This window comes from Asparagus officinalis, chromosome 1, assembly GCF_001876935.1.
Source record: "Asparagus officinalis chromosome 1, Aspof.V1, whole genome shotgun sequence".
In the NCBI taxonomy this organism is placed as follows: Eukaryota; Viridiplantae; Streptophyta; class Magnoliopsida; order Asparagales; family Asparagaceae; genus Asparagus; species Asparagus officinalis.
This window is the reverse complement of record NC_033794.1, coordinates 68,129,106-68,190,437: the sequence shown is the minus strand read 5'-3', so window position 1 is coordinate 68,190,437 and position 61,332 is coordinate 68,129,106. Positions and strand designations below refer to the sequence as shown.

At 37.9% G+C, this 61,332-nt stretch overlaps 1 protein-coding gene and 1 long non-coding RNA gene across 2 annotated transcripts; both read left to right on the top strand.

Moving 5' to 3' along the window:
- On the top strand, nt 13,129-22,236 carry LOC109825695 (starch synthase 1, chloroplastic/amyloplastic). The gene is made up of 15 exons (XM_020392568.1): nt 13,129-13,485; nt 17,305-17,651; nt 18,094-18,171; nt 18,258-18,382; nt 18,599-18,680; nt 18,777-18,950; nt 19,059-19,140; nt 19,245-19,336; nt 19,432-19,494; nt 19,575-19,664; nt 19,840-19,964; nt 20,046-20,154; nt 20,240-20,295; nt 20,522-20,561; nt 21,881-22,236. The coding sequence occupies exons 1-15, from the start codon at nt 13,290-13,292 to the stop codon at nt 22,037-22,039; spliced, it is 1,818 nt and encodes a 605-aa protein (XP_020248157.1). The 5' UTR covers nt 13,129-13,289; the 3' UTR covers nt 22,040-22,236.
- Nucleotides 13,563-17,290, top strand: LOC109825703. Its single transcript, XR_002243077.1, has 3 exons — nt 13,563-14,484; nt 14,662-14,667; nt 16,935-17,290. It is a non-coding gene; the product is annotated as an uncharacterized LOC109825703 (long non-coding RNA).

Genomic DNA, 61,332 nt, shown 5'->3' with positions numbered 1-61,332 from the left:
AAACGCAGGATCGTTGTTTGGATCACTGCTTTCGTGGGATCTTTGCCTGTGCCGGGGGCGCGTTAACCCATGGACCACCGAATCACAGATTCTGATTGAATCATGAGGGGTTTATGATTCTTCCTTCGTTATCGAAGTTAGAAATTGAAACGATATCTTATCGAAGTAAGATAGTCGTTCTTCTTGAAATCAAGTCAAAGCCTGAATATCAAGGATTGGCCGAAAGTTCAAGACCTCTGCTCTCTCTCTGCTCTGGATTGCTCTCTGAAGTGCTCAAAATGATCAGCCCCCTGGAAAAATGGCCTTAGGAGGGTATTTATAACCTCCAAGAACAGTTGGCAGAAAACAGGCTCGCGAGACAGCATTTGCTGTCTCGGCGGGCGAGCAGTGTTTGCTGTCTCGCCCCGGGAGACAGTAAATACTGTCTCGGAAACAGTAACCGCAGGCAGTTTTCGTTTTAACTGCCTTCCCACGTTTCAAACTCCATTATTTTGGCAGTTATCCACGTGATTCTCGCCCACGACATTTCCCACGTTTTTGAACAGTTAGTGGCCACGTGTAGGACAGTTGCAAAGGTAGTTGTAGACGTTAAAAATACCTCTATAGGCTTACAGGAAATTCGCCTGCGAGAAGAGCTCGCGCGCCCGGTTCTCTGGCACGGGTCTAAATCGCATGGACATCGCACATGCTCGATTCTAGGTTCGCCTTACGGTCGGCTCGCCAGCACGAGTTAAGATCGATCAGGAATTCGCCTTTCACTCAACTCGCCTGCCCGAGTCCAGAGTCGAATCCGCCAGCAAACCCCAAGACCGTCAGTACAGCTGGGTATCCACTACCCCACGTGCTGAGATGGACCTTCCCATCTCTCTCGACCCGAAGGGAGAGAGAGCACAGTACCCCAGGACCGTCAAACGGACGCCCACAGTGCACACAGCGCGAAGGACTGGACAGGCGTCGAGTCAACCTGAGCATTCATAAATACGACTCGCCTCGGCTGTCTGAGCCAAGAGCTGGATCCGCCGGCATTCGGCAAGCTGGCTAGACCCACTCGAGTACTGTACACCTACTTCACCCCTCTCCTGACCGGAAAGGAGAAAGCATCGTGCTCAAAGCGCGCCGGGCGGTCACGCACAGTACAAGTGATCGGACAGACACTTCATCGATCTGCGAACTCATAAATCATAGGGAAGGACCCATAAATGGCTTCAACTCTTGACTTCGTCATCTTTTAGCCTATTCAGTGCTTTGTAGAATAGCTAAAATTCCTCTGATGCTGCATTTATCGCGTGACCGTCGTCGAAGTCTTGAATTAGAACTGCCGTTGGGAGGTAATCAGGTTATTCTTAAGAATATTCTGAGTAATATTCTCCAGAAACTTCCTGTTGATAATCCACTCGGATAGCAGTCGTTTGTTGCCTCACATACAAGAATGGGCCTTCCCATCGTAGGTGACAGGACATAAAGCATAATCCCTGGAATGACCATTCATGGTATCGAGGAACGGCGAGACGTCTCTGGAGAGAATGTGGTCACATCCCACAATTCAAGGAGAAGTCAAGCTGTCCTTCTTCCATTTAAAAGCCCCTTCCAGCACACTGGAGGAGAGGTCGCAAAACTTGGAAAAAAAAAGAGTTGAGAACAAGCTGTTAGCAGATCCTTGCATTACAGCACCGCTGCCTAGTTCCGAGCTCCGATCGCCGACGAACTAAGCAGACCCGAACTCTATTACCCCGAGCTTCTACTGCGAACTGAAGCTCTCCAGCAACCTCATTCAAACGGTCCAAGGGAAGCAGACTCGACCCGAGCATCGAGCGAAGCGTCCTATAGCCACCTAAAGTCCCCACACAAAACAAAGAGGGCCTTCCCTCTGCTTCTGTTGTAAACATTTGATTTGTTAGTTTGTAATAAGCTTTCTTATAAATACAAACGAAACTCCTTTCTTCGGAAGAATCAAATTTTCACCCTACAGAAGATGGCGACCACAGTGGGAGCAGCTGTTTCATCGAGTGAAATGGTGGTGGCTCAGTTTGATGAGGTTACTATCGGGACGACAGTAGAGTCCCTCGAAATCGAGTTCGACCAGGCCAAGTACGAAGAATACTTGTCCTCCTCCTCCTCTGGTGGCGATGCCGGCGAGACAGTCAAGTCTGTCTCGCACGGCGAGACAGTCAAGTCTGTCTCGCACGGCGAGACAGTCAAGACTTGTGTTTTTTCTGCCTTTTTGGATGATTTCCTCTTGAGCTGTATTTGGATATCTTTCAGCATTTTTTGACGCCTACAGATACCCCCTCCAAAGTATTCCAGACTCAATCTTTTATAGAGGAGTTCTGGGATGCTTTGGATAAGATAGATCTTACTTATGATCCTTTCAATGCTTGGTTGAGTAGATCGTGTAGAGGAACCCATATGTGGCTTCAACTTTTGATCTCTTTTTCTCTCAATCTATTCAGTGCTTTGTAGAATAGTTAAGATTCTTCCGGCATCGCGTTTATCGCTTGTCCATTGTAGAGATCTTGAATTAAAGCTGGAACTTGTACTTGTGAAATCAGCTCTTGTCGTCAAGTTGACACTGCATATACCCGTTTAGGGGTAGTCAGGTTATTCTCAAGAATATTTTAACTGATATTCTCCAGAAACTTCCTGTTGAGGATAGGGAAACAGTTTAGATAATATAATCTCTTTTTTGTTGGTGGAGATAAACCCGAAATTGGAGAGGAAGAATTTTATATTCTATCTCCTGATCTCTTGTTTGTTGGTAGAGATAAACCCAGAAATTGGAGAGGAAGAATTTTATATTCTATCTCCTGGTCTCTTTTTTGTTGGTAGAGATAAACCCAGAAATTGGAGAGAAGAATTTTATATTCTATCTCCTGGTCTCTTGTTTGTTGGTAGAGATGAACCCGATGATGGAGAGGAAGAATTTTATATTCTATCTCCTGGTCTCTTGTTTGTTGGTAGAGATGAACCCGATGATGGAGAGGAAGAATTTTATATTCTATCTCCTGGTCTCTTGTTTGTTGGTAGAGATGAACCCGGAATCGGAGATGAAGAATTTTATATTCTATCTCCTGGTACAAAGGAAATTTGAAGTGGGATTTCTATTCAGAGAATCTGAATAAGGTTTGATCAATTGAGATTGGAAGCAATCTTAACTTTTATAGTTTTGATTGCACAAATCGAAGCTGGACCTCTCGTTCATGGAAGGAATCGAAAGGGGATTTTGGTTTTGGTCCTAACTGTAGTAAGGTTTGACCAAGTGGGAGTTCTGAGATGATCCTAACTGTTTAAAGGTTTGATCATCCAATTTGTGGACCTCTCGTTCATGGAACGAATCGAGAGGGGATTTTGGCTTTGGTCCTAACTGTTTAAAGGTTTGACCAAGTGGGAGTTCTGAGATGATCCTAACTGTTTAAAGGTTTGATCATTCAATTTGTGGACCTCTCGTTCATGGAACGAATCGAGAGGGGATTTTGGCTTTGGTCCTAACTGTTTAAAAACTCCTTTAGCTCATCCATTAAAGGTTTCAAGTACACGTCAATATCATTTCCAGGTGCATTAGGGCCTGGAATGAGTAAAGAAAGAAACAAGAAGGGTTGCTTCATTCACATCCATGGAGGCAGATTATAAACAGAAATTACGACGGGCCAAGTGCTATGATCACTACTCATATGTGCAAAAGGATTGAACCCGTCGCTTGCCAAACCCAATCTTACATTTCGAATTTCAAATGCAAAATTCGGGTACAACGAATCTAAATGCTTCCAAGCTGGAGAATCTGACGGGTGTCTCATAAATCCATCTTTAGGGCATTCGGTCGCATGCCATCTCATATATTCTGCAGTATGTTTTGACATATACAACCTTTTCAACCTCGGTGTTAGTGGAAAATACCGGAGAATCTTAGCTGATACTTTCTTACTATAATTATCCCCAGTTGAACTATCACCAACTCCTTTAGCTCATCCATTAAAGGTTTCAAGTACACGTCAATATCATTTCCAGGTGCATTAGGGCCTGGAATAAGTAAAGAAAGAAACAAGAAGGGTTGCTTCATGCACATCCACGGAGGCAGATTATAAACAGAAATTACGACGGGCCAAGTGCTATGATCACTACTCATATGTGCAAAAGGATTGAACCCGTCGCTTGCCAAACCCAATCTTACATTTCGAATTTCAAATGCAAAATTCGGATACAACAAATCTAAATGCTTCCAAGCTGGAGAATCTGACGGGTGTCTCATAAATCCATCTTTAGGGCATTCGGTCGCATGCCATCTCATATATTCTGCAGTATGTTTTGACATATACAACCTTTTCAACCTCGGTGTTAGTGGAAAATAACGGAGAATCTTAGCTGATACTTTCTTAATAGAATTATCCCCAGTTGAACTATCACCAACTCTTGTTACTTTTTTCACTTTATATCTTGACGCACCACATGTAGAGCACACGGTTAACTTTGTTGTCTCTTTCCAAAACAACATGCAGTCGTTAGGGCAAGCATCAATCTTCTCATAAGTAAGGCCCAAATCATCAATAATCTTTTTAGCTTGTGAAGTAGACCGTGGCAAACAATTTCCCTCAGGCAACATATCTTTAAAAAGCTCTAAAAACATATCAAAAGCCTTGTTAGTCACATTTCCCAAACACTTGATCTGGTACAATTTTACGACGGCATCCAATTTTTTATACTTCTTGCATCCTGGATACAACTTCTTATCAGCTTGTTCAAGTAACTTTAAAAAATCGCTCTGCTTCGGGTGTTCGACCATCAAAAATAGGCTGCCTCGATGACCCTATGTTCTCACCAATATTTGGTTGCACACAAATGTCTCATTAAGGAAATCATGCATTTCACCTACATCTCCTCCTTCAACAACATCCATTTCCATGACATTTGTTGATTCAACGTAAGGCTCACCATGATGTGTCCATCGAGCACTCATGTATAAAGGGTCCATTCCATGCCAAAAAAGATGTCCTACCACAGTCATCTTATCTTCAAAATAACGATTACAAAATTCTTTACAAGGACATGTGATCTTATCTTTACGACTAGACTTGGCAAGGGCTTCATCTACAAATAAGTTCAACCCTGCAACATAATCTGGACTTCGGCGATCAAAATGTACCCAACTTTTATCCATTGTTTAACTATTTTGCAGAACAGAACACCAAATTGAACCTATTCACACATGCAAAACCTAATCAGTCAATGGTCAGAACTAGATAAAAAATGGAAAGAGATAGAGACAAACATCAAACTCCTAATGTGAAATGGAGAATACAACAGAAGTGAAAACAGTCTATCTTGATGCATCAAGTTTGACATTAGTTTGTATTATATAATTAGATGTATGGTATCTAAAAAATATTAATTCTATTTTGGTTTGTAAACTCTTTGAATATGTTCAGATAATTAAACATTCTCCTACAACTATTATTTTGGATTTCTCATTTCACCTTGCAAATAATTACACTAGTTAAGCAAAGGATCCAAGTAACATTCAGCAGTAACCACCAAACATTCTTAGAGTTAATTATTTTTTTATTTTATTTTATGATGATATTGGGTAATTGGGGTTCATTGCTAAGTCATAATGTTACATTTTAAAGGCTCTTGAGTTTTAAAGGATATACCCACTGTTTCTGTTTGTTGACTCTTAGTTTTAAAGGCTCAACTCAGATTTCTCCCTATACATTCCAAATGAAATGGCCGTCTTTTTTTTTGCAAGAGAACTAAAATAACTTCACTGATTATTCATGTATCTTATAGTTGAATGAGCAATTGTTGCTAGATGATGTGCCTGTTGCTTTGTAATGATGTCATGTTGATACTTCAAGAAGAATTAACTACTACAGATAAAACTAAACAAAAGATGTGAGGCCAAGACAAATGAAAAACTCAAATCATGTTCACAAACATCTAATGACCGCAAAATCATTGCAATTCATAATTCCATACCACAAATCCATCAAATGATTATTGAAGAAAGGAAGAAGCTCAATGATCATTCATATAACTCTTCAAAGATATTGCAATTCATAATTCCAACAGATCGAATTAGTAAAAAGAAAACCCCAATTCCTCACGCAAAAGAAAGAATCCGTGGAATCAAGGCTAGTAAGCAAACATATTCTTCATAAGATAATTCAATAAGTCAATAATCAAACAAAAGTAATCCAATAAGAAATATAATAAAAAGAAATAAACTCAATAAAAGCCAATGGAATAATCATGATGCTAAAATAACGCTAAAAAAATGGATTTACCTTGAGGGCACCCTTGCAATGGCGGCAACGAAATTATACTGAAAAAAAATCCTAACATTAAAACAATTATACTGAAAAAATATAAAAAGAAAGATCTAGAGTTATTTTAAACATGGCGAAGCATCGGAACGAGGAGGGTTCGAACTCCGATGACCCGTCGGGATCGGTGAAGGAGATCACCGCCGACGATCTGAAGAAGAAGGATGCTAGGGTTCCTTCTTCTAGATCTAGGGTTTGGGCGAGCGATCTGATGGGGTTTCCGGTTCATCGGAACTATAACCAGGTTTCCGGCTCAGGCGGTGCAGAACAAGTCACTAGGGCTTGATGTGAAGAATGAGGTCGGTCATGACGATGACGAAAATAATGATAATGAGGGTGAGGTTGTAGGTGAGGTTGAGAAAGAAGAGGGTGATTACAAAAATAAAAGAAACAAATTACCGATGGTAGGGCCGAACTTCGGATCTGGTCGGGAAGAGGTAGGGCCGTGCGGATTTCTTTTTGTTTTGGGGTTGGGGGAAATAGACGACATGAGTTAGGAGATAGATTTTAGGGTTTAGAAAATATTAACCCTAATTTGTTATTATAAAAAAAATAGAAACCAATAGGGGCGGAAGTAGGTGTTTCTGTAGGGTAATAGGCGCGGGTATTTTTTTTTGGGGAACAGAAGTGTGGCGCGGGTTTTTTTTAGGGTTTAGAAAACATTAGGGGCTAATATATATGCCTCTATTTAGTCTAAATTATTTAATTTGGCGCCTCTATTATTTTTAATTCCCGCCAAACTTATAGGGGTATTATGAACCGCCCCAAATAATAGTAATAGGCACATATTCAACATCCGCATCTAATTCATAATTACTAGGGGCAAATCACTATTTCTGCCACTAATACATCGCTCCAAATGCTCACTTTTTTTGTAGTGTTTCTTCAGATAAGAGTTTTGTTATTAATTCTTGATTTGATTTTATAACATTAATAGATAATCCATTCATTTAGACTATTGCTTTCCAATATTCAATATCTGTATTATAGTTATTAATTATACATTTACATTGTTGTTCTTCCTCAGATTCTAAGGTTGAAGATGATTCTTCTTCATCAGTCTTACTATTTATCATCATTTTGTATAACATTCTTTTTAAGCCTTCATCTTCTATTTCTTCAATTTTCTTTTTAGTTATAACATTTATTAGCATGTTGTCCTATCTTTCCACACTTATAACAATGAATTTTATTTTTATCTTTTTTATTTTTCTTTTTAGGTTTTTCTTTTTCTTTTGATTTTTCTTCCAATAATTTCTTTTTATTTTTAAAATTTTTATGTTGATTTTCCCCTTTTTATTTATTTCTTTATCAGCCTTATATGGTTGATCATATGCGAATTGCTCACAAAATTCTCCTAATTCTTTTCTTTTGGTAAGTCTTTTGAGACTTTAATTGATTTTTTAATTTTAAATCATTACAAAGAGTTAAGCCTTCTTTGATACATGCATTAGATAAATATTCATATGATAGATAATCATAAGGTATATAACCTCCATATTCAGTTCGAATTTTGTTTCGAACTCTTTCAGCAAATAATGTTGGTAAGCCATCAATAAATTTGGCTTATGTGGGATATTAGCATCGTCTAAAGTCATAATTCTGCTAAGATATGTATCTTTATACCATTTAAAATGAATTAATGATGTACAACGAAAATTTTGTAATAAAGTCATTATTCTTTCTCCATCATCTAGATATGCTCCAGTGAAATGGTGTGCTATAGCTAGCATTAAGGTATATACATCATCTTCTTGTTGTATACCATTGTCAATTTTAATAGCATTTACTATTTCTCTTCTGGCTTCAAGGGATAAATAGTTATCCCACCATCCTTTAAGGATACCAGTAAAATCACATGTAATATAAGAGGCTATCATTTTATCGATATTACCATTTTGTTTACAAACTGTAGACTACATAAGCATTTTATGCATAGTAGCATATATTTGGGTGTCAGATAATCCATCAATATTCCATTCATAGATATTTCTACCATTATAATCCGTTTGAATAAAAGTATCATTTTATTCAAATAGAACATCAGCAGGAGTTGGTCTTTTATAATAATATCTTTCTAATCTTTTTAGAGCATTTTTAATCTTGTTAATTTCTGTAAATTGATTTTCTACAGTAAATAATTGTCTAAGTGTTATTTCTCCAGAAGTATTATTAGATTCTTCTTTTTCATCCGAACAACTATTATCTTCAGACATTATTGTTGATGTAGAAGCTTCATTTAAAGTATGTATTGTATCATTACTATGCTTCTTAGCTAAGATATTAATAATTTCCGAATTAATTTTATCATCTTTTTTAAACCTCGATATATCTATTGGTGGTTTTATATTAGTATTTTCTATTTTAGAATTTGTAATTTTATTTTTTCTCTAATAATATTAATGATGGTATTACATCATTTATTTTATTAATTAATTTATCTATGGCATCTTCAATTCTGATTAATTTTTCTCCTATAGTTTGAAGATGAATATTAGTATAATTATTTTGTTTAATTATTTTACTTAATTCTTTCACATGTTCTTCATTAATTTCATTAGGCTTTATAAAGGCCATAGATTCTATTGTAGAAGGATAGACTCCTATTAAATAAAGAGGGTCATTTGGTGGATAAACTGATCTGATAATTTTACATGTAGTTGTTTTCCACTGTTTAAAGTGTTCTTCTATTACACTAATTTTATTTTCTTGGTTTTTAGTATAATTTTATTATAAACCAAGGAATAAAAAATTCAATTTGAATTTTTAATTTTAATTGATTATAATATTCTTCTTTCCAATTTAACTGTTCTTACTTAGAAAATGTTTTAAAAAACCAAGTTCTAAAATTTTTATGTTTTTCTTGTTGAAATTCCTGATTCAGAAATTTTCTTATTAAACTATTTTTATCTAAATCCATTTATTTCATTCTAAAACTAACTTCTGAATTTCAAGGAGAATTTCTCTCTTTATATAAAGCATGAGGAATATTATTTTCAGAAATATTTAAACCTTTTACATCACTGGTTCTATAAGATCCAGATCTTGAAATAGAATTTCTAGATGAACTAATAATCACATTTTATTACAATTTTATACCCTCATTATCTATTTTTAATGAATAAATATATCACTAATAATTGTTTTTATCTTTAATTGCAGGTTAATGAAGAATAAAGCCCAAAAATCTCATCTCTCAACAAAAGCTTATGAATTAAATGAAGAACACAAGCAAGAGCCAAAAAAAATCTCAAGCCCAGAATCAAGCCGAGTAGCTTGTAGAAGCCGAAGAAAATAAAAAAATCAAATATGAAAATAAAATATATTCAAGATGGTTGGCCGTAAAGAAATGACGATATCTCTCAATTCGGAAGGCGGAATTTAACATATAATATATGAAAATCGCCTATATCGACGGGACGAAGCCATCTATGGAGGCAGATTTTTGATTGGACATTGATGCCAGCATCGATGCTGGCATCGATACCGGTATCGATGCTGGTATCGATGGCTACGAAACAGTTACAGATCAATGGCTCATTTTTGATGGTTTTGGATAAGGATTCAATTCAAGGGCTCTCATTCATTGATGTTTACTATAAATAGGGGTAGAGAGTGAGGGGTTAGGGAGTAAAAATTTTTGTAACTTCTTTTGGAGAGGAGGGCTACTCTTAATTGAGAAGGCCTTCCAAATTTATAATTTTTTGTTACAATTAATAATAATAATTTTTTCACAACTTTAAATATTTTTTCTCTTTGTTAAATGATGAAGATGGAGATGAAGAATTATTTAGAGGTTTGCATTTCTTTTCTTTTTTTCTTTTATTTTTTTATTGCTTATTAGCTTAGATTTATTTCTATGGTTATAGTTAGATTTTATTTTCTTGTTAAATAGCCAAGAGGCTAGAACCATCTTGCCTTAGATTTATTTTATGCTTATATATTAGATTTATTTCATGCTTATAGAGTATATTTATTTTCTTTCATTTAATTCTTGCAATTTATTTTGTAGTTTAGATTTTATAATTTATTTTGTAGTTAGATTTTAATTTCTTATACTATTCACCTTGAGGCTAGAACCCTCTTGGGTTTAGTTTTTCTTTTTGTTTATTTTTATTTTGTTTGATTCGTCTTTAGGCTAGAACCCTCTAGGGAATCACCTTTTTCTAAGAAGTGGGTTCAATTTTAGATTACCCATATCTATAATTGAATCCACCATCTTTAATTTCTTGCATTTTCTTTTATTCTTGAATTTTATTTTTTTCATTCTTGATTTTTATTTGTTTCTTGTTTTTTTCTTCTTACCTTATTGATCACATTCATTCTTTGTCACATCCACTCTCACTTATATTTTACACCTATTTACACACCATTTTCACTCTCTCAATCTCTTCATAATCACATTCACTCATCACTCCTATTTATCACGCACACAACATAAGAACCGATTTTATATTTTCTCCTACAAAACACATTTCTCGTGGGATCGATATCTTTATACTATAACTTGACACGGTTGTGCACTTGCAACATTTTTGGTACATGTTTATGCCGCATCATGAACTAGCAACATTAGATAGTTTGACTGTTCTTGATGGATTAAAGGTTACTTCTACTTCTCCATTAACAATTTGAACAATTTGGTCTACCTCTTAATTAATAATTGATAAAGGTTGAATAGCATTGGGTATTACCCAATTATCTGAAAACTTTATTTCATACCATTTAATATATCTATTGACAGCAATATTAGAGGATAAAACATTAAAATACACTGGTCCATTACAGAGACTAGTTTCTATTATACCCATTAATGATTGGGTCCAATTTAAGCATCTAGCATCTTTTAAGCATACTAATAAATATGCATTTAGTCCTTGCAAAGTTAATGGTCGAAAGGCTATCTATATTAAGCCTATATGAATATACTTATATTTATCTATGTTCAATATCAAGTTGTCCAAGTAATTAGTAGTTTGTTCATCATTATCAACTGTAGTAGTTCTTTCTAGGGTCTTAATATTAATCAAAGATTTATAGTCAAAAAATCTAATTTTATAGATTTCTCTATTAGGAACATCATGTATAGTCCATTTATTTAATGCTTCTATTTCAGAGGGATATTCAGTTAACTGTGCATTTTTAATCTTTTTACCAGTATAACTAGCTTTTCGAGCCGAAGAGCTTTCTACTATGTCTGTCATAAAAATTCTTACTAGTTTATCTACCGAAGATTATCCAATAAGGATATAGAATAAATATTTTTCTTTCTTTTTTTTAAATAACAACCTAGTTACAAAGCATGCACGTCTGTCAACGACTTACACTACCCTAACAAGCCATCTTGACAACAAATGGGCTTTATACTGCGCGACTTTAATGACATCCCACAAGCTTATAAACTATGTTCTTAAACAAAGAAAGGAAAGAACATATATTAATTCTATATTCTTGTCAGGTAATATTCAAATAGATAAATAATAAGAGCTAATTTACTTAGACATAATCGAGCTAAACATGGCCCTGATACCAAAAACACAACACAAAATTAAACTAAAATAAAACAGAACTAAAAACTTACAATTTTAGATGTACGATCTGTATAATAACTCATTCTTTATTATTCTCCATAATATTTTACAAGATACAAACTTATTTTACAGAGGATACTCTTACAAACTCTCTTATTCTAACTCTTTTCTTCAGCTCTCTTATTTCTTATTCTTCCAACTCTGCCTTCTTCTCTTCCTTCCATCATATTTATAACGTTCAAAAGATGTTTGAAACCTTCGTCATATTTCAAAACGAGACGTGACATCTGGTTTTTTATAAAATTACTTTATAAAAGTAAAAGAATATCTTTTCATAAAGCTGCTTTTAGAAAGTGGCTTTTTTAAAGTGACTTTTGATCTGCTCCGTGAGGCTCAACTCAAGAATATTTTTAGGCAAATCACGCAATATTTTTTCCTTTAATATCTGGAGTATTTAAAACTCTCATAGCTTCATCCTATATCGTATCTATGTCTTCTTCTGGGTTTTGAGCATCTTGAATATGAATATCTTCTCCAGTAGAACTGTGACTCTTCGTATCACTTGTTTCAAATACTTCAAGAAATTGTTTTTTCAAATGTTCTAGACATTTCTGTTGAACTTTTGCATCAGAAGCTTGCAGATATTTCCTTCTAACCATTTTGGTTATTTTAAGCATGGGATTGTTCTTTTGAATTTCTTGATGCATGTTATTCTTAAGAAGAATATTATTCTTTTGAATGATCTCTTCAATTTGTTTTACCTTTTCTTGTATAAGAATACCGAACCACCATCTGTTATAAAACTTTCGTTTCAAAATTAGCAAATGTGAGTTAGTCCAGTCTGTTTCTAAAGGCCATGTACATATCCATGGTATTTCTACTTCTGTAAAAAAGTAAATAGAACATAAACCATCTATAATTTGGTTATCACTCATCTTCGATATAATTGGATGAGTTTCAATCAATGAAGAATATAACTTCATAATTGGTTCTAGAATTAGGCTTAATTCAGCACCATATGTTTCCCACCATTGGAAGAACCATAAAGGAAGCTCTTTATTAATGGCTTTTGGACATAATTTTATAAGCCAATTATGCTTATTTTTATGATTCTGATATAAAAATATATTATAGAATCCCTGCTTATAATCCCAATAATTGAAATAGTATAACTCTTTGGTATTTCGGGATTTAACCAAAGGTAACTCTTTGGTATAATCCCAATAATGGATCTATCCTCCTGACCACATGCAATGCAAAATACCCACAAAATCACAAAACTAAAAATGAAAAATATTAGCATCTTTTCTCTCTCCACTCTGTTATCACTCTCTCTACTCTTCTAATCTCTGCGAAAATTCGATAATATCTTCTCTACGTAACAGGAAAAACCATATTTCTCAAATTCGCTTTATCTCTCTCCCTTATTTATAAAATAAGAAAAATGGCTTCCACTCTGCATCGCGTTCCGTGCTCCCACGCCTCCCCGCGCTCGGATCTGACGCCACGTCGGCTTTCCGGCGGGAACTGCACCGTCAGATATCCTCGGCGGAGTCGGCTTCTCTCTCTGAGGACGAGATGCGTCGCAGAGCGAATCAAGAAGGCGGAGGTTTCCAGCGAGAAGATTCTAGAGATCCAAGGTAAAATCCTATCTTTTCTTCGTTTTTGCGGATCAATGAATTAAGGTGTTTTTTCTTTTAGACCCATTTTACTAATTCTGAATTATTTTTAAACCCACCCATTTACAAGGTTTGTATCATCGCACTTTAACCTAGTATTATAGCAGAGAGTTATAGCAGTTTAACATATTTTATAGCATATTAGAATAACTAAAAACTTAATAAAAGATTTAGTTTCCTGGAGTTTATGGGCGAATTTATTTCTCTATTGATATCCATTTTGATCGTTAGGTACTGAACTGAGTAATTCGGGAATGCATTTTTTATATTTTAATTGGTCCTGTAATTTATTATTATTATTATTACTATTATTTTGTTTTTTTTTCGTGGTGTGGTTTTGGAGACAGGATTTTGTAGGCCCGACTGCTGATTTGTGGTTCCTTTTGAAAGTTATTACTGATGGTTTAGATTATAATTCATTGGCCCATATAATTGAACTCTTTATGAATTTAGTAGAGTTTACTTGAATTGTCAGTGGGAAACAAAACTTGTGGATTGAGTGCAACTTGTGGGAAACAAAACTTGGGAATTGATTAGTATTGCTTGCTGTTTCATATTCATCTTCATCTTTTTCGTGTACCTTGCTTTGATGGTGGAATTAGTCCACTCCTTTTGAGATTTGATGCCTAGTGGCAACTATTTATTGAACATATTGCAATTTCATGTAAAGTGTAGGTTTAGGGTCTGTTTATGATAAGTTTTAGTTCATGTTAGAACTATTAGAATTCCTCACCAACTTAGATTATTCTAGAACAACTTTCTAGAACTTCTTTCTAGTAACATCCTACAAAATATCTACCATGAAGTTTCTAGGAAGATACAAGTGTATGGCTAGTATTTATTCTTCTAGAAACTTCTTAGTAATGTATGGCTAGGATTAACTCTTCTACACACTTCCTATCCCTCTTAAACAACTATAAATAGGGGTCTTGTGCTCTCATTTGGGCAAGCAAGCAAGAAGTGAGCTTGAGAGCTTGAGTGTGTAGTGTAGCCTTGTGTGAGTGTCCACCAAAATAAAGGAGTTGTGTGAAAGTGGGGTGTTCTTGTAAGAACAAGTATTGTATTCTCAATTCTATCAATAAAAGTTTTCTTTGTGTAGAGGGTTGTATTCTTCAAAATCCATCAAAGTGGTATCAGAGCAAGGTTCGATCTAGCCGGGCCAATCGAAGGTGCTCGTGTACGAGATGTTCGATCTAGCCGGGCCAATCGAAGGTGCTCGTGTACGAGATGGCGAATATGATCCAGCCATAGATTCCAAAGCTGATGAAGACTAATTATGACAATTGGAGTATCCAGATGAAAGTCTTGCTCGGCTCGCAAGACTTGTGGGAGTTCGTGGAGAATGACTACACTGAACCAGAGTCACTTGCAGCAGAAGCAACTCTCACCGCCACACAGAAGAGTGAGCTGAAGGAGGTCAGAAAAAGAGACAAAAAAGCTTTGTTCCTAATATTCCAAGGCGTAGATGAATCAGCGTTTGAGAAGATTTCTAACGCCCTGTCCTCTAAAAAAACATGGGAGATTTTACAAAAATCCTATCTAAGGTGCGGAAAGAGCCAAAAAGGTACGCCTCCAAGCATTAAGAGTTGAATTTGAAAATTTGAAGATGAAAGCTACAGAATCAATATCGGACTATTTTAGTAGAGTTCAGACAATAACTAATCAAATGAAGAGAAATGAAGAAGCAATTAGTGATGTAAGAATTATGGAGAAGATACTTAGGACTTTAGACTCTAAATTCAAATATATTATTCCGACAATACAAGAGTCTAAAGACCTTTCCGAAGTTTTGATTGATGAGCTGTAAGGTTCTCTGCAAGCTTATGAACAAGATATAAACATTAGTTCAAATCAAGCGGAGAATCTAGAGCAAGCCTTGCAGAGTAAGATGACTATCAAAGAAGATAGTCGAAGAGGATGTGGAGGCTACAGAGACAGAGGCTCATTTCGAGGTGGCTCAAACTTCCAGCAAGGTCGTAGGAGACAGTACCAAGGAGGCCATGAAAATCAATATCGAAATAGAGATCGTGAACGATCATTCGATCGAGGACGAGGTCGTGGCACACGATGACGAGGACGAGGACAAGGAAGAAGTTACCATGAGGACAGATCTCAACCACAGTGTTACAAATGTAAGAAATACGGTCATCTCAGCTACGAATGTTGGGAGAAATCAAATCAAGTGGCAGAAAGAAGTAACTTTGTAGAAAGGGAGCAGACAGACACTTCAACAGTCCTGCTAACATACCAGGAGAGCGAAAGCAAGAATAAAGATATCTGATATTTATATTCAAGTGCCAGTAACCACATGTGCGGCATCAAGGAGTTCTTTACCGAGCTGAACGAGACGGTACAAGGAGATGTCACTTTTAAAGATCAGTCAAAGATTCCAGTAAAAGGCAAGGGTAATATAATGATCCAGACAAAGACGGGCGAGAACAGGTACATCTCTGATGTCTACTATGTTCCAGCATTACGAAATAATATTTTGAGCCTAGGTCAGCTCCTTGAAAGAGGCTATGATATACATCTAAAAGACATTGCCCTCACTATTAAAAACAAAAATGAAGTTATTGCAAAGGTGAACATGTCTAGAAATAGACTGTTTACCTTAAATATTCATGCTGATTCTGTCAAGTGCCTGAAGACAATCATAAAAGACGAGACGTGGCTCTGGCATCTACGATTCGGGCATCTCGCTTTCAGTGGCCTGAATCTTCTATGGAAGGAGAAAATGGTGAAAGGATTACCGCAAATCAACCATCCGAACCAGCTATGTTAAGGCTGTATGAAGGGCAAACAACATAGAAGAAGTTTCGAAGTTGGAAAGTCAAGAAGAGCAACAGAGCTGCTACAATTGGTCCACACAGATATTGCAGGACCATTTGAAGTCGTCTCTCTTGGAGGAAACATGTATTTTCTCATATTTATTGATGATTATAGCAGAAAAACATGGGTTTATTTCCTGAAGGAGAAATTCGAAGCTCTGGAGAAATTCAAAGAATTCAAGGAGATGGTAGAAAAACAAAGTGGGTACCACATCAAGGTGCTCCGATCAGATCAAGGTGCTCCGACCAAATCGTTGACATCTTCACCAAGCCACTAAAGACAGAGACATTTTTGAAGCTTAAGAAGAAGCTTGGACTTGTAAGAAATAAAAGTTGGTGATGAGGGGAGTATTAGAATTCCTCACCAACTTAGATTATTCTAGAACAATTTTCTAGAACTTCTTTCTAGTAACATCCTACAAAATATCTACCATGAAGTTTCTAGGAAGATACAAGTGTATGGCTAGTATTTATTCTTCTAGAAACTTCTTAGTAATGTATGGCTAGGATTAACTCTTCTACACACTTCTTATCCCTCTTAAACAACTATAAATAGGGGTCTTGTGCTTTTATTTGGGCAAGCAAGCAAGAAGTGAGCTTGAGAGCTTGAGTGTGTAGTGTAGTCTTGTGTGAGTGTCCACCAAAATAAAGGAGTTGTGTGAAAGTGGGGTGTTCTTGTAAGAACAAGTATTGTATTCTCAATTCTTTCAATAAAAGTTTTCTTTGTGTAGAGGGTTGTATTCTTCAAATTTCATCAGAACATCTCATATCTCCGTTTAGATTACCATCTTTTGTTCTGGTTTGAATCTTATTTGGACAATTTCAATTGATTTTTTGCCAGAAGTAAAATTTGACCAATTATCTAATGGAGTTATTTGCATATTTATTTTAGCCCTTTATAAATGCAGAGAACTGTTTTGTTAGTAGTTTTTTTTCTTCCACCTGCGTGCAGGGACAAAGGAGATCTCTATAACAAGCAATGTAAGTGCGGAAGAAGCAGAAGACACTGGTAAAGAGGAGCAACCAAAGACTGGAGTCAGACTGAACATTGTTTTTGTCACTTCTGAAGCAGCTCCGTATTCAAAGACAGGAGGTTTGGGTGATGTCTGTGGTTCCTTGCCTATTGCTTTTGCTGCTCGTGGTCATCGTGTGATGGTTGTATCTCCTAGATACCTGAATGGAGTTTCAAATAAGAATTATGATAATGCTGTGGACCTTGGAAGACGCATTAACATCAATTGCTTTGGAGGACTACAGGAAGTTGCGTTCTTTCATGAATATAGGGCTGGTGTTGATTGGGTAGGGAACTCTCCTAATTTTGGTCAATGCTAAAATAATCTGTGCTTGCCTTCTTGCCTTTGTGTCTTTTCTATATTATAGAGAGTAAATTATTTCTTTCCTTTCTCCCTTTCTTATTTTTTTATTTTTTATTTTTTTTGCATGTCCTTTTTCTAAGCCTCTTAGCAGATCTAGTAACCTTATTTTTCCTAGTATTATCAATAGTTAGTAATCAATAATTTAAATAATGCTATTCTCTGATAATTGTGCATGATGACTCCTGATGTTCTAAGTCACTAATTCAAATTTGATCCTGAAGCCTTTCGAATTTTTAGGGATTATAGTTTCTTTCATTCCGGTGATGAACTTGGGAGTATATACATGATATTCTTTTTGTTCTTGATGTTCTTAGTTTTCTATGGTTCTAGACCTCTGACGCTAACTCCTGATATATGAATAATAGGTATTTGTAGATCATCCTTCTTACCACAGAGGAGGAAACCCATATGGTGATACACGGGGGGCCTTTGGTGATAATCAGGTATCCAGATAACCATTATTGATTCTTGGAACTACCAATTTGAAAGTAAGATCCTTTACCCTCATGATTTTGTTTGGCTTTTGCAGTTTAGGTTTACATTACTTAGTCATGCAGCATGCGAGGCTCCCTTGGTACTTCCTCTGGGTGGCTATACCTATGGGGAGAAATGCTTATTCCTTGTTAATGATTGGCATGCAAGCCTTGTGCCAGTGTATGTCTTCAACTATTTGCTAAAAGTTTTCTAATAGACTCATGCACTGACACACATGAGACATTCATATTTAGGAATGTTTTGACAATACATGTACCACTGTGGAAACATAACATATTCATACTTTTAAGTTATTTATTACATGTATAAAGTTATTAAATATCAGCAACTTAGTTTTAGGTTACTATCTTCTCATTCACATCATTCTTGGTTCAGCCTTCTTGGTGCGAAGTACCGTCCATATGGTGTTTATAAAGATGCTCGCAGCATTCTTGTAATCCATAATCTTGCACATCAGGTATGCTTGTCTTTCCTTTTAGAATAGGATAGATTCCTATGACGTTTTATTACAGTACACAGATAATTTATATTTTTAATATGTTTTTGACGGAAGGGAGTTGAACCAGCAGCAACATATCAGAACTTGGGACTGCCAAATGAGTGGTATAGCGCTTTAGAGTGGATTTTTCCAACTTGGGCGAGAGCACATGCTCTTGACAAGGGAGAGGCAGTCAATATTCTTAAGGGTGCAATTGTAACAGCAGACCGTATAATGACAGTCAGTAAGGTAATCACATTAAGTCATATGCTAGTTTATCGTTTACACCTCTGTTTTTTGAGAGTACATATAAGGAAGACTGAAACATCAACATCTAATGCTAACATCTAAATGCAGGGCTACGCGTGGGAGATCACAACTATTGAAGGAGGATATGGTCTTGATCACCTCTTAGGCAGTAGAAAAAGTGTGCTGAATGGTATGCCTAACTCATGTATCTCTTGCCAATATTTTTGTGATACTGAAAGTGTCTTCTGATTGGCCTTTAGGATCTAAATTATTTCACATTTTCTTCATTTCCAGGAATAACTAATGGTATTGATGTTGATGAGTGGGACCCTGCTAAAGATAAACAGATTCCATCTTGTTATTCTATTGATGATCTCTCGGGGAAGGTAGGATTGAATCTCATCTTTTAAAAATTTCATAAAGTTGGTGTCCTCCTTACTCTGAGAGATTAGTGCTCATATCCTCTGTGATTCAAACGCAGGCTCTTTGTAAACAAGCATTACAGAAAGAAATAGGCCTTCCTATCAGACCTGACTGCCCAGTGGTTAGGAAAAGGCTCTAGTGTTCTCGTTTATTGGAAGCTCAAATATATTTTTTTATATTTACTTTATATTGTTTTCACAGATTGGATTTATTGGAAGATTGGACTACCAGAAGGGCACTGATCTTATCAGAATGGCCATGCCTGAGCTTTTGAATGAAGACATTCAATTTGTAAGTTATATAATCATTTCAATTGGCAAAACTAACTTCATGATCATATAAAATTGAGTGATAGATCTAGAATCACCTGAATTATCTGAAGTTGGTATGCAGATAATGCCTAAATTTGCCACATATTGTAGCTGTATTGCCTCTTTCCTTAAATAACCTTATTTTTGGTTTCCAGATTATGCTTGGATCAGGAGATCTTGCCACTGAAGAATGGATGAGATCAGCTGAGGCTACCTATCCAGAAAAGTTCCGTGGATGGGTTGGATTCAATGTTCCTCTTTCACATCGGATAACTGCTGGGTAGGAAAACAGGTTTTCCTTCTATAATTAAAAAATTAAGGGAAATAAAATTGAATCTCATCAAGTTATTTTAATGAACAGGTGCGACATACTTCTGATGCCATCTAGGTTTGAACCTTGTGGTCTAAATCAATTGTATGCAATGAGATATGGGACGGTTCCAGTAGTTCATGCCACAGGAGGCCTAAGAGTGAGATAATACAGTGACTATCTAAACATTAACCTTAAATAAAGATGGGTAGTATCTAATGCTATCGTCTCTGTTTATGATACAGGATACAGTGGAGAATTTTAATCCCTTTGCCAATGAAGGCAGAGGTCAGGGTACAGGGTATGGATTTCTGTATTACATGGCTTTGTTAATTCCACTGATTCAGACATACTTCAATACAAGCATCTCTTTAACTTTTGAGTGTTTTAGTCCTAGTTGCTTAAAATACATATATGAAAGGCTTCAGCTTATGAATGTTTGTGTTTATCCATGTATAAGAAAGATGATTATTGGAAGTGCTAGATCTTACATTTGCTGATTAGCTTTTATTTGAATGCTATAACAGGTGGACGTTTTCACCACTATCAAAGGAGAGTATGTTAGTGGTAAGTACTATCACCTACTATTTTGTACGCTCGGTACTGAATGTTATGGTAGTCAGCTTCAATACTTTCACCATTCTAAGCATTAAGAGCGCAGCAGGCATCAAATATGTCATTAATAATAAACCTAAGGAAAATTGCAATCGTACACTTTGATTTATATTTAAAAGTAAGTACTTATATTCAAATTGTATAAAAATGGAGAAAGAAAGCGATATCCTTTCATTGCAATGTTCCAAACAATCTTGTACTATCTTTTGCAGTGAGTGATAGAAGAACATATTTCTACACAGTATATAGAAAAGTGGCTAAAATTACAGCCGATGTGACTTCTATATTTTAATTACTATGTTTAATTTTCATGGTTAATATATTTTGTGAATCTAAGATTTATATGATTCTTGAGGTTGTCAGTTAATCTTTATTCATATCACATGCATGCACACAAAATTTTCTTGTCCAAGATGTATTCGCATCTTGGTGTTCTAAGATTTGGCTTATTGCTTTATATATTTATGTGTTTATGTTCCATGATTATGTCTATGCAGCGTATATTAGACAAATTTTATCTTTAAAGGCTTCTTGAGATATCTTAATAATAGTTAATTTATGGCATGTAGCCTACTTCTGTATTATCATTATGCAGTCAGCATTGCAAAGTGATATCTACAGGAATAAATTCTGACAGCGGGTTGATATACCAGTGTTTTTTCACCAACTTTAAAGAGACATTGGCTTATGTTGGATGAATGTAAGAGTCAAAACATTATGCAAATTAATTTTCACAAAACCTTGTATTGGATACCTGTTGGATCAGAAACTAAGAGAATGTAGTCCTAAATTACTCTCATTAGGTATGAAGGAACTTTGAGTGTTAGCAATCAGGTGAGTAGATAATCCTATTGAGATCAATTTTGTACAAAACCTTTAAAAAAAATTGTTTGCAGAAGACGATGGACCTTAGAAAGCCATCAGTAAAGCTTTTCACTCTGGGGATAACAGAGCATATTTGAAATGAGTTTCATCTTGGTTGTTTCAGTAGAATGTAGTCCTATTGAGATCAATTTTATTAGTTCTTCATACGTTGCGAGCGTCTTATACACTGTTGAAGGGTTTACTATCTTGATAACAATTTTTTACCTCTGGGTTGGGGATGTTCAATAAATATGTAAGTATCCAAATGCAAACTGGTGGCTATACATTCTTTCCTAGTTTATGGTATCATCGGTTCTTTTTTGTACCACAAGATGCTTGCCTCAGATACCTTTTGTAATGTATTGTGAACTTTATTGTATTTATTAACATGGCGTGATTACGTGCAGGCTCTAAGGTATGCAATGAAAACCTATAGAGAGCACAAGGATACATGGGAAGGGTTGATGAAGCGAGGGATGTCGCAGGACTTCACATGGGACAACGCCGCTTCCCAGTATGAGCAAATATTCAAGTGGGCATTCCTCGATCCTCCATATATTCAATGATAAGTTTCTTGCAACCGAGACCATGACAATCCTATGGAATCAGCCTTTTGTTGGAACTCTTAACCTATTCTTTATTTAGTATGTAAGTTTTTTATAGTTCGGAAGATTTTCTTGACTACTTGCTTGTAGAGCATTTATTTTGGAACCTTTTCGACAATAGAAGAAAGTAATCATATAGAAAAGGTATTTTCCCGGTCTATGTTTTTTTCTGCTCAATTTTCTATAGGTCATGGAGCTGTGTGTGCAGGTTGCAGTATGTTTTTGCTAGTAAATGGTGGTTTATGTAGTATTTTAATTCCTTGGCTCCCATGGTTTATATTTTCTTGATCATCGTTCTTGAGAATCAGTCATCATCTTGAATATAGACGGAATAGGGTGGTAACAGATTCAAAACTATAATTGACCTTTAATTTATTTTCCCCCCTTTATCTTTTTAGCGCTTCTCATTAATTCTTAGACAAGTTACCGTAGGAAGTGACCCATCAATCCAAAGCCCAACCTACACTTGGGTCCAAGGTCTTGGTACTAAAGCGTGGTTTTCCAATTCCAGTAAGCATCTATGTCTGGCTATAGTCCAAACTCACTATAGTCCAAAAGAGACCGGCTAATTAGTTCTTTGTGTTGGCCCCATTGATGTCCTTGGTTTAATCACCATTAGAAGTAATCACCATTAGAAGTCATTTCTCAGCCGAAGTAATTAACTTACTAGACAATGTGTAGATGCTCCAATGTCTCGCGCCAACATGCCTTACTACGTGGTACACGCTCACTGAGAGTCATGAGCGGCGTGAAAGCTCCTTTTACCTTTTAACATATGAAGTTTTCAGTTCCGCAACGCCTTATAATCGCAAATCACTAACTTAACATCGAAAGGGGGTGTGATTGGGAAGCAGTTCTGACTCCATCAATGATTTAAAAAGCTAGCGCCTAGCCTATCTCGGCGCTCACCTAGTCCTGGACGGTACCTAGGCTGCTTGCATAGGCCTTGGAAGCACCTAGAGGAGTGTGGACTACTTACATGGACTACGCAGCTCAAGTCTTGGTTGTGATTTCTTTCATTGTAGCATCCACGTCCTCCAAGCTCCTTTAGTCTCCTCCACTAACTACGAACACCTCGTTCACCACCCCCAACTATCAAAAAATTTCATCCATCACTCTTTAAACAAAAAAGAAATTTGCCTAGGTGCTAGCTCGACGCCTAGCGGTGCCTGGATCTTTCTATGATATTGGCATTTGTTATCAATTATTGTTGATGTTAGTTATCAATCAGGGGATTTGTTTGACAATTTGTAGAATGATTAGGATCCTCTAACTCCTTCTGATGAGTGGTTATGGGGCTCGTTGCTCTTCCCTGCACATGAAGGAAGAGGGCGGAGTTTGGTTTTCTGGGTGTTCCTCCGACAATCAAGTCAGTAATTGATTTTGAGTGCAAAAAATAGAGTTAGTTCTCTGTTACGTAAAAAAAGCTAGCGAGAGTTACCTCATGTAGTGCCGCTTCTTTTATAGTGGGTTTGAGGGGAAAAAATATAACTTGGGTCGAGTCCAGCTAGGCAGCTGAGTCGGCAGACATGTGCTATGTGTCGATTGCTGAATGAGGTGAGTCACCTGGTCATTTACTGTGGGAATGACAACAGGTGCTTGGTGTTGACTGGGTCTAATGAGTCATAAAGATTATCGAGTCAGGGTAATGATAATGTTGTCAGGACAATTAATGCGGGAGTAGTTGGCTCGCGAGGGCTTCGGGGTAACTGCCATCTTTCGACTCCTCGGGCCAAAGGCTGAGAAGTACCGCCTTTTGACTCGGTTACGCAAGATATCAGCTGAATAGTGGGCCGGGTCGTATCGCCGGTGGTCAATTTGGAGGTTGACCAAGTAGTACCGCCTTTTGACTCAATTATGCGAGATGTCGGCCAACCAAATCGGTCATGCCGAGTCAGATGTTATCCTAGTTTTGAATTAGTTCGTTTAGGCAGAGTATAATGTTAGACCCTAGAGGGGGGTGATTAGAGTCTTATGCTAATCTAATTCCAATTAAAAGCCAATTAAAATTATATAGATCAATATGTTCTTGCAAGAAATAGATATGAACAATAAGAACAATAAGAATATGCACAAATAAAATATGAGACAAGCAAAACACAAACACACGATATGTTCACGAGGTTTGGTCCCCACGACCTACGTCCCCGCTCCTCACCTCGAGGAGATATCCACTATCACAATCCGGTTTGGAAGCCGGAACTTCTACACACTCGGTTTACAAGCTCACCGAAAACTCTCACACTACACAATCACTCAACAAACACACTTTACACACTAAGTGTAGGAACCTAGCCCGTGTCCTCCTCCTCAAGTGCTCGATTACAACCTCTCCCTAGGTTCGTCAATCGACGCCACTCCTATTGGATTTGACCCCGTCTCTCTCTCCTCACACTTCTCTCGGTGTACAAGTGTGTTACAAGTGAATCTCACAAATAAAGGTTCAATACAATGATTTGTTCTCAATTAACAAGTGAGAACACAATAAAGCTCACACTCACTAAATCCCACACTAAGGCAAAAAGACCAAAAAGCCCATTTGAAAACCTAGCCGTTATACACATCTGACAACTCGGCGGTCGACCGGTCCGGTCGACCGCTTAGTTCAAAAACCTAGAGAATGAACTTTTAAAGCTGGCGGTCGACCAACAGAAATTTTCGGTCGACCGAATGGAAATTTCGGTCAACCGATGGAAATTCCGGTCGACCGGAAAACTCTCTGGAAATTTTCTCAGAAAAGGAACAACTGTCGGTCGATCGTACCGGTCGACCGAAATCTGATATATGCAATACTGACAGGTTTTGGGCAGTTTTGAAAATTCGTTAAAAATATCAAATCACATCCAAAAATAGTGAAACTTTGGGGAAAGTTTCTAAATGATGAAATGAACATGTTTGAAAAGGAATTTTTGGAAAAACATCGTTTGTGAAAACTACCTGTTTTTGAAAAATGCTTAGAAAACATGTATTTTTATGAAGGTGAAAGTTGATGTAGGACTTGTAAATATGCATATATATATTGTGCATGTATTATATGTATATAATGAAGAACGAAAGTTGATGTAGGACTTGTAAATATGCATATATATAGTGTGCATGTATTATATGTATATAATGAAGAACGAAAGAGCTGTAAACATGAGATAAAAGTTATTGTAACAACGTTTGATGAAAAATCATTTATATGATAGAAAACGTCAAAAAAAACGTGTTAAGTGTACATATATTGAGCTTAGATATAATCATACAATATATGTAAGTAAACTAAACATATACCTAGGTAAATCCACACGAAGGAACTTGAATCTTTAACGCTTGATTGATATGTGTTGAAATACCTGAAAAGAGAGCATAAACACAAAACACTAGAAAACTTATTAGTGGTAAATTGTTTGCTAAATCATCATCAAAACTATAGGGTCAACAATCTTTCCCTTTTTGATGATGACAAACAATTTTATATGAACCATAAACAGATAACCCACATATAAGCCAAGCATAGATAAACCATTCATGAATGATCACATAAACCATATATGGAATAATTATATGAGCTATATGTGGATTTTTCTCCCCCTTTGACAACATCAAAAAGGGGAAAAAATGGAGCATTGCTCCCCCTGCTTATAATCACAGATATATAAAAATAAAGAAATGTATGCCAAAAGCTCCCCCTGTCAAATAGAATAAATGACACTAAAGAGTATTAAAGGAGCTAAGCAAACTAACAAATCATAAATAGTATAAAGAACTCATGATAAGCAACTTATTTTCCACACACCAAAACATGAATGTTGTTTCAACTGTGCATTGATCATAGAAGAAATAAACTAAACACAATACGTCACAAATCATCACATAAGCATTTGAAACTATATGGTTTTGCATAAACATAGATTCGTCCACAAGGTAGCAAACCACACACATAAATCCATAGAGTTATTACACTCAAACAAAATATAGCTTTCAAGTTTTACAACCCAGAATAGAATATCAAAACAAATAAAAAACATCATAGAGGAACTCCAATCAGTCATCACCATCATCACCATTGCCATCACCATCATCATCATCATCATCATCAGAAGAGCCTGAGCCATCAGCATGGTCCTCACCAGAATCAGACTTAGAACTAGAAGAGAGATCTGGAATCCCTAGAGACTGACGCTGATATGAAAGAATTGTCCTAACATCCCTTTGAATAGTTGAGACCTGCTTCTGAACGTTTGAGAACTGAGTCTCAAGACGGTCCAGACGGTCACAAATATCAGAAGAGGATGAGGTAGAGGCTCTAGAACGGGAGCGAGTGGAATCAATGGACATATTCATTCTAGAAAGAGAAACCTTATCAAAGAAGTCCTTTTTGGCTTCAATTTTTGGTTCATTGGTGAGATTAACACCGAAGTGTTGAAAGATAATAGTGAGAAAGGAACCAAAAGGTAGAAATTTTGTATGCTTTGATGCCATGTTATTGAGAAACACAGTTGCCCAATCTACTTTGATTTTGGCAAAAATGGCATAGACAGCATTAATCTTATCAGAAGCAAAGTGATCAAAACTACCGGTCTTAGGAATTAAGTTTTGAGCAAAGACAGCATTAATCTTATCAGAAGCAAAGTGATCAAAACTACCGGTCTTAGGAATTAAGTTTTGAGCAAAGATTCTAGCAATGAGTTTTGCAATTAGATTGAGTGAATTGTTGTTCATAGGATAAGAGAAGCCGGGTTTAAACATGAGTTGGTTGACAGCTGGATCACTAAGTTCAATAGACCTGAGATCAACGTCACCTGTTGGGATTTGAAGAATCCCCGCAAGTTCGTTGGCATAAAAGGTTATTGCAACATTTTTAACAGAGGAGGTAATGGTCAAACTACCATTAGCAGAGGATGATGTGGACATGTTAGCATAAAACAGATAAACTAAAAAAAGGATAATAAGGAACTTTAAGTCTCTCATCTAGCAATCTATCTAGCCCAACATTGTGAAGGATAGACTCAGTATCATACATGAATAACTGAGAATAAATGATATATCTAGTTGGGAGAATTTTCAGTTTGCACAACTCCCTATATTTATTGACAAGAGATTTAAACAACAAATAATCCTCATAATGTGAAGCTTTTGTAGAGGAGGAACTAGATTCAGGTTTGGATCTCTTATTAGAAGGCTTGGGAGGCATGATAGATTAGGAATATGATTAGATATGAGATATTATATGAAAAATTCCTGTAAAAAGATATTTAGAGCAATTTTAAGCAGCTGCCCTAAAAAAAGAAACCCTAGATTAAGAAGAATAAACACTAGATCAATGACATAAGATCAAATAGATAGGAAAGAGATCATTACCTAGCAAAATCCCAGATGAATTTGATGAGGAAGAACCGATTTGAGATCGGCGGATGACAGAAGCAGGCGACCGTGGGAAAAAACCGAACAGATTGGGGAAATTTTCAAAATGAGGGGAACGTGAAGAGTCGGGTCAAGGAGAAGATGAGGGAACGACTGAGATTGATCCAAGAAATAGATTAATGGTGATGAGCAGTTCGGGTTTGAAACAGTTATCATCTTAAAACCCAAAACCCGATAAGAACCCAAAAATGAAACTGAAAGTTCTCTGGCGGTCGACCGGTGCGGTCGACCGAAGCAACTTACAGAGACATCGTCGGTCGACCGGTCCGGTCAACCGCGAGAAACTAAAACAGACAGGCAATATAAAAAAAACTTGTTTTTGAGGGATTTTCAATATAAACTTTTAAGAGATTTGTTTTATAACATACCAGATGTTTGATAAAATATATATAAATGATTTTATCTATTAAAAACATATAAATAATTTATTTTAACAAAAGAATATAATTTGTCATTTAAAGCTCAAAAATCAATTATTCAAAAACAATGACAAAAACAAAACAATATAAACACAAGAAATGATATACAAATCATTTTGGTACCCAAATCATTTTGGTACCACTAGAACTTGGGACACGACCCCTATCATTTAAATCCAAGGCCCTAAGGTTATGAACCCGTTTGGGCGTATTTTGTGCACCTATACGATCAAAGCAAAAATTATAAACGTGACCCATACGATTGTAATTTGTGCAATGTAGAGGTTTGAATGGTTTACGTTGACCGAAATGGAATGCACGTGGTTCATTTGCAAAAATAGATTTTCCTTTGTAATTGTTTTGCAAACGAGAATTTCTTTTCAAATCGAAACAAAACATGGCCAAATGACCAAAACGACCACAATAATCACATTTATACACATGAGCATGTTTATGATTTACACTATGTGTGTGTACATGTGTATGTGATGAGGAAGCTTGATGGGATGCACAATCATGTGTAGGCTTATCAATTTTTGGTGCATTATGACAAAATTGAGCTAAATGGCCTTTAAGACCGCAAATAGAATATTTTTGAATTTTGTCATACATATGTGCATAGTGAATAGGTTTCTTAGAAGAATTAACATTGAACTTTGCACATAAGTCCATAAGCTTCTTATTATTAGCAATACAAGTGTTTAATGTTGAATCTAAGGTAAGTCCATAAGCTTCTTATTATTAGCAATACAAGTGTTTAATGTTGAATCTAAGGTAGATATACGTTTTCTTATTTGATTCAACTCATCATTTTGCATACAAGCATTGCTCCTAGAAGTAGGATAAACAAGATTACTCATCATAGATTTCAACTTATCTACTTCTAACATAGCATCACGTTTTTCATGAAGCAAACTAGCATTTTCAATTTTTAAATTTTCATTGCATTCTTTAAGGATTATATTTTCATTTGCAATAGAATAGATTTTATATTAACATACTTACTTTTTACATCAATATAGCTATTGTGTAATTTTTCAAACTCAAGAGCAAGTTCATCAAAAGTAATAATATCATCGTTATCGCGTACCTCACTAGGGTTACCACCTAGTGGTGTTGTACATGGGGATGAGGCTTCCTTAGAGCTCAAAGCGGAGTTTTCCAACGCTTGTTGAATAGCCTCCAATTTCCCTTCATGTGCTTCAATAAATTTCCATAAAGCGTGAGCACTATCAAAATTAGCAAATTTGTTAGAAAACGATGAGTGAAAAGCGTTAATCAAATATTCTAACAAAAGCTTATTCATGTTAAATAATCTTTTATCATTCTCACACCATTTGGATTTTTCCAAAGTGGGAACAACATAGGCATCCTCAATAATTTCCCATAAATCAAATTGATTAGATTGAACAAAAAGTTTGAATCTAATACGCCATTGAGCATAGGGAAAAATATCCAAACGAGGAGCAATATTAATAGCATATCCTAAGCAAGATGAATCATTCATATCCATAGAGATGAAATACAAGAAGGTTGGGTCCCCACGACCTACGTCCCCGCTCCTCACCTCGAGGAGATATCCACTATCACAATCCGGTTTGGAAGCCGGAACTTCTACACACTCGGTTTACAAGTTCACCGAAAACTCTCACACTACACAATCACTCAACAATCATACTTTACACACTAAGTGTAGGAACCTAGCCCGTGTCCTCCTCCTCAAGTGCTCGATTACAACCTCTCCCTAGGTTCGTCAATCGACGCCACTCCTATTGGATTTGACTCCGTCTCTCTCTCCTCACACTTCTCTCGGTGCACAAGTGTATTACAAGTGATTTTCACAAATAAAAGTTAAATACAATGATTTGTTCTCAAATAACAAGTGAGAACTCAATGAAGCTCACACTCACTAAATCACACCCCACAACCCACAATATATAATATGAGAAATATCAAGCTCAATAAGTGTGTGTGATAATAGTGAATCAAACTCAAAGCTCAATAAGTGTGTGTGATAACAGTGAATAAAACTCAATAAATAATTTAATGAATATAGCTAATCAAATGAAAGTGAAATAATAAGCTATATAAAGAAGAGTTTAGAAAACTTCTCAATGGACAAGAAGAGCTGAGGAAATGATGATCCCAATAGGATTTGCAAGCCTCTTCTTGTTGTAGAAAAACTTCTCTTGAAAACTGATTAATGAAACCAACTTTAAACAGCTCTTAAACGCACTTAATCTTTTGTAAACACCAAACTTGGATTTTTTAGTTATATAAGAGGACAAACAACTCAAAAAACAGGGTTTAGAGCTGGCGGTCGACCGACGTAAATTTCGGTCGACCGGAAATTCTCTCGGTCGACCGGTGCGGTCGACCGGAAGGCTCTCTGGAACTTTGCTATGAAAAAGAACCACTGTCGGTCGATCGTACCGGTCGACCGAAATCTGATATATGCAATACTGACAGGTTTTGGGCAGTTTTGAAAATTCGTTAAAAATATCAAATCACATCCAAAAATAGTGAAACTTTGGGGAAAGTTTTTAAATGATGAAATGAACATGTTTGAAAAGGAATGTTTGGAAAAACAATTTTCGTTTGTGAAAACTACCTGTTTTTGAAAAATGCTTAGAAAACCTGTATTTTTATGAAGGTGAAAGTTGATGTAGGACTTGTAAATATGCATATATATATTGTGCATGTATTATATGTATATAATGAAGAACGAAAGTTGATGTAGGACTTGTAAATATGCATATATATAGTGTGCATGTATTATATGTATATAATGAAGAACGAAAGAGCTGTAAACATGAGATAAAAGTTATTGTAACAACGTTTGATGAAAAATCATTTATATGATAGAAAACGTTAAAAAAAACGTGTTAAGTGTACATATATTGAGCTTAGATATAATCATACAATATATGTAAGTAAACTAAACATATACCTAGGTAAATCCACACGAAGGAACTTGAATCTTTAACGCTTGATTGATATGTGTTGAAATACCTGAAAAGAGAGCATAAACACAAAACACTAGAAAACTTATTAGTGGTAAATTGTTTGCTAAATCATCATCAAAACTATAGGGTCAACATATAAGACATGTGTCGACTTCTCTATGGAGATTAATATTTAGTATTTTAGGGGTTATAATAGTTGTCCACATTCACTTGAAGTCAGCATAGGCCGGGTCCGAGTAAAATGGAGACTGTGAATTTGCTGAGTCGTGAGGTGCATTAATGAGGGGTGATTGAAAAGTCCCTTGGATGTGACATTGCTTATGCCAGATGACATCTCTTGGTTGCCGTCACCTTGTCTTTCGTGCCTGATTGCGGGCTATTTAAAGTAGGTGTGCATTGCCTAGATTCTAAAGAAGCCATTTCAAATTTTGGAGTTAATCTTAACTATGAGTTTGAAATTAATCCGGTTGTTGGGATGTTGACATCTGTCAATCTAGTTGTCTTTAAGTATGGTGGCTGTGAGGAGAGAGATTTGTTTGTTTTTGAAAATCTTCAAATCTTAATCAAAAAAGAGAATTTTGGTCGTTCTTCTTCTTTCAGCGATCTTCTAAGAATATTTCGATGACATATTCCACTCTTAACGCTCGTCAGAGTTAGTTGGAGATGCTCCACTCGAAGGTGACACTGCCACAATTGAGATCAGTATATGATAGTTTTGATATCACTCAGTCTTACAAGCTAACGGCATCGACGAAGTCACAGGCAGTCTATGACCATGATGCGAGTCGGGCTCCGTTGTATGTAAAACATCTTGCGTGCGGTTTGTGCCTACCCCTATACCCCTTCCTTCACTGTGTCTTTACAGTTTTGGGGGATTCACCGATGCAGATAAAACCGAACTCAATCACGACTATAGTTGGTTTTGTGGTCATCTGTCAGTGGATGGGGGTCAAACCAACCTTGAATATGCTTGCTCATTTGGTGAGCGTCATGGTGCACCCATAGGAGGCCCACTTCCAATTTCAGGTGGTGGGAAGATTCAAGATTATCACCAACCCTCCTCAGTCGAACAAGGTTTGGAAGGAGAAATTTTTTTAGGTCTCGGGGGACGACTCTAACTTGGATTGTTCGAATTGGCCCGAGATCGTGAGGGAGGCTTCGACGGCGGGGCCTCTGTCGAGTATTGAGAGGCAAGCACTTTAGAAGATCAGAGGTGAGGGAGGCTTCGACGGCGGGGCCTCTGTCGAGTATTGAGAGGCAAGCACTTTAGAAGATCAGAGCATATATCGGCTCCCACAAGATGGAAGACTTACTCAATATTTATGTTTTGTGAGCAATCGGCATCTCTCCCGTGCCGTCTACGCCCAAAGATAATGAGAGGGCAGTTAGGCTAACTCTAGGCTCGAAGGGAGCTACCAAGGAGTCTGTGTGACGCCCCTGGGTTCACACAAGGCTGCAGTCTAAGGTGAAACCAAGAATGTCAAACCTGCCATGCACCACACCGTGCAATAACATGTTTCACCATCATAAATTACTATCTCTCTAGTAGAGTCAATAAAAGGTGTAGGTACAAAAGCAGGTAAAAGATAATACAGAAATCAACAGATGAAATAATAGAGATCAAATTAATATCCCATCATCTAGCATACTGAAGTACAAGTCAATGTCTGAAATAAATAAACTGAGGTACTCAACAAGTCTCAAATACAAGAATTTTCTGACAAGAGGAAAATAAGGCACACAGCCTTTACAACTTCTAGAATAAAACCCGCAAATGTCTAAACAAAGTCTACAGTGGAGCTCAAAAGAAAAATATAACTAAATAGACAGCTAAAGCTAAAATACATCACCATCAACCTGCAACTCTCCGGGCTCCTGGCTCGTTACCTGAAAGGGGGAGGGACAACGAGCGTTAAAGCGCTAGCCAGCAACATCACAACCAACCCCAAGGGATAGGGCTCGTTGTATAGATAAATACAGTTAACACATAATAATATAAATTTATTTATCCTAACAATAATGGGTTTTAGTACTTAGAAAATTACAACACGAGCATAGGTACATCGAGCGAAATAATCCAAACAAGGAAACCCTCATGTATATACCTTGTATCTCAAATTGTAAGTCCCTACGTACCAAACCCGGAGTCTAATACATGAATAATAAAGAAAAGAAAATGAACTCATCTCTACCGATAAACAAAGTCATGTCAAAGCCACAATAAGTGTCACATCCAGCCTAGGTAGCTATCATGTCCCAACTTCATAAATATGTCATGCTCCAAACTCGGTTATGTATCATGCTCAAGGTTTAGCAAATGTCCAACACATGGACTAAATGATATGCATGTCTAACACATGGATTGAAATGATAAGTGTCCAATACATGGACTAATAGTAATGTATGTCCAACACATGGACTAATAGTAATGCATGTCCAACACATGAACTATAAGTAAAGAGGTGCAACTGTCAAAGGTATATGCGGAAAGATATACATATCCTAAACTCGCACGCGTCTCAATGTTCAGGTCTAAACTTGTGTCAAAAGTTAACTCACATGTACAGATAAATTACTAACGTCGTAAACTAGTGTCAAACAATCGAGGCGACCCCGAAAAAACAAACCCAAACAGATCAAGAATCTGTAAACCACCTTATCAGTCGACTCATGTGTCAACTGATGCAACCAGTCGACTGATTGGTCAACTGAGGAACTGAGAAAAACAAAATCACCCCGTCAGTCGACTGATCGGTCGACTGATAGCAGAAAAATTCAGCCCGTCGGTCGACTGATCAGTCGACCGAACGGCTGCAGAACCTGTTGTGCAGGTTTTGATTATGCAATAAAATTTACCTAAAATCATCATCGTAAATCCCAAGCATAAAGATACTGATTTTAACATATATGTACTAAACTGAAATAAAATCTCTGCATGTAAACATCTATCAAAAACCTTAAACATATAAAAACATGTTTGATACATTTTGAAATTTAAACATATAAAAACATGTTTGATACATTTTGAAATCAATAAATCATGAATTAACTCTTGTCAAACGTTTTCAGATCTAGATCTCTTTAATAAAACGTTGATGATCTTTTTATAAACTGAAAAGCTCAAAATTTCACATCATATACTATAATGATTTATTCTTTGTACTAAAAATACGTTTTAGGATCAATAAAAACTCATTAAAACCCCAAAAAATTCGTGCAAAACAAAAGGGACAGAGTTGGGCGAGATGTTACTCGCCTCAGGGGTGATGAAAAGCTCCTGGATCTGCTAGAGAGTGATTTCCTTCACTGCAAAGTGAAATTATCGACAAAAATCCTCCAAGATCTCCCAAAAATCATCAAGAACGAATCTAGGGTTTGAGAGAGGAGAGAGGGGGCTACGGTTTCTCAAATCTGATGATCAAAGGGGGTGTTTTCGGGTAGGAGAGATCATATATGAACAGCCAGACCCGACCCAAAACCCGAACCAATCAAAGCAGACCCAAAACCTAGAAAAACTAGAAAACAGCTCGTCAGTCAACTGATCGGTTGACTGAGCTCGTCAGTCGACTGATCGGTCGACTGATCTGGTAGTTTTCCTGTTTCGTGCATGTTTTTCTTATTTGCAAAACCAACGCACAAAACTCTATATATATGCCTCATACCATCTCAAATAACATGCTATCATGTCCATCTATGAACCCAAGCTATTTATCACCATAATTCACATATACACATAACAAAGAAAAATACAGGGTTTTACATTCTCCCCCCCTTAAAATAATTTCGTCCTTGAAATTTGAAAATTATATCTAAACAAATAATAATACTATAGACAAGCATATAATAATACTTATACTTAACAATCCAGGATGACCATATTCCCACTCAACCCTTAATCAAATGGAACTAGTACGTCGGGCAAAAAATCCAAACAAGGAACCCCCCATATATATACCATATGTTTGTTGGCCTTCTTGTTTTGATGATGTTTAACAAATAATTTATTACTAATATTGTTTGTCTAGTGTTTGTGCATTCCTATGTTTTGTAGACAAACAACGTTGTTGGAGGATGGATGGAATAGAGCTTCAACGATCATATCCAAAGGAGGTTGGCGGAATATCAGTGAAACCTTGCTATTCAAAGTTTAAGATCCAAGTTAAAGCTTCATCCGCGAGATTACCTAGAAGAGCTTATTGAAGATCAAGATCTAGCTTGGGTAATTTAGTTTAGGTTTTATATTATGTGTGTTAGATACTCTAAGCTCAATATCATATACACACACGTATTTGGTTTCTAAGCTCAAATATTGTATTCTCAGTTTATAGACTTAACAATCATCATATACATATTTTATCAAGTCTATACAATCATTGTGCAAAGTTTATACATGTTTGGTTTCATATGGTAAAGTTGTTTATGTACACATGTATTTATAAGTTTTACAAAATACATGAGTTTTCACAAATAAAAATTTAATTTGAGAAATTCTTTTTCTAACATGTTTGTTTTCATGTTTATAAATATTTCGCAAAGTTTCATCAAGTTTGGAATTGATTTGTTTTGTTTAATGGAATTTACAAAATCATGTTTTTCATTCGTGCATGTTCGTGCATGTTTTACAAAACAGATGAGTTTTTATAAATGGGAAGTGATATTCAAGAAATTCTTTCTTTGACATGTTTATCTATATGTTTAGAAACTTTCCTCAAAATTTTACTATTTTTGGAGTTAATTTACTGTGCCTAATTGATTTTACAAAATCGTGTATCATAGCAGATTTTTAGAAACTGTATTTCTATGTTCAAACATTTATTTCTCTTAACTGGGAAATTATTTTTCAGAAATTCTCTCTAACATGTTTTTATACATGTCTAGAACCTTTCATCAAAATTTCATAATTTTTGGAGCTGTTTTACTATTTTTAACCGATTTTATAAAATTGGATATATCTGCTACAGTACCGCCGGTCGACCGAAATTTTCCGCCGGTTGACCGACGAACTCTCTGGATGTCTCCTGAGTTTCTGACCTTGTTCGCGGTCGACCGCAATTTTCATCGGTCGATTTCTGGAGTCCCAACGGCTCTTTTTAGAGCCGTTGCAGATGATTTTTTGGTCTTTTTGTAAGGGGTTTTGGTCTGAGGTTTTGGAGGCTATAAAAACCCTCTTTGATCTCAGTTTTCAGTTAGCTAAGAAGTTTTTAACAAGGGTTTTAAAAAGGGTTTAAGCTTGTTTTAAGCTTGTTTAAGAGTTTGGTTTAAAGCAGTTTTAGCTTTCACAAGTGGAGGAGATTATCTTCTTGTTTGAGCCTCAAATCTCCATCTCTCCATCTTATTATTCAGAGAAGAATCTCTAAAGTCATTTCTAGCTATTTATTATTTTGTTTATAATTTCTATATGCTAGATTTTAATTGAGTTTAGTTTTGATTTTGATTTCACTCATTGTTTACACACACCCACTTGAGCTTATTGTATTTGCATACATAGTATATTAGGGTTGTGAGAGATTGTAACATTGAGTTGTGCTTAATTGAGTTCTCATCTATTGTAGAGAACAAATTTATATTTGTTACATTGTGAGGTTGTTAGGTTTTCGGTGAGCTAGAAACCGAGTGTATTGTGAAGTTTTCGGTGAACTAGAAAACTGATTGTGAGGAGTGACGTTGATCGGTGAGCGTTGAAAACCGATACTGTGAGGTGTAAACGTTATTCGGGTGAACGTAGAAAACCCGGTTGTGATTAGTTTATATATCATTGCATATATTTTTATCATATAGGATATATCTCATTGTTCATATTGCTTATCCTAGCTTATATAGTTGTTATATTTCATACTTGCTAGGATAACTTGTTAATTAGTTTTTATTGGCATATAATTGGATTAGATTAGCATAAGACCCTAATCACCCCCCCTCTAGGGTCTAACAATGTTCCAAAAGGTTAAGAACTGAGTGGAAATATCCTCATTCTAGCGTTAAATCCAAATATAAACACACAAATACTCATGCATATAAATTAATTCACTTCCTTAATAAATACAGGAAGTGGCGCTACATATCATCTTCGCATTCGAGAATCATCTTCGATGTCTACACTTAACCATCTAAAATGTAAATACCCCTATTAACCCCTAACTAATTAGAACAAGTACATCGAGTGAAAAATCCAAACAAGAAACTCCTCATATATATACCATATGTTCCGAGTACTTAGGAGATAAGTGGTAATACCCTCATTTTAGTAATAAGTGTAAACGTCGCCATAATAGAATCTATAAGCCATATATATAAACCATACAAAAGTTTTAATTTACCTGCTCAAACTTGTGTGGATAGTCGCGACGCATGTCCTCTTCATGCTCCCAAGAAATCTCCTCAACGCCTCTTCGGTTCCACTAAACTTTCACCAAAGGAATCACCTTGTTTCTAAGCCTCTTGTCCTCCCTGACAAGTATACAAACTGGAAGCTCAATAGTAGTCAAATCCTCCAGAAGTTCAATCTCTGGTGCATCCAATACTCGCTGCTGCTCCTCATCATGCAAATGTTTCTTGAGCATAGAAACATGAACTACATTGTGGATACCAGACATCGATGCTGGAAGATCTAGTCTGTATGACACAGCTCCAATACGCTCCAAAATCCGGAAGGGTCCAATATACCTTGGTGCAAGCTTTTCTCGTCTCCCGAATCGCTGAATGTCTTTCATAGGCGATACCTTCAGCATAACTGAATCTCCAACCTGAAACTCCAAGGGTCTTCGTCTCTTATCTGCATAGCTCTTTTGCCAACTCTGACCGGCTAAAATCCTATCTCTAATCAATGCTACCTTCTTAGTAGTCTGCCTCATAAGTTCTGGTCCAAGCATTAAGCTATCCTCTGGCTCTGCCCAACATATCGGTGATCTACAAGGTCTCCCGTACAATGCAGCATATGGGGCCATACCGATCGTCGCTTGATAACTGTTGATATAAGCGAACTCTATCAGTGGAATATGCTCCTCCCAACTACCTTGAAAGTCTATGACACAAGCCCGCAACATGTCTTCTAACACCTGATTCACCCTCTCCGTCTGACCATCTGTCTGTGGGTGGAATACACTGCTGTAAGATAACCTGCTGTCGAACGAATTCTAGAAACTCCTCCAAAAATGTGAAGTGAACACTGAACCTCGATCCGACACAATCATATCAGGAACTCCATGAAGTCGGACTATCTCCTGAATAAATATCCTCGCATACGCCTCAGCTGTATATGTAGTCCTCACTGGAATAAAATGTGTTGACTTCGTCAACCGGTCCACTATCACCCAAACAGAATCATTCCCCTTCTTCGACTTCGGCAACCCTACAAAGAAGTCCATAGAAATATCTGCCCACTTTCACTCTGGAATAGGCAAAGGCTAAAGTGTCCCTACCGGTCTCTGATGCTCTGCCTTCACCTGCTGACAGTTAAAACACTTAGACACATACTCTGCAATCTCTCTATGCATACCACTCCACCAGAAATGTCTCTTTAGGTCCTTGTACATCTTGGTAGTCCCTGGATGTACTGTGTACCGAGTACGATGCGCCTCATCAAATAACTCCCTCTTCAGCTCTGCACTAGCTAGCATAACCAATCTACCTTTCATCCGTAGACTTCCATCTGCTCCAATGGTCCAATCAGCCTTAGGCTCTTTGGAAATCCCCCCCTTTCGGATTTGAATCCAAGAGTCTTCTAGCTGAGCTCTGACTACTCTGGTACTCCAAGATGGCTGAACTAACACAGCTCCCAAAAACGCACTGGTTCCACCAATCTCGGGTCTGAAATCAAACTGGCTAAGAGTAAGGAGATCTCTATATAATGAACACCTCAAAGCCGAAACTCGATGTCGACGCTTCCTACTCAAAGCATCTGCTACGACATTCGCCTTTCCCGGATGATACTGAATCGTGAACTCGTAGTCCTTAATAAACTCAATCCATCTCCTCTGTCTCTGGTTGAGTTCTTTTTGAGATAAAAGATATTTCAGACTCTGGTGGTCCGTGAACAGCTCAAACTGCACATCATACAAATAGTGTCTCCATGACTTCAATGCAAATACTACTGCTGCTAACTCCAAATCATGAGTGTGATAGTTCTGCTTATGCACCCTCAACTGTCGTGAGATATATGCTACTACCCTCTGATTCTGCATCAAGACGCCTCCTAATCCTGTAAATGATGCATCTGTGTAGACGACGAACGTCTTGTCGCTGCTCGGAATAGTCAAAACTGGTACTGAAGTCAACTTAGTCTTCAAGGTATCAAAGGCTTTCTGGCACTCCACACTCCAAATGAACTGTACACCCTTCTTCATAAGGTGTGTAAGTGGCATTGAAACCTTCGAGAAGTCTTGGATGAACTTCCTGTAATAACCTGCTAATTCCAAGAAACTACGAATCTCTGTCACCATCTTCGACGGTTCCCAATCAAGCACTGCTGTAACCTTAGCTGGGTCTAGTGATATGCCCTCTCTGCTGATGACGTGGCCAAGAAATCTGACCTCTGAAAGCTAAAACTCGTACTTGCTGAACTTGGCATATAACTGGTGCTCCCGTAGGGTCTGCAAAGCTAATCAGAGATGCTGCTCATGATTTGCCTCCGATCTCGAATAAATGAGGATGTCGTCGATGAACACAATCACGAACTGGTCCAAGAAAGGACAGAAAATCCGATTCATCAAATCCATGAATACCGCGGGTGCATTGGTCAACCCAAATGGTATGACCATGAACTCGAAAGATCCATATCGAGTAAGAAAAGTGCTCTTGGGGATATTCATCTCCCGAACCCATAACTGATGATAACCAGAATGAAGATCAATCTTCGAGAAGAACTACGCTCCCTGTAACTGGTCGAACAAGTCATCAATCCTAGGTAATGGGTACCTATTTCGGATAGTGATCTTGTTCAACTCTCTATAATCAATACACAATCTCATACTACCATCCTTCTTTTTCACGAAGAGAACTGGCGCGCCCCACGGAGAATGACTCCGACGAATAAATCACTGAGCTAACAACTCGTCCAACTGGGTCTGAAGCTCCCTCATCTCAGCTGGTGCCATGCGATAGGGTGCGTAGGTTATCGGGGTTGTGCCTGGCTGTATCTCAATTCAAAACTCGACCTCTCTCATAGGAGCTAACCCAGGTATGTCCTGAAAGGCATCCTGACACTCTGAGACAACTCTAGTCTCTAACAATTCAGCACCCTCATCCCGTTGCATCACATCCTCGATGTACATCAGAAATGACTCCGCAAAACAGTTGCCCTGAGTAGTGGCCACAATCATCTCAGACCCATCGGACGCTCGCAATCTGACTGTCTTCGCAAAATAGTCAATACTAATATGGTAGGATGACAACCAGTCCATACCAAGGATGACATCAAACTCGGACATATGCAACACTATAAGATTGACTATGAACTCAGACTCATCTAAACTGATAATACAGCTCCTACAAACACTCTAAAAAAGCAATATCTCTCCTAGAGGGGTGAAAACTGATAAAGGGGTGTCTAATGGCTGACCTACGAGCTGGAGTCTAGTCATAAAATCATACAAAATGAAAGAATGCGAAGCTCCCGAATCGAAAAGAATACGGGCGGGAAAGGAATTCATGAGGAACGTACCCTGCACAACTGCTTCATTCGCACCATGATCACAGGGAATCACTGCATATACTCTTCCTGTAGCTGAAGACTGCTCTACTGCTGGTGTCGGAGAATATGGGACAATCTGTCCCTGGGGAGCCTCCTGGACTGCTTGAACCTGTCCCTTTGTCCTCTGTGCTGCTGGGTGTTCGCGGGGAAAATCGTTGCTTTCTTTGTTATTGATTCCATTGCACTCTTAAATAACAACTTTTTGCGTTACAAAGATCCGGTCTTTTTATAAGATCCGGTTACAATGAAAATCAAAGAAAATAAAAGAAAGATTACAACTTTTTTATCCTTGTTTGTCGAACAGATCACGAGCTCCTGTTTTGCGGTCGCTCGCTTGTGTGGGTTCTTTGCCTGCGCCGGGGTTTATCCGTGGACCACCGCGAGATCTAGATCCGATCAGATCTAAGCAGTACGACGGGTATTATTCCACAAAGGAAATAATAGCCGGGGAGGATTGATTCACCAAGGAAACAATCGTCTAAGTCTCGGGATCTAAGCCAAGCTTAGATCCGGAGTACGTCTGCGTAGATCTGAGATCCGGTCCTCTCGAACACCTGCCTTTTTTGGCGTTGACGATCGCTGAGCACCAGATCTGGAAGAGTGAGTCCCCGAAGTCCCAAAGCTCCAATCTTTTTTAAGTTTCGAGTCTTAAATTCAGCAGAGCTTCGCCTCCAAAATTTCCAACCCTTGAACAAAGGAACCAAGTGGCCTATTTATAGGCTCTCTTTACTGTGCCCGCGCATAGGACACTGTCGGCCACCTCTGGGTGGCCGGCACTGGGCCGAGCCACCCCAGGGTGGCTCAGCCACCGAGCCACCTCAGGGTGGCTCGGCCTTGGCCGAGCCACCTCCGGGTGTGTTGTTCTGTCGTTTTCCGCTCTTGGTTCTATCTGTGATTCGGTTCTGTGGTTGATTTATCCAGACTTGATTCGTTGACCTGATTTGGCAGTAAATCCACTTCTGAGTTCGAGTCTGAAACCGATCTTTCCCGATTAGGCAGTAAATCCACTTCTGAATTTGAGTCTGAAACCGATCTTGATTCGATCGTGATTCGTCCGAGTATGCCCTTGGTTGGATGACTCGTTGACTCTTCGAACACTTGGCTTGATCCCGCACGCGAATGGACGTATTCCGTTGCTTGCGTGCGATTAGTCAATCTCGTTGCCTCGTTGGTTTGTCGGTTTGTGCCGAGCTGAGCTAAGGGACCTATAAGCAATTTTATATGCCTACAGATACCCCCTCCAAAGTATTTCAGTCTCGTTCTTTTATAGAAGAGTCTGGAATACTTTGGATATGATTGTCCCAACCTTCAGTCGGTGTAATGGGACCTTGGAATGACTTCCGTTCTTGATTCCTTCAATTCTCCAGGCTATTCGGTGCTTTGTCGAATGTCTGAAAGAGTTTTGGTGCTGCATTTATTGTCTGACCGTTGTCGGAATTTTGAACTTTGAATTCGGTTCCTGATTTAGCTGACCATCGATTGTTGGCGTCGAGTCTTTATCTTATTGGAGTATTTAAGAAGCAGATTATACTCGTATACTTTTTGGAGTAGTGATTCTTTCGTTGCAACGCATTGACCGGCGTTGACCTAGGGTTACGCGTTGTCCGGCGTTGACCTTAGGGTTTTGAACGTCGTACGTTGACTTTTTGATTGCAACGCGTTGAATGGCGTTGACCTAGGGTTACGCGTTGTCCGGCATTGACCTTAGGGTTTTGAACGTCGTACGTTGACTTTTTGATCGCAACGTGTTGAATGGCGTTGACCTAGGGTTACGCGTTGTCCGGCGTTGACCTTAGGGTTTCGAACGTCGTACGTTGAATTTTTGATCGCACCATAACACTTGTGGGATTTTTGGCTAACCCCCAGCCTTTAACGGTTTTGATGAGCCTTTACCGACTACCGTTTGAGTCGGGCTAGCATGCGGATTGTTCAAGTCCGTTCCGCATGTGACGTTGTGCTAAGAGAGTTAACGCTCTTAGTGCTACGATATTGAATACGTAGACTTCGTCTTTCTCACGGGAATAGACTACCCGGCAACGCGTGTTAGGCGTTGACTTTAGGATTTTTGGCTAATCCCTTTTTGGCTAACCCCCAGCCTCTAACGGGTTTGATTAGCCTTTACCGACTACCGTTTGAGTCGGGCTAGCATGCGGATTGTCTAAGTCCGTTCCGCATGTAACGTTGTGCTAAAGGAATGAACTCCCTTAGACTTGATGCTACAGCTCCGAATACGTAGACTTCGCCATTGTTATGGGAATAGGCTACCCAGCAACGTGTTTTAGACGCTGACTTATCCCTACTTAGGCTTCGGGATAAAATTCCCCAGAATCGAACTCTGGTGTCTTTTTCTTCGGAGAAAGACTAAACCGGCGACGCGTGTTAGGCGTCGGCATATCCTTTCTTAGGATTCAGGATGAAATTCCCCATGCGTGTAAGGCATGGATTCTGGTGTTATTAATAACAACCTGTCACAATGTTGAATATGTGAACGGGTGTTCTTTTTAAACGGTTAAGAACTGACCGGCAGCGCGTGTCAGGCGCAGACTTATCCTTGCTTAGGTTTCAGGATAGAATACCCCAGAATCAAACTCTGGTGTCTTTTTGTACGGGGAAAGACTAAACCGGCGACGCGTGTTAGGCGTCGGCATATCCTTTCTTAGGATTCAGGATGAAATTCCCCATGCGTGTAAGGCATGGATTTTGGTGTTATTAATAACAACCTGTCACAATGTTGAATATGTGAACGGGTGTTCTTTTTAACGGTTAAGAACTAACCGGCAGCGCGGGTTAAGCGCAGACTTATCCTTGCTTAGGTTTCAGGATAGAATACCCCAGAATCGAACTCTGGTGTCTTTTTCTACGGAAAAAGACTAAACCGGCAGCGCGTGTTAGGCGCAGACTTATCCCTGCTTAGGATTCGGGATAAACTTCCTAGGATGAATCCTGAATTCTTCGAAAAGGATTGGTATGGGGAAGGAAGAATTTTATATTCTATTCCCCGAACAAAGAAGGAAAGGAGACTCGAGGTGGGATCTCCACCCCCAGAATCCGGAAAGGTGAAACTAAGAGTGGGATCTCCACTCCGAGAATCAAAAAGATTCGGATAACCCTAACTGTCGGAAGGTTTGATTATCGAACTAAAGATGAATTTCTCGTTTATCGAGAATGAATCGTGGTTTTGGTCCTAACTGTAGGAAGGTTTGACCAAGTGGGAGGTTTGAGGTGACCCTAACTGTAGGAAGGTTTGATCACTCGATTTGAAAGTGGACCTCTCGTTCATTATGTGCTTGATTACACTTTTCATAAATGCATAAATGTAGGGGAAGCATTGCATATCTTCTTCTTTTTTTTTTTTGGTCAATGAAAAATTTTTATTCATTACCAAAGTGGAGAGTTTTGTGTACATCAAATTCTTACTGGAGTTAGTGAGATATCAACTGAGGATAAAAGAAACTAACCAAAATCTCCCTATATACAGATTTGCCAACTGGGGAACAGAGGTTATAGAGAAGACAGCCATTCTCTGTTTTCATCAATTGTAGGCATATTCAGGATAGAGGTTAATACATCCATCTTGATATCTTTCACTACTTGATCCACATTCTTGATTTCCTGCAGAAAAATCCTTCTATTCCTCTCATTCTATAGCCTGTAAATAGCTGCAGACAAAACCATGTATTTGATTCCTTTCCTGAAGTCCCTTCCCCTCAGTTTTGTACAATACCAATCTAGAAGAAGTTCCCAGCTGCATGATCGCCACTTAAAATTCAATCATTCCATGATTTTGTTCCACACTGCACTGGAGAAAGCACACTCAAAAAATAGGTGATTCCTACTTTCCTGACCTGCACCTGAGCACAAGCAACACACATTTGCATTGATGATCCCTCTTCTTATCAGTCTGTCCTGGGTTAGTAGTCTATTTTGGACTGTAAGCCAGCATACAAAAGCATGTTTAGGGTAGCACATTTTATCCCACACTGTATTATGCCATTGCACCCTCTGAGAATTATTAGACAGAGCATAGTATAATCTTGATATCTGTGATTTTGCATCATTGAAACTGGTACTGAGGAGATTTACCAGGTTATTCACTCCCCCACAATGAAGAATTGCTTTATCTCTTTGCTTGATCATTTGCTTCCATATCCAAGAGTCACTGTTTTTGACAGTCACATGCCATACATCCCTGAGTTTTAAGTAATTCTCATGGATCCATTTGATCCATAAGGATTCCTTCTGCACATGTAGATACCACAGATTCTTCAAGGTGGCTGCCAAATTCCAAACTGTAGCCGAAAAAACTCCCAGACCTCCTTACTTTTTACCCAGGCAAACATTATGCCAAGCCACTAAAGGGATTTTTTGAGACAAATTTTTTCTTCCCCATAGAAAATTTCTACATAGTTCATCAATTTTTTGGGTTACTTTAACAGTCAGAGTGTAATTTGTTGTCCAAATGACTTGAATACCCAAAATAACACTCTTGATGATTTGAAGTCTACCCGCATATGTGAGATTCTTATGCTTCAGCCAAGACTGCAACTGGTTAGAAATTTTGTTTAGGAGATCACTACAATCCATGTAAGATAATCTTCTAGAGATAAGAGGAACACCTAAATATCTGATTGGTAACAAGCCTTCTTTAAACCCCAGCAGGTTAATGATGTAGTTCTTCATATTTCCATCAACTCCTCCAAAGAAAATAGAGCATTTATCCTTATTTGCTTCCAACCCAGTGACCTCACCAAACTTTTTAACACACATGAATAATTTAGCATGAAAGTGCATATCTTTTTTTTTTTTGCATGAAAGTGCATTTGTGTTTATAGTCACTATATATATATATATCTCAAATATGCATATATTTAGGTATTTTAAATTTCAAATTTGTTATTATTAAGAAAGATTATTAGAACATTGTCTATACAATAGCTCTTGTTTGAGTAATAGCAAACTCTCATTTAGTATTAATAATTATTTGAGATAATATAGTACATGGAAAACATGTATATAATGTGTATGAGCTGAAACAATGCAAAAATCAGCACGAGCGCAAATTTTAGTCATCGAGCTGTCAATGGGCGTTAGAAACCCATTGATGGGCTAGAGGTCATCGACGGTCTATAGAACAAATTGCAGACTTTCAGAAAAAGTAATTCAACCCATTGATGGGTTACAGGAACCCATCGATGGTGCTTAGAGACCCATCAATGGTCATGAGCACCTATCGATGGTTAAGACGACTAATTGGAAATTTAATGATTTAATCACAGTCGTTCATTGACTCCTTTCATCTCTAACTTCCACTAAGATTAGAATATCACTTTTCTGATTAATTAGAGGCTACATAAAATTGAAAAAGATCAATTAGAAAAAAGGATTCTAGCATTTTGAAGAGAGGTTTGAAGAGAGAAGGGTTTGTTTGAAGGAGATTGAATTAGAATTTATGAACCCACAGAGCCTCAACAAACTCTTCCTCATCATGCTCATCATCTTCAGGTCCTCTCAGCGAGGAGAGTTGCCATTGGTTTCATCATCCACACCATTCTTCATCAAGCTTCATTGTGACTTATCGAAGAACGATTTGTTAATCGAAAAGGGTTGTAAGATCTTTCATATTTTTTGTGCTTAAACAGTGTTTGGTGGTTTGTTTCAAACTTATTTTTATTGCGTACTTAAGCCGGTGTTAATTGAGTGTTAGTACTAACTAGGGCTAGGTGTTACTCATTATAGAGAGTTAGGTTAGACGACTGCCTTCAAGTAGACTCTAGGATACGATTTTTGTAAGCCTACTGAATCGAGTTTGTGATTCTGGAAAACTCTTGGTATAATGAGGAAGCCCCTTCATGAGAAGAAAGAGTGGGCATATGATTATTATCCAAACCACTATAAAATTTTACATGTCCTAGGTTAGTTGTTTTTCACTTTTATTTTATCTATTCCGCTGTTTATTTTGTATTTTTAGTGAAAAACGACAGCAACTCTATTCAACCTGCCCGTAGACTTGTATCTCAAATCCAACAAGATGATAACTTCGATCATCAATATATTTGATAATTGATGTCGTGGATATGTATTATGTCAACAACATATAAATTGATATGGAGGAGAATAACTGTCCTTTACAATGTTGTTTAATTTGTTGTTGTTCGCGGGAAAAATCGTTGTTTTCTTCATCATTGATTCCATTGCAAATTCTTGTAATAGTTTATCGATTACAAAGATCCGGTCTTTTTTTAGATCCGGTTACAACGAAAATCAAATAACACAAGAAATAAAGAAAATTACAACTTTCTCCTTATTTGTCGAACGAATCGCAAGATCCTGTTTTGCGGTCTCTTGCTTTGTGTGGGTTCTTTGCCTGCGCCGGGGTTTATCCGTGGACCACCGCGAGATCTAGATCCGATCAGATCTAAGCAGTACGACGGGTATTATTCCACAAAGGAAATAATAGCCGGGGAGGATTGATTCACCAAGGAAACAATCGTCCAAGTCTCGGGATCTAAGACCAAGCTTAGATCCGGAGTACGTCTGCGTAGATCTGAGATCCGGTCCTCTCGAACACCTGCCTTTTTTGGCGTTGACGATCGCTGAGCACCAGATCTGGAAGAGTGAGTCCCCGAAGTCCCAAAGCTCCAATCTTTTTTAAGTTTCGAGTCTTGAATCCGGCAGAGCTTCGCCTCCAAAATTTCCAACCCTTGAACAAATGAACCAAGTGGCCTATTTATAGGCACCCTTTACTGTGCCCGCGCACGGAACAGTGTCGGCCACCTCTGGGTGGCCAGCACTGGGCCGAGCCACCCCAGGGTGGTTCGGCCTGCCAAGCCACCTTGAGGTGGCTCGGTTTGAGCCGAGCCCCTCCGGGTGTGTTGTTCCGTCGTTTTCCGCTCTTGGTTCTGTGGTTGATTTATCCAGACTTGATTCGTTGACCTGATTTGGTAGTAAATCTGGATCCCGATTAGGCAGTAAATCCACTTCTGAGTTCGAGTCCGAAACCGATCTTGATTCGATCGTGATTCGTCCGAGTATGCCCTTGGTTGGATGACTCGTTGACTCTTCGAACACTTAGCTTGATCCCGCACGCGAATGGACGTATTCCGTTGCTTGCGTGCGACTAGTCAATCTCGTTGCCTCGTTGGTTTGTCGGTTTGCGCCGAGCTGAGCTAAGGGACCTATAAGCAATTTTATATGCCTACACTGGGGTGTCTCAAGCTTGTTCTGCTGGCCCTGACCTCTGCCCTGCTGTCGCTGCTGCTGCTAGTTCGAACCCCTGCCCTGTTGGGCTCCTGCTGGCGCACTACGACACTCTCATGCCTTGTGTCCCACCTTGCGACAGTTATAGCAAATCCCCTAAAAGTTGCGCTGCTGATGCGCCCTCTGATCCTGCTGGGGTCCCTTCTTATGAGGGCCTTGCTGTTGCTGTTAGGATCCAGAAAAAGACCTCTTGTTCTTACCATTATCCCTTGTCTGCCTTGCCTTGGTCTTCCCTTCCTTATCCTTCTGAAACATGGCGGTCTCAATCTCCTGTGAGGTGGCAGCTTCTGCTACCTCTCGAACTGAATAGAACTTCCTCGAGACGAGATATCAATGAAGATTAGGGCGAACCCCTACTAAGAACATCTGAGTCTGGCGCTCTCCTGTCTGCCACATGCCCGTGAAGTGCAGCAACTCCATAAATCTGCTCTCAAAATCTACCACTGACATGTCCCCCTGTGTCAACCGGGACAACTCAAGTTCCTTCCCAGTCCGTGCTGCAGAAGAAATATACTATCCATCGAAGAAATAAACAAAGTCCTCCCATGCGAGGGTCATCCGATGATCTGAAGTGAACTGGAACCTATACCATCTCCCGGCGTCTCCCTTCAGACTGTCGGACGCTAATCTCTGCTTCTGGACCGAATCCACATTAAGTATATCGAGGATGTTACTCACATCCTCCTTCCACTTATGGGCTGCAAGCGGATCTGCTGACCCCTGGAACTCTGGTGCTCTCATCTTCTGGTACCTCTCAACCATACGGAGCCAAGCCTCCTGTTCTGTGGCTCTATCTGGGACTGCTGGTGGAATAGCTATAGGTGCAGCCTCTGGGGGTCTCGATCTCTGGGGATCTCTCTCTGATGGGAACAACTAGTATCCCCTACGGCTGAGTTACCAGTGGTGGTGGTGGCGTGATATGATTCACCATAAGCTCCTCAATTGCTGTCATCCTAGCTATAAAGGGAGCCATGATATCAACTAGGTACTGGGGTGCCTGTTGCGGCTCAGCTGGTGCTTGCTGTGGCTCGGGTTGAGCTTGATGTGGCTCAGGTGGAGCCTGCTGCGACTCTGCCTGTCCAGCTCTTCGAGTACGAGGTTTACCACGTCCTGCCATCCCTCTCTGATCATAAGAAAACAAGAGTTTATGAGTCAAAACAAACATATACACATACGCAACATATCACAGTATAATTTTCACAACAATTTAGTATTCACACAAATACTTTAAATTTACACGAAAATAGTTGTCATAAGAAAAAAAAATATTCTCAAATTTTTAGAAAAGAAATCCTTAGCGGACTCTATACATGAATCCTAAGAAACTCTATCCTAGCTCCACGACTCGACACAGGATGATCCTAAGGATACTGGAACTAGAGCTCTGATACCAACTGTGACGCCCCTGGGTTTACACAAGGCTGCAATCCAAGGTGAAACCAAGAATGTCAAACCTGACATACACCACATCATGTAATAACATATTTCACCATCACAAATTACTATCTCTCTAGTAGAGTCAATAAAAGGTGTACGTATAAAAGCAGGTAAAAGATAAAACAGAAATCAACAGATAAAATAATAGAGATCAAATTGATATCCCATCATCTAGCATACTGAAGTACAAGTCAATGTCTGAAATAAATAAACTGAGGTACTCAATAAGTCTCAAATACAAGAATTATCTGACAAGAGGAAAATAAGGCACACAGCCTTTACAACTTATAGAATAAAACCCTCAAATGTCTAAACAAAGTCTACAGTGGAGCTCAAAAAAAAATATAACTAAATAGACAGCTGAAGCTAAAATGCATCGCCATCAACCTGCGACTCTCCGGGCTCCTGGCTCGTTACCTGAAAGGGGGAGGGACAACGAGCGTCAAAGCGCTAGCCAGCAACATCACAACCAACCCTAAGGGATAAGGCTCGTTGTATAGGAAAATACAGTTAACACATAATAATATAAATTCATTTATCCTAACAATAATGGGTTTTAGTACTTAGAAAATTACAACACGAGCATAGGTACGTCAAGCGAAATAATCCAAATAAGGAAACCCTCATGTATATATCTTGTATCTCAAATTGTAAGTCCCTAAGTACAAAACCCGGAGTCTAATACATGAACAATAAAGAAAAGAAAATGAACCCATCTCTACCGATAAACAAAGTCATGTCAAAGCCACAATAAGTGTCACATCCAGCCTAGGTAGCTATCATGTCCCAACTTCATAAATATGTCGTGCTCTAAACTCGGTTATGTATCATGCTCAAGGTTTAGCAAATGCATGTCCAACACATGGACTGAAATGATAAGTGTCCAACACATGGACTAATAGTAATGCATGTCCAACACATGGACTATAAGTAAAGAGGTGCAACTGTCAAAGGTATATGCGGAAAGATTTACATATCCTAAACTCGCATGCGTCTCGATGTTCAGGTCTAAACTTGTGTCAAAAGTCAACTCACATGTACAGATAAATTACTAACGTCGTAAACTAGTATCAAACAATCGAGGCGACCACGAAAAAACAAACTCAAACAGATTAAGAATCTGTAAACCACCTCATCAGTCGACTCATGTTTCGACTGATGCAACCAGTCGACTCATTGGTCGACTAAGGAACTGAGAAAAACAAAATCAGTCCGTCAATCGACTGATCGGTAGACTGATAGCTGAAAAATTCAGCCCGTCGATCGACTGATCAGTCGACCGAACGGCTGCATAACCTGTTGTGCAGGTTTTGATTATGCAATAAAATTTACCTAAAATCATCATCGTAAATCCCAAGCATAAAGATACTGATTTTAACATATATGTACTAAACTGAATTGAAATCTCTACATGTAAACATCTATCAAAAACCTTAAACATATAAAAACATGTTTGATACATTTTGAAATCAATAAATCTTAAACATATAAAAACATGTTTGATACATTTTGAAATCAATAAATCATGAATTAACTCTTGTCAAACGTTTTCAGATCTAGATCTCTTTAATAAAAAATTAACTCTTGTCAAACGTTTTCAGATCTAGATCTCTTTAATAAAACGTTGATGATCTTTTTATAAACTAAAACGCTCAAAATTTCGCATCATATACTATAAAGATTTATTCTTTGTACTAAAAATACGTTTTAGGCTCAATAAAAACTCATTAAAACCCAAAAAAATTTCGTGCAAAACAAAAGAGACAGAGTTGGGCGAGATGTTACTCGCCTCAGGGGTGATGAAAAGCTCCTGGATCTGCGAGAGAGTGGTTTCCTTCGCTGCAAAGTGAAAGTCTCGACGAAAATCCTCCGAGATCTCCCAAAAATCATCAAGAACGAATCTAGGGTTTGAGAGAGGAGAGAGGGGGCTAGGGTTTCTCAGATCTGATGATCAAAGGGGGTGTTTTCGGGTAGGAGAGATCATATATGAACAGCCAGACCTGACCCAAAACCCGAACCAATCAAAGCAGACCCGAAACCTGGAAAAACTAGAAAACAGCTCGTCAGTCGACTGATCGGTCGACTGAGCTCGTCAGTCGACTGACCGGTCGACTGATCTGGCAGTTTTCCTGTTTCGTGTATGTTTTGCTTATTTACAAAACCAACACACAAAACTCTACATATATGCCTTATATCATCTCAAATAACATGTTATCATGTCCATCTATGAACCCAAGCTATTTATCACCATAATTCACATATACACATAACAAAGAAAAATACAGGGTTTTATAGTCTGTAGCTGATAATCATATTTTATTACAATTTTATACTCTTATTATCTATTTTATATGAATAAATATGCCATTAATAATTGTTTTTATCTTTAATTGCAGGTTAGTGAAGAATAAAGCCCAAGATCTCTTATCTCAACAAAAACCCATGAATTAAATGAAGAACACAAGCAAAAATCAAAAAGCCCAAGCCCAGAATCAAGCCGAGTAGCCTGTAGAAGCCGGAGAAAATAAAAAAAATTAAATATGAAAAAAAATGTATTCAAGATAGTTGGCCGCAAAGAAACGACGATATCTCCCAATCTGGGAGGCGGAATTTAACATATAATATATGAAAATCGCCTATCTCGATGAGACGAAGCCAACTGTGAAGTCAGAATTCTTATTAGAGCATCGATTCCAGCATCGACGCAGGCATCGATGCGGGCATCGATGCCTGTATCGATGCGAAGTCATCCAGATTTCATCTACGACCGAAATATCGATGCGAAGTCATCCAGATTTCATCTACGACCGAAATTGCATTCTTGGGGCTCAAGTTTGATCCAATGGCTCTCATTCACTGATGTTTACTATAAATAGGGGTTGAGAGTGAGGGGTTAGAGGTGTGAAAATTTTTGTAACTCCTTTTGGAGAGGAGGACTACTCTTAATTGAGAAGGACTTCCAAATTTGTAACTTTTTGTTACAATTAATAATAATAATTTTTTCACCACTTTAAATATTTATTCTCTTTGTTGGATGATGAAGATGAAGATGAAGAATTATTTGGAGGTTTGCATTTCTTTTCTTTTTCTCTTTTATTTCTTTTTTATTGCTTATTAGTTTAGATTTATTTCTATGCTTATAGTTAGATTTTATTTTCTTGTTAAATAGCCAAGAGGCTAGAACCCTCTTGCCTTAGATTTATTTCATACTTATAGAGTAGATTTATTTTCTTGCATTTAATTCTTACAATTTATTTTGTAGTGTAGATTTTGTAATTTATTTTGTAGTTAGATTTTAATTTCTTATACTATTCACCTTGAGGCTAGAACCCTCTTGGGTTTAGTTTTTCTTTTTGTTTATTTTTATTTTGTTTGATTCGCCTTTAGGCTAGAACCCTCTAGGGAATCACCCTTTTCTAAGAAGTGGGTTCAATTTTAGATTACCCATATCTATAATTGAACCCACCATCTTTAATTTCTTGCATTTTCTTTTATTCTTGAATTTTATTTTCTTTATTCTTGATTTTTATTTTCTTTTTCCTTCTTTCTTGCCTTATTAATCACATTCATTCTTTGTCACATCCACTCTCACTTATATTTTTTGCCTATTTACACACCATTTTCACTCTCTCAATCTCTTCACAATCACATTCACTCATCACTCCTAATTGTCACGCACACAACATAAGAACCGATTTTATATTTTCTCCTACAAAAACACCTTTCTCGTGGGATCGATATCTTTATACTATAACTTGACACAGTTGTGCACTTGCAACCTTTTTGGTACATGTTTTATGCCGCATCAAGTTTTTGGCACCGTTGCCGGGGAAGGTGCTTAAGTAGGTTTTAATTATTTTGGTTCTTTAACTTGTGTGTTTATTATGAAGGAAACGCTTGGAGCTTGAAGATCGCGGATTGGAGAGCTAGGATTTGAAGATTTGCTTTCGGGTAAGTCCTCTTTCTAGTTTTTAATTCCACCCTTTAGCTACTTCTTCACAATTAGAGACAATTAGGACTTAAAAAAATTATTTTCCGTTGACCATAATAAAATTCACCATCTACTTTGACATTTACTAACAAGATAATAAATTCAAACAAATCCCCCCTTCTCATTTGTTTGATTGTTAACCCTAATAAAAAAAGATTTTTCTTTTCCATCCTTTTTAGTTGCTTTTAATTCATAGGGTTACATTTCATATTGATAGTAGGAATTCACCAAGTGATTTGAGCATTTTGATTTGGCACACACTTAAAAATATTTTTAAGGGTAAAACCCCATAATCAAGATAAGGTGAGGGATTTCATCACCCTTTCCTTAGCCCAAAAAATCACTAATTCATCACTACACCACCCAAGCCTAATAAAACTCATTAGACGTTGGCCCTAAGGATTTGAGCTCAATAAGGAACAAAGAATCCTTAAGTGAACCGGTTTAAGTTTTCTTGGATTAGTTGGTATCTAAGGCAAGGTTTAGGGGTTGCGTAAAGCGCTCCGCAAGGAACGAGGTACTTAATTGTTCTCTGATCACCCTCTAGTACTATCCTTACCTGGCTAACTAATCAGGTAAAACTTTTATCTTTTCACTTAAGGAATTTTTGGTTAGGAGCTGGTCTAGTGAATTAGGCTAAACCCTAGAATTAGAGTGATTGAAAAGTGATTGTTTTGATTTGTTTTAGTTAAGATTTTTCTTTATCCTTTCCTTCTCATAAAAAAAACTAATTTTTTTTTCTTAAAAAAAATAAAAAATAAAAAAAATAAAATAAATATTTTGGTGTATGCAACAGTGGATTAGGGATAATACACATCGATTAATTCGTTTTGAACCAATCATAGAAATGGAGCATCCTAATCCACCCGTTCTTCATGATATGTGCTATCCCATTAGGAATGCAATCCCCTCGAGCATTAGGCTCCCCGAAACAAATGGAATAAATTTTGAGCATAGACCGTAATACATAAACATGCTTCCCAAATTCCTTGGAAATGAAACAGAAGACGCATATATTTTTATTTCGGAATTTGAGGAAGTGTGTATTATGATTAAAATGAGAGAATTAAATGAAGATGCGGTTAAGCTTAGATTTATTCCATTTGCTCTTAAGGATAAAGCTAAAAAATGGTTGTACAGCTTACCAACAAATTCCATCTCAACTTGGGATGAATTTGTCACTGTTTTTCTTTAGAAATTTTTCCCTATTCATAAAACGGTAAAGCTTAGGAACAGCATTCAAAACTTCAAAATTATCCCGGGAGAACCTTTTTGGAAGTATTTTGATCAATTTAAAGATCTTTTCATCCAATGTCCTCATCACGGTTTAGAGAAATGGCGATTGTGCCAAATAATTTATGAGGGATTAGATTATTCTGCAAAAACTTCCTTAGAATCAATGTGCCACGGGGATTTTATGAGGAAAAATACTGATGAAGCTTGGGAGTTTTTGGAGAGTCTTTCTGAAAAAACAATGTAATGGGAACAGTACGATGATAGGGTTTTATCAGTTCCCCAATCTAAGTCTTGTGGTCTTTCCTTAGAGTCAAACATTGCTTCTGAAGCGAAGATGGCGACAATTCTGTGAAGGTTAGAAGCTTTAGAAATTAAGGAACGAGCTCCAGCTCAAATCAATCATGTTTCTGCCTTAGGATGTCATAATTGTCAGTCTCCTACCCACGTTTCAGAGGAATGCCCTCTCTTAGGAAACAACAATGCATTAGGACAGATGAACGATGCATTCCAGCACCCTAGAAATGATCCATTTTCTCCAACCTACAATCCAGGTTGGAGAAATCATCCCAACTTTGCATGGAATCAAGGAAATTCTCCCGGAACTCAACACTTCACTCCCACTTCGACCTAACATTTTCCTAAGGGAAACACAGTTTCTTTTAATTCTCATCCGCAATTTCAACAACCCAATCTGCCATATCAAAATCAATCTCCTCTTCATCAAGCTGTAATTCAGACTCCTCACAATCCAGATCAGGATAAACGTCTCAATGTCTTAGAAAGGGGTTTAGAAACCATAATTAAGGCCTCTACTCAAACCACGAATATGTTGACTCAAACATCTAGCACGCTGAATTCCTTCATGCAATCAACCAGACAAATGCTCAACTCCAACACTCAAGTTATAGCTAGATTAGAATCCCAACTTGGTCAACTAGCTAGTGCCGTGAGTGAAAGAGAAAAAAAATTTTTTTGAGTCAACCCGTGGTCAACCCTAATAACACAGGATGCAGTTCATCCTATGAAGCTCAAGTGAATGCAATCCATTCACTTCGGTCAGGTAGACAGGTCGATAATCAAGTAAGAACTCCTCCAAGTCAAACTTTTGATCCACTACAAAATCCTTCTTCTTCTCCTTCTGATGAATCTATTCAACAATCACTCCCCTCAGATGACCAAGAACCTGAACCCGAACCTGAGCCTGCTTTTGATAGATTTAGACCGGTTGCTCCCTTTCCAGATAGACTCAGGTCTAGGAAACACTCTCCTCAGGAGGAGAAAATCCTAGAGACATTCAAGCAGGTTAAGGTCAACATTCCTCTCTTAGATGTAATTGAACAAATTCCATCTTATGCTAAATTTTTAAAAGAATTGTGCACTAAGAAGAGGAGAATAAATGTTCCAAAGAAAGTCTTTTTAGCCGCCAATATCAGTGAAATGCTGTCAAATCCCATACCTTTGAAACGTAAAGATCCAGGTTCCCCCATCATTTCATGTATCATTGGTAATACTCACATTGATAAGGCGCTTTTAGACTTAGGGGCCAGTGTCAATTTGCTTTCATATTCAGTCTATCAGCAATTGGGTCTAGGTGTACTGAACCCAACCAAATGCACCTTACAGTTGGCTGATAGATCTATCAAGGTCCCTATGGGTGAGTTAGAAGATGTTCTGATTAAGGTTGGAGATTTATTTTTCCAGTAGATTTTGTAGTTTTGGAAACACAGCCTGTTTTCAATCCCAAAGGACAAACACCTATCATCTTAGGACGACCTTTCTTAGCCACTTCTAATGCTCTCATCAACTGTAGAACTGGTCAAATAAAGTTGTCCTTTGGGAATTTAACTACTGATCTTAACATTTTTAATCCAGGGGACCAACCAAATAATCAGCCTCTAGAAATAAACTACATTCAGGAAAGATCAGAAGAAAAAGAAGAAGAAGAGTCTGATTTGAGTTTTGAGAAAATTTTTGGTGAAGAGTTAGAGCTTTTAGAAGAAGCAGATCAGGTCCTTGAGAATAATAAAACCATGTTAAACATGTGCTGCTTTGAATTAAATTTTGAAGAACTCTTTCTTGATGAACTTAGATTCTTGGAGAATAATCAACAACCAAATTTTCAGAACTTCACAGAAGAATTGGTTGTTAGAAAACAAAACTTCACAGTACAAGAGTCTAAGTTCATTAAGAAATGCAAAATGCATGACACCAATAATACCTACCTTACCTTGTTGCAAGAATTATTGAACACCCCAAAATGCTTAAAAATTCACATTATTGATTATATCATTCTGAATTTGTTTAAAATCCGGGTAAGAATTTTCAACAGTAAGGTAGGATTCAATGTAGAACAGGAACTCTTCATGTTGAATATTTCATTCTACATTTTTTATTTTGTTTACTTCAGAATAATAAAAAGAATTTATTCTTCTCTCATTTGAGAGTTTCTTGTTCGGTTGTTAAAAAAAGAAGAAAAAAAAGAAAAAAAAAGAAAAAAAAAGAAAAAAAAAGAAAAAGAAAAAAAAAGAAAAAAAACAGAAGAATAAAATTTTGTTTTCATCCTCCTCAGACCAAAGGTAATTGCAGATTTTTATCAGCTGACCAAATGTAAGTGCTTCACTTTTTATCTTTTTTACTTTATGCATCATAGAGTTTGCATTGAGGACAATACAAAATTTAGGTGTGGAGGTGAGAATTGGTTATTTTTTCTCTTTATTGTACATTTCCCCCCTTTTTCTTTAAAAAAAATTTATAAAAATATCGTCACTTGCCAAATTGATAGAGTTATGTAATAATTGATTTATTTGATAAATTTAAAATTTTCTAATCCCTAGTTGGTTATTTACTTAAGTTCATCTTTTATGATAACTCTAAATAAATTTCTCAAGAAATGATTTTCAAAGTAGTATACTTTACTTAAGCCTTAACTTGGACTTTTATTTAAAATAATGAAAATTTTGCATGCTTAACTTAGAGTTAAAAATAATTTTTTTCAAAGTGTCTTGATTTACATATTTTCCAAATATATATACATATACAAAAAAAAATTGCAAAAGAAGAGTGCGAAAAATGGACACCAAAAAAAAGAAAAGAAAAAAACTCTTGAATTCAAGGTGATTCTATCTTATAAAGCCTAAGTTGACCGAGTAATTAAGCCCAAGGAGTATTTTCATACTTAATAACCTAAGCCCATTTGGGTTGGGATCCATTGGCCAAAAAATCATTAAATGGTCACTTAGAAAGCTCGTTAAAGTAGAAAAAAAATCACCAAGAAAGAAATAGTTAAAAAAAAACTAATAAATGTTTTATAGTTGTATATATATGGTCTTGGAAAATATTTTAAATCAAGCAACTTGAAAATTATTTAAAACAAAGAGTTAGCATGTTCTTTTCAAAACTTTTAAATTAAATTTCTAAGTTTGGCTTGGTTTTGTATTGCTACAGTGAGAAGATTTTCTTGAAAATATACCTTAGAGTTATATATAAAAATGTTTTCTTGAGTGATAACTGGCTCCAATTAGATTATCTAAAAGTTATCAAGTGAATTTAGTTATTTACTGACTTCTTTAATTTGGCAAGTTGACCGAATTTTGTGGGTATATTCACTGCAAACCCTCACGAGACTACAACTCGTCCACTAGGGTAACCTAGGGGTTTAAAGGCTTGTTGTATGCGCTAAATACAACCGCGATTCCTGCGAAAGTGAGTTAGGATTTTCTTTTTATTTTTCTTTGCTAGAAGACTAGCAAAAGTTTAGGTGTGAGTGTATTTGATAATCACATTTTATTATAATTTTATACCCTCATTATCTATTTTATATGAATAAATATGTCATTAATAATTGTTTTTCTTTAATTGCAGGTTAGTGAAGAATAAAGCCCAAGATCTCTTATCTCAACAAAAACCCATGAATTAAATGAAGAACACAAGCAAGAGTCAAAAATCTTAAGCCTGAAATCAAGCCGAGTAGCCTGTAAAAGCCGGAGAAAATAAAAAAATTAAATATGAAAAAAAATGTGTTCAAGATAGTTGGCCGCAAAGAAACGACGATATCTCCCAATCTGGGAGGCGGAATTTAATATATAATATATAAAAATCGCCTATCTCGACGAGACGAAGCCAACCGTGAAGTCAGAATTCTTATTAGAGCATCGATGCAAGCATCGATGCAGGCATCGATGCGGGCATTGATGCCTGTATCGATGCGAAGTCATCCAGTTTCATCTACGGCCGAAATTGCATTCTTGGGGCTCAAGTTTGATCCAAGGGCTCTCATTCACTGATGTTTACTATAAATAGGGGTTGAGAGTGAGGGGTTAGAGGTGTGAAAATTTTTGTAACTCCTTTTGGAGAGGAGGGCTACTCTTAATTGAGAAGGCCTTTTTTTTCATCACTTTAAATATTTCTTCTCTTTGTTGGATGATGAAGATGAAGATGAAGAATTATTTGGAGGTTTGCATTTCTTTTCTTTTTCTCTTTTATTTCTTTTTTATTGCTTATTAGTTTAGATTTATTTCTATGCTTATAGTTAGATTTTACTTTCTTGTTAAATAGCCAATGTAGGCATCGAAAATTGCCTATAGGTCTCCACAAACGGTTCAGTATTAAAGGATTTTTGGAGAGCCTTGGCGAAGCCCTGCTGCAGTGAAGAGTGCCCGTGCGCTTCAACAAGGAGAGGAGAGTTCTTCATCAGAGCCTTCATCGCCCGTCATATCCTTAGTATTAGCCTTTAGCGTTAATACTAAGAAGAGCTAATACCTCGCTTTAGCCGAGGTATACGCTTATAGCTTCTAGATCTCACGCGGATCGACGAAGCTCTGTCCGATTTATCCGGATCAGAAAGTTTCTAGATCTCACGCGGATCAACGAAACTCTGTCCGATTTATCCGGACCAGATCTGAGTGCCCCCGGTGGTCCACGGATATCAACGTCCCCGTCACAGGCCAAAGACCCACGCAAGCAAGAGATGACAAACAGCTCTTGCGTTTGTTTGAAAGGAGTTGCATTTATTTTGTTTTCATTGTGTACCAGTCTTATAAAAAGGCTATCTTTTTGTTTCATTGTAACGATCAAAGTTGTAATGAATGCAGCAATGAATACAGCGACTTTCACCGAAAACAAGCTGGCGACCACAGTGGGAGCCAACGGCATCGCTACTGACGCCGTCGTGACGCAACCAGCACTCAAGATCGGGGTGAATGACGAACACGAGCTCGATCAACAACAGTTCAAAGAAGGCCTCTCTTCCTCCTCCTCCAGATCCGCCTCTCCAAACGGGTACAGAAAGGTAACCTCTTTCATAAATGTTTGCAGGTCATTCGGTTCGAAAATCCAAGACCCCGTTGCCGCCTCTCGAGATCGCAGATCCGGACTCCTCCTCTGCACTTGCACCACGTGACGTCCCCGCGTCGTCCAATGTGGTCGAGATCGCAGATCCGGACTCCTCTTCCGCCGAGGAGATGGCTTCTGAAGACGCTCCCGCAGTGTCAAAGAGAACACGACAAAGACGACGTCAACGTCTTGCTCGTCAGCTGGCCAGGGTTTGGGAGCCAATGGATGGGATCCGCTATAACGTGGATCTAAAATCCAGGCAACGCCAGAAGCAACAACGGCAAACAACCAGCCCCTCCTCCGAAGCAGAAACAAACAAATGGGTTCATGTCAAAAGAACCCGTTCTACTCTCGAGGAGCGAATCCAGAAGCGCCGCGCCTTGCGTGCGCATGCCCGAGCCCTGGTCCAAAAAGCACGAGAAATGCTAAAGGAAGAGGCCGTTAAGAGATCGCCGAGATCCGAACGAGTTTGGATGCCGAAGGCCAAATCAACGCCTAAGGTAAAAGCAGGTAATATTGCTCTCCAACCTTCATCAATTTCAGATCCCGAACCTCTGGAAAAGCCCCACCGCAGCGCGGATTTCCCCAAGTTCAAGAATCCTCCGAAGGATCGTATCGGTGCTCTACCCGAGAATCGAGGAAAAGCACTTGTCAAAGGGAGCTGGAGATCGCTGAAGGAGTTTCAAGCCAACACCCAGACCGGGAGTCGTACACGACCTCTTAACAAATTGATTGCTGCGACGACCCACTTGGCGGTGCATGCTTAAAAATCAGGAGCCCGTTAAAGTTTCACCCTCACGGAGGTGTGAGTCCAAACGTGTGACTCCTGTAAAGGCCAACAAGGCAATGTCTACTCAGAAGAAGACGCGTCGGACAGACGAACGCGTTATACCTGAGAACCCATGTGAGCAGCCGATAGGTTACTCCGACTGCAAAGTCAGTGAGTTGTACTATCAGGCTGGGGGTGCGAATGAATCTCGAAAGAGAAACACCCGGGAAGCGGATTCTCACTGTCCGTGTACCAAATTTATCAGGGCAGTATTATCAACCTGTAGCTGCCCCAAGACCGCTCCGCAGAGGGTCTCGATATTCGAGGGAATTTCCGACGGAATGACGGAGCCCAAATCAAGGCATTCCCACCAAAGAGGATCGGTTGATCGAGACGATGAACTCCTAGAAGTTACCATCAACATGGTCAACAAGGGAAAATCCCCAATCATCTCAGGTGATTCCGACTCTAATTAAAGAGGATCGGTTGATCGAGACGATGAACTCCTAGAAGTTACCATCAACATGGTCAACAAGGGAAAATCCCCAATCATTTCAGGTGGTTCCGACCCTAATTTCTCTCCAGGAAACAGGGTCGATTCGGGAATAACTCAGCTTCAGCTAGAAGCCGTCGGATATAACAATAACCATGGGGTCCATGAAGGAGTCCATTCCGATGATGAGTTCTCGGACTCTCATTCCGCGCTTGCCTCTGACGACACAACGTCTAGCATAGGGCAAGCTCGAGAGGTACT

Coding starts and splice junctions, on each gene's coding strand:
- LOC109825695 (XM_020392568.1), top strand. CDS start 13,290: ATGGCTTCCACTCTGCATCGCGTTCCGTGCTCCCACGCCTCCCCGCGC. Junction 18,383..18,598: donor CATGCAAGCCTTGTGCCAGT/GTATGTCTTCAA, acceptor TTCTTGGTTCAG/CCTTCTTGGTGCGAAGTACC. Junction 20,296..20,521: donor GGCAGAGGTCAGGGTACAGG/GTATGGATTTCT, acceptor ATGCTATAACAG/GTGGACGTTTTCACCACTAT.